Raw genomic sequence first — 72,089 nt, forward strand, 5'->3', positions numbered from 1 at the left:
GTGGTCCTGACCCCCTCAAACAGCAAGTCCTTTAATATCTTCAAAACAGTTGAGATCCCCACCCTTAAACCATATATATTCTTGTTCCTTGTGTCAAGGGGCATCAAACGGTATGTAGGTCATGGGGCCTGGGGGTGGTCATGACCCCCCTTGAACAGGAAGTGCACGAATATCTCGAAAACGGTTGAGATCCCCACCCCTTAACCATATATATTCTTGATCCTTAAAGGGCATCAAAAGGTATGTACCGGTAGGTAATGGGCCTCAGGGTTAAATTTAATTTTTCAAAACTGTAATGCACATCTATGGAACAGTTCCTATCATATCCCAAGATATGATGTGTCTATCCATTAAATCATAAAAGGAGTTCTAGGATCTATGTTTTTTTGAAGTGATAAACGTCAATTTTCTGCTACTTTTTTACTCCCTGGATGAAATTTAAATTTTGAAAACCTTACTGCACATCTATAGAACAGTCCCTATCATATCCCAAGATATGATTGTCTATCCATTAAATCATAAGAGGAGCTCTTGGATCAATGTTTGTTTTTTTAGTGATAAACGTCAATTTTCTGCTACTATTTGACTCCCTGGATGAAATTTAATTTTTTAAAACCTTATTGCACATCTATAGGACAGCCCCAATTATATCCCAAGAGATGACGTAGCTACTCCAAAAGTTGTAAGAGGAGTTCTGGGAACCATATTTTTTTTGCCAAAAAACGTCATTTTTTGTTGCCCACTGATCCCCTTATTAAAAAAAAAAATTCTGGAACTTGATCATGCCTCAATATGACACCCCCAATCATATTCTAGAAGATCATTTGGCTACTGCCAAAAAAAAATGACGTTTTTGAAACCAGTTTTTTTGTATAAAAAACCCGTCATTTTTTAGCCATTAAATGACCCCCAGGTCAAAATTGAAAATTCCGAAACCTTATTGCGCATCTATAGGATACCCTAAAACATATTCCAAAAGATGATTTGTCTACTGTTGAAAATGTAGGAGGAGTTCGAGGAAGAAGGTTTTTTGTAAAAAAAACGTCATTTTTTACCAAGAATTTGACCCCCAGGACTAACAGAGAATTTTTGAAACCTTTTTACAAAACAACATGATACCCCAAATCAAACTCCAAGAGTTCAGTTTGCTGGTTTATAAGATGTAGGAGCAGTTTGAGAAAGTAAAACGTGACAGACGGACGGACGGACAGACGGACGGACGGAACGGGGTAACAACAATATACCCGAACTTTCTTTAGAAAGTGCGGGTATAAAAATACATGGATACATGTATATTAAGATTTGTCAACAATCAGTTAGAATATATATATATATATATATATATATATATATATATATATATATATATATAAGTAAAGTCATTGTTTATTTCATACATTCTATACAATCATCATTTTTTTATTCATTTCCATTACACATTCTTTTTTGTCAAACATGTCCTCACTGGTATCTTTTTCTTTTTTGTCAAAATTGTCCTCACTGGTATTTTTTACTATTTTATTATATTGACAAGTATATGCATTCATTTGGAAAACATCAGGAAGAGGCATGCGTTTTGTTTTTTTTCGCAAGTGATTAATGTAACACAGGAGAATAAATATGGGGAAAATTAATAAGCTAAAGAAGAAATAGATATATTTACTTTGATGAATGAATGGGGCAGTGTTCCTGTTGGTAGATATCTGGTTGACAGCTATAGTAGTGAGGGGGGTAGTAGTGTGTGTTCTAGCTTGGGAAGTGAGGGGGATGTTGTTGGTGTTCTATTCCAAGTAGTGTGTGGGGGGGGGGGGGGGGGTGTTTAACTTGTTTTATTCTGAGCAGAGAGTAGTGAGGGAGGTGGTCATGTGAATTCCAGTTTTAGTGTGAGAGTTACTTTTGAGTGTCCTAGCTAGACTGGTGAGTGGAGTGACTGTATGTGTTTTACCCCAATAAGTAAGGGGGTGGTAGTTTGTGTATTCATCTGAGTAGTGAGGGGGGTGGTCATGTCTGTCCTAGCCTGAGGAGTGTGGGGGTGTCCATGACTGTCCTAGGGGTGTTAGCGTTAGTCTGGGGGGTGACCATGTCTGTCCTAGAGGTGTTAGTGTGGGAGGTGTCCATGACTGTCCTAGGGGTGTTAGTGTGGGGGGTGTCCATGTCTGTCCTAGCCTGAGGAGTGATGGGGGTGGTAGTGTGTTTATGACGTGTCCGTTCTCTGCCTGTTGATGTTGATTGAAGCGAAATCGTATCTACAGTAAATCAATAACTAGAACAAATAAACATAAACAAAATACAATGGATTTTACCCTCACCATTTCCAATTAAAATAACAAGACATGCGCGGATCCAGAAAAATCCCCCCCCCCCTTCTAGATCCGCGCATGCAGGAAACAAAACAAGAAATCAAAAAAATAAAACTGTCCTTGCAAAACCAACTCAACAATGACTTACATTCATGCGATGTCATGCCGGTATTCGTTTGTCTAGGTGTCGTTACGTCTGAAATAAAAAACATAAATATATTAATTATTTCATTGATATATAAATCACCGTATTGTCATATTGATCACATGTAAATTATGCAACCGTTATGTACCTGGCGGACACACAGGGTTGCCTTTGACTATTCTACACGCCACGCCATCGGAAATATGTAGGTATATACATGTATATATATGATTCATTTCGAAAAACTAAATTGGATTCATTATTTGTTATCGTGCATGTTTCTTGTGTTTAATTGTTTACAATTTCTATTTACAAACCATATTTGAGTGTTAAGCTTCGAATTATAAGCAAGATACAGAGATTTGCTCACAATTCTATGTTTGTACAGATATCTGAAAAACTAACGATTAAAAAAGTAAAAAAAAATTGTCAATATTTATTAAGAAAATTTTCAAAGTCTGTTCTTCTAGAAACCAACTTTAACAACCTATTGTATTGTAAAGTTCACCTTTTTCCGTCATTATTTCTTCTACTGTACATGTCATCCTTGACTGTGTTTGTGTACATTTGTATAAACTGATTTTGAACCTCAAATACCAGTGAACTGGTCTTGAGTGAATAAAAGAATTGAAAATCTTAGGCCATTCTTTTTTCCCCATTTTAAATGCTGAATAGGAAATACCAAGTTAAAAATCTTAAGCTGAATGTAATAAACTCGTGTGAACAAAATATGACTCAAACGTAGGCGAACTGTGAGCTCTGTATATTGCTTATAATTCTACGATTGATGCTGAAATTTTGGTTGAACGTTAAAAATTATATATGAATAAGAGTATGTTAAATACTTGTACAGACAAAATAAAGAACTAGACACGATCTCGTTGCGAGCACACTGAATGAAAACATTACCAATTATCATTAAAAACGTATGAGGGTTTTACTCCCAGCGATGTCCCATATATGGCACAATTTTTAGATTTGGAAGTCACCTTCTCACTGTCTCTAAAACACATGAAGGTAAAACATCCCTACGATGACAAACTACGCCATGCAGCCTCGGATTTTGGTGCATAATCTCAAGTTTTCGGCTTTTGTATCTAGGGTCTTGAAATACACCTCTGTGGAACAGCATAGTCCAGAAAATTTATATTTTTCTTTTTCTTGGTGGTTCACATTCCGATTTCCACCACATCTGATGGTTTCTTTCATTAGTTATACAGGGTCTGCATAAGCAATGGGGACATTCCTCAACATTGTTGTCCTGGGGAATGTGAAATGTCCGTTCATAATTTCCCAGCACGTCTCCATTCTCATCTGTCTCATCAGCATTGCTCTAAATACTTTCACCTGTTGCTTTTTCCAAATCCCAATTATTAAAGTTAAACTGTATAATTGCTTCTATTTGCTCTGTATTTACCCTCAGTGAAATTACACTTGTGTCTTTTTTTCCGCCATTATTTTGTTTCTGAGTATTTTGGAGGGAATTTTATTAGGGCAGAGGTTAAACAAAAGGATATTTTAGTACTGGTATGTTCTAAAATACTTCACATCAAATATTCACAGTTATATTGTAAAACAAAATTTGAATGTATTGGAAAAAATGTTTTTTTCTAATACAAAGATAGTTCAGAAGTAAGTTTACTGCCAATAATTTCATGGTAAATATCTCATTATTATTAGAACACCCACAAGTTTGCTGATTTGGAGGCTGATTCATTGACATTTGGCGGGAGGGATTCCCCAATGAGCCAGGACTCGTGTGCATTAGACTCTTCCAACGGAGCCCAAGGGGGTGGAACATCTTTATTTTTACCACATTTAAAAAAAGTTTTACACGTATCAGGAATTGAGACTTATTGTCTTTATTCAAAACTAAATTTAATAAATACATTTCACAAGCATATTCAGAGTTATTGGATTTACCTTTAATTATGGAAAGTACATTTTAACAGCAAGACTTTCACAACTCTAATAATGGCACAGCCCAGTGAAATATGATACTAAGGGTAAATATGTATATACATATCTATTTTCATTTGTTGCCAGCAAAAAGTACATATATACTGTTATTATACTGAGTCTTTATTTTTAATCTTGGAAGAAAGCAAACGAATACGTCCCCCAACTTTTAAGTTGGAAATTCCAGCAAGTGCTGAAAAGAAGCAGGAAATGTTGCACAATATCCGAAGTGTAAGAGAAGTTCTTGTAAGAAAATTGGGAAGACCTGTCAACAATACAGATATAATGGATGCTTTGTTGAATTCCTGGAAGTTATCTGCTGAAGATGAAGAAAAAGTCCTAAAACACCAGGGACCTTTATCAATGTAAAGAGAGGACAGGTTAACCAAGACTTTTTTGTGACATCACTATCTCTTGTCAAGAAGCTTATGGATATAACTGCTACTCATGGAAGGTATTGTCATGGAAAATTGGAAGTTAGAAAAGTGACAAAACGTGGACATGTTGTCTCTTTGAAGTTATGTTGTACAAAACCAGAACATGCTCCACATAAGTACATTTGGGCATCATTTAATAAACCAAAAGAATAAACCATGCTTTCCTGTGTAGTGGCATGCTTCCTTCCCATTACTCCCGATTTTGCACTTCTGCAGGACTTGGAGCGCTGTCGAAAGAAAAGAGAACTTTTTTTAAAATGTACAAAACGTGTGTACAACAGGAGTATGAGGATTCCATAAGTACTGCGCTGTTGGAAGAAATCGGTATGTACGAAGATTTAGATGGAATTGATATCATCACAGATGCTCGGCACGGGTGGCGGGAAAATGCCAAGGACACCAGTGTAGTAGCAGTTGGCGAAAAAAGTCACAAGATTTTAAATTGCTTGCACATTACTACTGCTGATGATCCTGTAACACAGCGACATGAAAAAATCGGGACTGAAAAAATTTACCGTGATTTAGAAGCAGAACAAGTCACTCTTCAAATTCACACCCATTACCGCAGCCTTTCAATCAATGAAATTGAGAAGGAAACAGTGAGTATAACAAACCAAAATGATATCTGGTATAGGATTAAAAGTGTAAAAAGTGCAATGTCATTAGTTTCTAGCGGGCCTAGATACAAAGAGGGGAAAACCTGGTCCGAAGAGTTGTATGACAAACCTGAACCTGTAGCAACTCATTTTTATTGGGCGATAAAGAATTGCAATGGAGATTCCAGCACTTTAAGATCAATGTTAGAAAACTGTGTGGAACACTACAAAGGGAAAGCAGTGTCATTCGGAATCAAGATGTAAAAAGGACCCTAACTATGAACCATCTAAAATTGTTATACAGAACCCAGTGGCTAAAAAATTATTGAGAAATGTCATTATCAATTCTCTGATTTATATATACCCTGAAGATTTTAAATTAGGACGTGACACTTACTATGTTGAAAGTTTTAACAACACTTGAAATATTTATAAAGACAAAAGGATTGCTTTCGGTAGTGAACAGTATTAAGTGCGGGCATTTTTAGGTACATGTCACTGGAATGAAAATGTTGGGAGGGATTTCACTTCAGTTTCTTTCAAAAGTGACCCTAAAGCCCCAAGAAGAAAAGTGGGTAAAAAGAACTACAAGAAACGAACATATCAGTTTAGGAATAACATTTGGAAAAGATACATTAAATCTGTGTTTTTAAAACGAAGGAAATAATAAAAATTAATCAGGTTCCTTGTGATCTTTTAATTCTCTAATCGGCACGTGCTTGTGGTATGCAGCTATCTGTAAATAAATTCACTCTGCAGTGATATCAGTGCGGAGGTGTGGCCTGCCTCCTTATATGCTTAATTGCCGTCCGTGTGGATATTTTACTAGGTCAACCCCGGTCTTAAGATTGCTAGATTTGATAGTACAAGTAATTTGAACACAATACCTTATCATGGGCAAACTGTTTACGATAAATGCCATGGTTCTTTATTTTGGGGAACTAATGTGTGCAATATAGAAATAGTCATTGGAAACGTACCATTTTTAGATACGAGAATACATGTTTGTTTTATTTATTGTCCCCCTAAAGAAGCATCTTTATCGAAGTTGAAACTTCTCTTTCTAAAGTTAAGCACTTGTTTTGATTTAAAAGAACCGGTAGTTATAATGGGGGATTTTAATTTCGACATAAAAGACAACCATATTCTCGATAATTTCTTCAGCACAACCTATTCTTTAAAACAACTAATTGTGCAACCAACAACTGATTATGGAACTATATTAGACTATGTGTACACTTAATATTGCAACTGAAAAAAAATCACTTAGTGGAACACTGGAATCATACTATTCTGATCACAAGCCTGTGTTTATTATCATAGCTGAAAATAATATTGCAAGATAAGCTTGCATTTTCTAATGGACAAGAAAAATGATCAAACCAGCCTCTAAAACAAACGGAAAATTGTACTTTATAAAACGGAATATTAAGTTTTCATACACAATTTTGTTGATCTTAGATTGATAGGACATTAACTTAATTGAATTATATATTTTATTTCACTGTATTTTTATAGATGCTGACCCTCCAGTCAATTCTTAAGTTGCACAGCGTAAAGAATGTGAGTGCTCCCTATGCCAAGCCAGTAAAGGTTGTTGTCTGTGGGGTCTCTGATGTGTACCCCTACAGGAATGATAGAAAACCAGACAACAAAATGTTGTTTTGTTGGTTTCAATGGCCATTAAGGGGGTGCTCTACCATGAGGAACATCTGCAGAAATGCATTGTTGGTCATCGCCTTCTTATCAGCAATGCGATAGTGAAAAATGACCCAGAAAGCCTAGTAATCACGAAGGAAACGGTTCTGAGGAGATCAGGGGGTTTAGAAGTACATGACTTGCAAAGGCTTGCCAAGCTGATTGCTTGTCCTATGCCTGCCCCAGAAGTACCCATAGTGCGGGTAGGCATTTCCCCAGTTAAAACAATGGTGACAGTCAAAGGACGGATTGTTTCAGTAAGTAAATAACGTATGTTTTTTTGGTCTAAATATTAAGTAGAAGTAAAAATGTTAAACACCTTTGAAAAACCTGTTGTTTTAAGAACTAACATTTTATTTTATAGGAGGAGGTCACATGTAAAGTCCTTGTAAAAGGCAAGGACGTTAACATTAATTCGTTGGAGCTAGAAGACAACTCAGGAAAATGTCGCCTGACCCTGTGGCATGACCATGACGATTCCAATGTGGTTGTTGGCTCCTACGTGAGAGCCACAGAACTTGTTGTTCAGACGTATAAAGAGGAGAAATCCTTGTCCACAACCTACAAAACTAACCTAGCTGTAAGTAATAATGCTGTAATACAGTGAAACTTCTCTAAACCGGCAGGCTGCCGGACCAGACAAAAGGGCCGGTTTACAGGGGGTGCTGGTTTACTGAGGTTCAGTTAAAACTAGCCATTGTCAAGGAAGTTATGTCTCTGTTTGATCCATTTATTTAAAACATTTTCGTTATGCAATCCTTTGTTATTTTAAACTATTATATAGCATAAAGTACTTGTAGATTTGAAAACAAATCCAATAAGTTACCTGTAAGTGTCCAATAAGTTTAAAAAACTGTCCATTATTTTAAAGAATGGACAGTGAAATCTGCCCAGTAAAAAATAATGGATAGTAATTGTAAACTTATTGGACAGGTACAGGTGACGTGTAATAAAACAAATGCCATGCAAAGCCATACATCTGAGAACAAAATGAAATTTAATTAAGCATGCTTTGAAATACTAGTATAATAATCCAAATGAATTGACACAACTCTGTAAAATAATTCAAATGCACTGGTACATGAGTGGAAAATAATCCAAATGCAGTTGTATACATGTGTGGAATCAGGAAAATCCAGATTTGACTTTGCCTCCGTTTTCTTAGATAAACCACTCCGTATTAAGTCATCCAAATCCTGTTGATTCAGAGGTTTTAAAAAGCTATTATTGCTCTCTACCTCTTGACTGGCGTTAATCATATCTTCATCAGAGATATCAGAAAAGACACAGTTCTGAATTAAATCAAAATCTGGCCCAGCCTCCATATCTAGAATGTCACTTAGAACACCATCCGTGTTTGGGTGATTTTCATAATCATCCTTGCATTTTGACTGAGTTATTTTTAGAAAATGCTTTCTCCATCAGAGGAAGACATCTCGATACTAAAACACAAGTTGTGTGAATGAATGAAAAATCATGCAGTTCAAGTTATACCTAAACAGTCACCTGTACCTGTCCACTAAATAGACAATAGAAACAGAATTCTACTCAGGACTGCATTTTTGTTAGGGGTGGTTATAAATAGCTCTATTTTCATTGTCTACTGGTGTACCCGTTGAAGTCCATTCTTAAAACAAAAGAGGAGAATGTTTTAAGTCGGATATAAGCCTCAAACTGTCCATTCTGTGAGAGAAAGAACTGATCTCGGCCCTTCGGGCCTCGATCAGTTCTTTCTCTCACAGAATGGACAGTTTTTGGCTTATATCCTTTACATAAATACAATACATGCATGTATAGAAATACAGGCATAATGCTTTTTGTAACTTATAGACAATAATAAGATTTATATTTATTGTGAAAATGAACCATGCATAATAATATAATTTCAATTACAGTTGAATGTAAAAGCATTGCGCACACATGATCACAAAGATAGAACACCAACTTTGTACATGTACGTGTGTACAAAGTCATATGTCAAATTTCCTTTGAAAGTCCGCTTATATCAACTTGCGTTTACATCGAAACTCTGATAAAATGTTTTAGTTTTGGAAACATCTGAAATGAAATTCAAATGTTTTTTGTGTGAATGTAGAATATAAAATCACAGTAGATAAAACATTTAAAAAAGTATTATCAAGAATTTGTTATCTAAACAGTTTTGCCGCTTGTATCATTGACTCAATTTATCGCCGAGTTCAAATCTTAACTCAGTGTAGTATAAAATAGAATACAATAACTAAATACGAATCGAGTCAATGAATTAAAAAATAAAACAATAAACAAAAAAAACCAGGATCTCTCAATCATTTAATTAATAACAACATTAATTACACAACCCGTTATAAAGCCATATTCAATACGCGTAATTAACACCTATCACACTGACACTCTGTCGTGATCGTTTATTTGTTACTTTTTCTTTCATAATCAAATAATTTACAGTTAATTTGAGTGGTTTTTTCCAGGTGTGTTATTCCACCTTAAGTGTCAATCTTTAAATGACGTTAGTTCTTGAGACTGTAACAAAGTACAACTACATCGTCGGAACCCACGGGTTTTTCATCCGTTACACTGCTTTAAACCCGTGGGGGTAGTGCTCTTAAGACGATCGTTTTGCATAAATATTCATAAGTTTAAAACAGCCAATCAAAATCAGTGTTATATTTGTGTGGAAGTCTTCTGTAAAGAAAATATCTTAAGTAATGAAGCATGGCTGCGGCCATGGTATGCAGGTTGTGGTTTGGTTTTATAACAGACAAGAAGTCGTACAGGAAAATAGATTCGTTGAAATCTCTGGAAACACAATTAAACTATTAATATTTAACGAGTCCTGGGATATTTTGTTGTTTTTGATATAACAAAATCCAACAAATTTAACAAATAGACATCGACGTACGCACACAAGTATAACGTTGAAAAAAGCAAGGTAATCGGTGAGCTATAGTCATTGCTAAGATTTTCGATAAAGTCTGATACGCCTAAGAGACATTCTGGGAAACGAGGCAGAGGTCATATGATATCCAACAATCTCAAAACAAGCCGAAGCGTCCTTTAACGAAAACTCCGTATACTGTCACGTCAAGATAAGTCAACACTAACCAGAGTGGTAGACAACGATTTTGAAGTCAAGGTAAATAAAACTTAGTCTTATAGTTTGGTTGGTTTTTTTTACTTATACATGCACATTACAAGAATAACGTTGTAACTTCTTTTACAAAATTAAAACGGAAGACCCAAATAAGAATAATCTTACAAGCACAATAATAATAAGGTCTTCCGTTGGAAACGGAAGACCTTAATAAGTTTAGTTCGGGTTCGTTATTCCAGATTCATTCTTGACGTCATTCCGTCTCGGAAACGAGGTTCTTTGTTCGAAGCGACCATTTTCGACTCATTCTGACAAACGATTAATTTATTTGTTGTGGAACACTTCACGCGCTAAGGGAATGTTTGAAACTTGCAAGATATATTGGTGCTGATTGTTATGTGAAGTAAATTGAGGTTAAACATTTAAATGCGTTGACATTTTCACTTATGTCGGTGGCTTTAGTTTGTTTCATTTTCATTGCGCTTATCGCCTGTATTTTGGAATTGTTACGTAATAATCAAACATAAACTTAAAAAGTAGAAATGAACTAAAGCATAATTTAGCATAAAGAACCCGTACTGTTTTTGGTTAACAGTAAAATATTTGTGGGCATAAACTTGTTAATTGTATGTTCAACTGTGTCAGAAAAGTAAAACTACAAACACATTTTAAAATTAATTGTTTGGATAAGAAAATATAAAGCATTTCAACATATAACTGAGAGATAAGTAAGAAAAAGAGTTATTTCCCTTTAGCTGAGATAAAATAACTATCTTGCACAAATTATAAAAAAAAATTAAAGTTTTACAATAAAGTATGACATCAGAGAACTCTGTGATCAACATGCTATTTTTGCAACAGAGCTGCAAAACCTAGTTTAGACTGATCACATCCGAAAAAAAATTGCGGCAAATTGATTCATATAGATGCACAGTTACACACAAAATATGAAGTTGATCAGAGAACCTTGCTCCCACCACCTTTTGCATGGTTTTCTCGTAGAAATGCTCTTTATTCAGAAGCCATCAAGGCTGAATAGAAAATCCTCCGAGGTAAGGAGTACAGAACTAACGAAGAGAAATTGCAGGCCCTTCTAAATTATTAAAAAAAGTAACGGAGAAACCAGAAGCATTAAAATAAAGATAGTAAACGTGACAGGACGACAACAGAAAGAGCAAAGGAAAAATAAAAACAAGACTTGGAACTGAGTTCAATGAAAAGGAAAAAAATACAAAAAAGAAAAGGATTTGGATTTGGAGAGAAGATTTTGGAGATGAATCCCAAAGCAAAAGAAAAAAAAGTGGGTCGAGAGCAGTGTTGAATTATTGGCTGCCAAAAATATATTGGCATCTTCTTTGTGCAACCAACTTAATGATATCTCAGACAACAGCATATCTCCTGCAGTGTCAGTGAATGGAGACACCCCTCTAACATCTACGTGGGCCTTGTGCAAACATGACTCACGTAAGCAGTTGGTTGTACCAATTACAAATGACAGGTCCTCTGAACCGTCTATCTCTGGTAGATAAATATTATGCATGTTTTAACATATACAATGTGCATTGTGAGTTAATGCAAACAATAAGGATCTTAATGCCATTGATAGAAATATTATACCAACAGTTGGGTTAAGAATTATTACAGATTTTTATTCTGTACAGTTGTTCCTCCTGCAGACGTCATTTGTCCGTTTGAACTGATATATGAACCCAATGTGCAAAACTATATGAAAGCCATTGTGGAACAGGCTAATGAGCAGTCTTGACAGTCAGTCAACAACTACAAGGTTTTTACAGTGAATTTAACAACTTTTAATTATTAAATGTATGCATATATTTACAGCACTAACTGTTTTGTATCTATTCAGATGGAGGAAAACCATTCTCACCAAGGAACTGTTTACGCTGACATCACAAACATCGGCATGGACTCCGTACTCAAACTACACGCAACCAACTCCCAGGTCCACTCATGACAATAACACCAGAGTTAACATCACTTTATTACTCTGCAAGAAACATTGAAAGAAACAACCCTGGCATAACTGAGGACATCATTCAATATTGTAAAAATGACACTTCTTGTTTAAGAAACTGCATTCTTTCAGTTTTAGGGTTTCAAAAAAATGCAAAAATACATATTCAAAGTTAACTCATTCTACTATTCCTTCCTTGCAGGATCCGCAGACTAATACCATCTTGCTAATAAACAAAATTAATTAAGAAACAGTTACATGTACATACCCATGGTCATTCATTATCGGTAAGTCTGGGTCAACTTTTGGACAATCTGGTACAGGTTCATCAGGTTCCAGTTTTGACTGCTTTATACGAGTTGACACCCGAAATATCCTTGGACGCCACGGGATTGGGGGTCAAAGGCGATGAAGCGCATCTTTTCACTATAACTGATCCTTCTTCCAAATATTTTGAAGTACAATTTCTTATATCTTGTAAATAGTCGTGTACGTTTGTGATTTTTGAATAACAGTTTTTGCATACAGTTGTTGGAATTACACAGAGTTTGTTTATATAATTAACGTTATCGAAGAGAAGTGAAAGTTTACTTATAAAATTATCTTCTTTTGCTTTCTTGCTGTCTAAACTATAATTTTTGAGTTCTTGTTTCTACAAATAAAACAAACAACGTTCTTTAATATCATGTGACTTTTTGTAACAACGACATCATACCTGTAGAAATTGTGTAAATTATAATACACAGTAAACTGTATACATTTACATGTGTCATTGATCATGGTGAAAAGGTCAAGAGGACATGTTATTTTATATCAGGCAATAAATGTATGATGAATTTCTACAATCAAGAGACCACCAGCCCCTTTAGTATTAGATCATAATCTAGTTTTCATAGTAGTGACAAGTGCACCCAATATGACTTTTTCTGAAACAAATGCCTCATTCAGAACAGATCCATCATTTGCGCAACAGCTTGATGAAGACCACCATTTAAACACTTCCCCTCTTTCAAGAACATTTATAGGAATGGTGTCACAAAGTCCATTAGATTATATGCATCTAGTGTGTTTTGGTGTCATGAAACGCCTTTTGTTATTGTAAATAAAAGGTCCTTTTCAATAAAGATTAAGAATCACATGAAGTGCAACAGATATATATATATATCTTAAGATAGCATTCCATCTGCGTTTGCCAGGAAGCCAAGGACATTATTTGTAATAGATATATGGAAAGCAACTGAATTTAGACACTTTCTGTAAGCTGAGAGTGAGAAGTGACATATTACTCAGATGTTAGTTCAAAACAAGACAATCCTGCCATTAGACACAGGAGAAGTGGTGATCTCGTGGTTCTTCAGCGTCATCCTCCAATACAACAGAACCCGCAGAATAACTTCGGAGTGGACCGCTTTCAACAATACAGATCAAAGAACCCTGTAGGAATAGTCCCTAAAAACAATTCTTGAAGTATTTTATGAATATTAAAATTGAAGTCTGTATTATAAACAGCTTTCTTTCGTGGTTCAATACTCCAGGAACAGGAGAGCCTTCCAAGAACTATTCCTTGAATGCCATTGCACATCAAGTCTTTATAGGTTACGAAAAGCTCAGCCACACGGTTTCTTAGGCAGGTATCTCAAGACACATAAATGTTAAACAGATGATGCCGTTCTCAAAACCAAAGACATGAAAGTGTATTTGGTGATAATGTTTGCAATATTAACTTGTGTAGAAGTGCCCGTTTCCAAATGTACCACATTCACAGTCAGTTACCTCACGATTAGTGTATAAGGCTCATGTTTCCATGATTCCGTCTAATCACTGTTTTGACTCGTTCACTCTATCTCAAATCAGCCTGCCTGTCTGTCTGTCTCTGTCTCTTGGAATCCCGAAATTTAAAAAGTACCACATGTGAAGAATTTAAAGTTTAAAACACTTGGTGATTACAAACAAATTATTATTTCTGAGCATTGTGGCAGTATTTCTATCTTTCGTGGTTTTTTTTTTAAGAATTCTGCTTTAACAGTATTATCGATAACGAAGGATGGATGAAGGTTTAGAAAATAAAAATAAATTAAACGATATTATTGTGTGTTTTATATAGAATAAAAAAAATGTTAAAAGTGAAGAATTTTATGAGCTCCTTGTTATCAGATAAAAATAAGATAAATATGGGAGACAATGTAAAATTTGTTAATGAATTTGTCAATTTTGTTTTCAATGGTACAGAATACGTTGAACTTAACGCTGATGGTTAAAGTCTGAGGAAAGCCGCGTTACAAATCCACTACTATTTGAAGAATCAGTGCACACACTTGTTGTTTGAATTTTGCCGATATGCTGATTAAGTGCAAGATTTTGATGTCCCGATGAAACAATATCGTACCTGCTTCATCTTTAAACATGCATTTTACATTTGAGACATACTTTATTCGGGTTTATTGGGTCTATGAACCAAGGAAACGCAGTCACATTTTCGTTCGTCAATCAGTTTGACGTCAAATCAAATTATGTTTTTTAACATGTTTACAACTACTGACGTTGGATTTGAATGTGAAGTCAATTATTATTATGTAATTGTATTGACGTTTTGGCATAATACGGAACTATCGAGCCTTTCAGTCTCCGACATGAAATGATATGTTGTGCTGATCGTTTATTTACATCTACGTATTTTTATATAATTTTGCCCCTTAGGGGTCCCCTAATTGGTCGATTGAATAAATTATATAAAATACTTTTAAAACATCAAGCAAAAGAGTAAGTAGTTTTGTAAAAAATAAAACATGTCTGTGAATATTTTTCAAACTAAAGTCCAACCTCAATTATTATTTAATTAGCTTCAAGAAGTTTATTGGAGAAAATCCGTCTTCTACAAAATGAAATTCAATAGCCAATATCATAAAAAAATACTAGTTAACAAAATATATTTTCTTTGAATAGTTGTATGTTCATTCCCTTATTTAGTATACTTTATATCTAATTCTTATCAGAGAAAGATGGATGATCAGGAAAGTTTGTCTAAAGAAGCTACCAACAGAAAATCAAGAAACACAGAAATATTACATAAGCAGAGGCAGGCCACATACGAGTGGAAGAACAAGACAAGTTGTTCTAAATTTACTCTTCAAGCACCCACACATTGTTATAAGGCCAATTTTTTCTCCCTACTTCATTGGTCATTGTTTAAATTGTTATATTAGATTTTGACTTAAGTTGTGGGGAAGCTTGGGTTGTGAGGGCAATGGACCTTAGTACTATTCTATATTAAAATTATTGAGTTATTTTTATGAAAAACTTACCAGTTACATTTTATAGTGTGACAACACTTGGTAATTTATAACAGTTGGTTTTAAAAAAAAATCAATAGCTACTTAATTATATGAGCATGAACTGGGTTCTGATGATTTACGCTTTCAAATTGAAAAACATAGCTTTGTTTTCTGCATAGAAAACAACCCAAAAGCTGTTCCAACCCTATACATGTATATACTTTGCTTTACTGTATTTGTAAACAAATATAAGACTCGAGCTTTGTTTTCATAACAACGACCTCTTTCCTTTGTATTTCGCTTGTAACATGACTTCTAAGATTCATATTTTGGTGAATCATTCAAAATACAAAAATAAACAATCGTATAAATAGAAATCAAAAATTAAATTTTCATCTGAAATCGTGTCCAGGTCCCTTTAAACATTACTATAATTGTTTAAATTTCAACTGAAACGGGAAGTGGATTGATAAGTTTTTACAAAATTTTTATTGTGATGCAGGAAACATTCTTTAAATGGTATCTATATATACTAGTTCACGAACTATCATTACAACCAGCATTGACCCGATTCTTGTATTTCTAATTTAATGATAACATTCAATGTAAGGAATATCTTTCAGTTTCAGTTAATGGAACAATCATTTCATTATACAGAAGTTAGGACGCAGAATTCACGCTGCTGGGAAGAGGAACTGGAAAATGGAGAAGAAAAATATGGTTTAAGGCCTACTAAAGTCCAACAACAAACTAACGTACAATGACGAAGGTCTCATCTTGCATCCATACTCTTGGGATAGTGATGCTTGAAGGGACATTATGCAGAGCCTGGACAAAAACACTAGCAAACGTGCTTTTCGAGAAGAAGGCGCCTTCTACATAAGAGTCAATTCGACAGCAAAAGAAACCAAAGCTAACTGAGGAATTCTCGTGGATGTTTACTTAAAAAACATTTGATATTGATGGATGATTAGGAGATCGAGATAGCTAGTGAGCTGTTGAGAAAACCAATGATGTATTATGTGACAGAGATTGTACCATCATCGGTGTCAAGAAAGGAAGACATAAACATGTAGACATAATGTTGGTTTAGAGGAACCTCACTCGTCTAGTCGTCCTCTATTACTGGTACAGAGGACGGTTTTGTGGAAATGTTAGCATTGCTAATAAATTTATCACCCCTGTTGCTACAAAATTGTATGTCCCTGTTGATAACAGACAAAATGAAGGAAAATAAAGTTTGTGGTTTAGCCAATGATGATAATGCTGGGGAAAAACAATCATTGTCATAATAAACGTTTTTGTCAACATTTCGTGAAAATGTACAGAGAATTCCTATGAGCAGAGGAAATGTGAACTGTAATTCTTCTTTATTTTGTATTCAATGTTGAGAAATTTGTTCATTTTCTATTATGTCGGTTAGACTCGAATCGAATACGAATACGTTCACGCATGAGTTAAATATTGTATGTTTTTGTGGCGCCATTGTTGCACGGCGCTTCAACCCGCTGGTGTAAGTGCTCGTAAACCACGGTGTAAGTCATTTTTATTATTACACACTTTACTCATTACTTTGATTGCATTATTAGTTACCTGTATCTATTCTGTCAACTATGCATATAGATGCGATTTTGCATAAATTGTGTTTTCAATTTGCCATGTGCTCGTTGTATGGTGCGCCATTTTTGTCTCATTAGTAACATATATACATGTAATTGTTGGCAATAATTGTCTTTATATCTTATTTTGTGAATTGAATTGGACATATCAATTTAAGAACTTATCAAATAAAGATATTGAGAAATATTTTATAGAACTTAAGATTCACTGTATGTACTAAAGTCAGGTTCAAGAAAATTTTGTATGGAAAGCAGTTAGTGTTAAAACAATTTGGTTTTTCTGTATTTTGTAGCTTTTTACCACACACGCGCACACGAACGAGCACCACGTGACTCAGTGCACACATGTGGTTATCTGTCTGTCAATAAACTATCAAACTGACTTGGGAGTTTTTGTGGCAGAATAGTAAAAAGACCAATATGTCTACAACAGCAGAGCAGACCATTACTTCAACCGTTCCAGACTCAACTGTGGAGACCCACTCTACTGGAGAAAAGTTACTGCCCACAGATGGTGAAAGGAATGCTGTGAGAGAAGACCATGAAGAGGAACAAGAAGACGACTGTGAAAGTAGTTATGCAGATTCCTGTGTGATAGCGACTGATATCCTTGCAAAGAAGAGGGCGCATGTGAGTAAAGCGAAGGCTAGGATGTTATACACTGCTAAAGAAATAACACTCCGTAAAAAACAAATGGAACTAGACGCGGAATTAGAAATGTTAAATCTGGAAAGAGAAGCGACAGAGGCTGAAGCAGACTGCCAAGCATTTGAATCGACTTTCGAACAGTTGTCCCCAGTGCTGCCTCGACTAAATACTTCAGATCTCAAACTTAAGCAGGACTACTCCACGCCACGCCGTCACACCGTGTCACACTCACAGACCACCTCTTCTAATCAGCCTCAACCAGGCCGATCTTCGTGTCTTACGCGTGATCACATCACTACCAACTTGCCTAACCTGTCTTCATCTTAAAATAAACCAGTGATGAAACGAACTTAATATTACCATTACTGCACTTGCATTAAATCATCATTTTGAATTTGATTATCTTTATAGATAAAGACACTCCATGAAATCTTCGAATGTGGAGGACAGTCAAGGACAGCCTTAAAAGTCGTCGTTTGTGGAATAAGACATGCTTTGGCATGTCCTCGTCTTTCCGAGACAGTTGAGATATAGGCAGTGTACACATCCCCAGTTAAGACTCTCTTAACAATCAGAGGGCAAATAATATCAGTAAGTAAATGAAAAAAAAATCATAATTGTTAGTTTCTCCTTTATCTACAAAGCTTATATTGGAAAAAAGAAATCTTGTTTCAGAAGGAAATGGAAAGAACTGTAAAAGTTAAGTGGTGTTGACACTTGTGTTCGTGCCCTAAGGGTAAAAGACGAATCAGCAGTATGCACAGTGACCTTGTTGAGGGACTTTGCCAAGAAGAAAACCTCGGTAGGCAGCCAAATCCAACTAACCGATGTGGCTGTCCAGCTTTTCAACGACGAAAATCCGTTGTCAACAACCTCCCGTACAACTTTAAAGATACTTACAAGGGTTCTTATTAATTAATTACTTTAAAGAAATATTATGACTTGCATCTCAAAAGTATGTATGCGCTTATATAGCCAAAATATTACTTTCTTTTCACAAGGAAGTACAATCTTTAGAAGTAAACATAACTATTAAATTCTTTGCATTTGAGTGAGTTGGTGTCGACCTATTAACGTTAACAGCAGACACAGAAGATTTCCCCCGAGTTCTTAATCCCAAAGGAAACCTTAAAAATTCCACTTGGCTGTACAGAAACTGAAGAAGTCGAGGAATGTTTACAGGGAAAATCCCTCTTTGTGGAAACGTGAACTAAATATTTTGCAAATCTCAATGTGCTAAATGATTTGCAGATTGTACAAGTAATAAGTGTATTGATGTACAGTGCATAAAAAAACGTTGAACTGATTTTGCCGTATTCAAAAAAAAATTATATCATTAACAATTTAACTTCTTACTGCTTTCTGCATAAAATTATCTTTAATATAAATGAAAATCACGATATCGATTAAGCTTTCTACAATCTGTTCACTGCGCTTCACACCTGTTGCATCACATTCTCCTGATTCACAATCACTACCCGGCACATAATCAAAATCAGTCAACACATTAGCACCAACACAATCACCATCACTATCCTGGACACAATTATTCACAAGATCACTAGTTTATCAAGCAGAATATTTTCACCACTAGAAGCCGAATTTACAATAGCTTCACCTATTAATTACTGCATCACTATCCATCCAATTCGGTTTATTTTCACCGAAATATGGTTTTAATCTATCTGAATGCACCATCTTTGGTTTTGATCTCTGGGATTCCTGAATTCTGTAATTCACCGAAATATGTTTTAATCTATCTGAATGCACCATCTTTGGTTTTGATCTCTGGGATTCCTGAATTCTGTAAATGATATTACTTAATCACAAAAAATAGCCATATCCTATTATTTTGAAGCTTCTTAGACAACCCTTTATTCTTTGTAGCATCGTGTAACGAAACATCACTTCATTCGTGAAAAATTATATTCATGTCATATCTTTTCTTCATTGTATCAGCTGTTAGTTGCAAGTTCTTTCTAGCGTAGTCATGTGCACACGTCATCTTTCAGTTAACTGATACGCATTATCTGATTTTAGATCTCTCGGAGCTACCTGTTGAATTTCTCCTAGTACAATACTAATTAGTAGACTAATCTCCCTTCCAAGCATCATGCACGATGGGGACACCTTTATTGACTCTTGCACAGAGGATCTGTAAGCCATCATGACTATGGACAAAAATGCATTCCAATTACGCTGCATAAGATTTATGGACGCTCTCGGTTTGGTTAGGTCTTCCCATCATGCCGTTCGATTTCTGACTAAACGGTGTTCTCCTTTTTTACATATTTAATAATTCACAAATTTCAGAAAACAACATGGATTCAAATTAGTCTTTTGAACTGAATGAATTTCTTTTGGTATTTCAGGAAACAATATGAATTCAAAATTAGCCCCTTGATCTGAATGATTCTCTTTTGATGCTCCAAATATACTTATCTGTCAATACGCATTGTTGCAACGGTCGCGGCTTCCTGATCTGCTAAAGTTACAGCTTCAGCCCATTTTGTAAAAAATATCCGCGACGTCTAAACTATAACGATTTTTCTTCTCGGTCTCCAGTAACGGACCTATATATAAACTGCAATCCTTTCCATTGGCGAACCTACAACGATCCTTTCCATTGGCGAACCCACAACATATTTCTACATTGGTTCCTGGTACTGTTTTATAGGCCTATTTCTTGTGGCGCAGATATCACAAACTTTACACACGTGTTGAACATCCTTTTTCATATTATACAGTGCTGCTTTCCTGAAAGTTGACAAGGATAGGATAGGATAGGATGCACGATACATGATAGAAATTTAAAAGTTAAGTTCTATCCTATCACATCCTGCATCCTGTAGCCAATCAGATTCGAGTATAAATTTCAGAGTATATTTTCGGAACGAAAATTGGCTTAACAATGTATTTTCACTGTCAATTTAATACGTTTTTGCAAGTGAAACCATTTAAGAATAATTATTATATTAAGAACGCGGTGCATAACATTGATGCGCGCTAAAATGTTGGCGCTACATCTCTGTCAATTTGTAAGTAAGTACGGAGTTACTGCGATAATTCGATGCTACATTTGACAACGTCAGAAATAGATTTCTGTATTTGCTTCTTTTAAAGTCTGCAAAATAATAAAAGCTTGAATTTATTAACGACCAATTCGGCATTTTAAAAATAAACATGTATACAAGAAACAGACATTGTTTCACGTTTCATATAGGCCTTATTAGGCGCCTTTTAATTTTAAAAAAAAAATCTATCCCATAATGCCCCGCGCGTGCGCATGCGCAGTTTAACGTAGGGCAAGGTTGAATGAATCTTAACAATAACAGTTACCTGTAGAACCGCCATATTGCGAGGTGACGCAAATGACACTTTGTTTTGAATGTGTGAATGGTTTTTATGTTGATTTCTCTACGCAATGCCGGCCCATTGTTTTGCATATGGTTGTAAAAGCAGACAAACAGCAGGTGAAAACATCAAGTTTTTCCGCATACCTAAGGATGAACACCTGAGGGCTAAGTGGATATCGGCCATTAAACGTGATGATTGGGAGCCTAGCGATAATACCAGGATTTGCTCTAAACATTTTATTAATGGTGAGTCAGTGTTTCACGTAAACATGATACTAATATGTGAATAATAATGTGTAACTTTTATACAGATGTAGTATAGTGAGCAGTAATAAATACTTCATGCTTTCAACAGGTAATATGTTCGGTATCACTGGTCAGTATGCTATAAAATCAAAATGGCGGCTAGTTCATTAAGTTATATATTTATTTAAGACGTCCTGCAGAATTTTTATTTATATATGCAAAAATTTAAAATACCTTTAATAAATATGTAAATACTACTGGCGTCCGACCAGTTCTCGCCGAGTACCATTTCTCGCCAGTGCATGGTTTCATTTTTCGGACGTAGCATACATACGTATAGTGTTTGAATGTGTCCACAACATCAAGATGCACTTAATATTATTTTAAATTGGTTTTTAATACATTATTTTTTTTTATAGGACAGCCTTGCAGAGATCCAACAAATCCTGATTATGTGCCATCTGTATTCTGCCATCGGCCCATCAAAGAAGGTGTACTCCAGGAAAAAGTTCAGCGCCATAAACGCCTTGTTGAAAGAAAGGAAAACATCGCCAGGAGCGAGTCGGCACAGGCCCTTCTTACTCTCAGTATGGACAAACCAGAAAAGTGTGCCGGGACTGCGACACAGACACCTGTCGTTCATCATTGTGATTCCGAAGTGCAAAGTGATATCACGCTCCCTGTGATGATTAGTCTCATCGTCACCAACCAGTTCTTGAAAAACATCTGTGATTCCAATGCAGTGACCATCAAAGAACAGCAGCTTGATCAACAAAGAGCCCATGAAGTTTGTCGCAAGCAAGAAGATGAGTTCAAATCATTGGAATCCAGACTTCAAAAGAAGGAGGAAGAAAAACACACAGCTATTGGAAGAGCTCAAGAAAAAGACACTTAGTTTCAAGACTATTGAGGGGGATGATAAGAAAACTAAATTCTACACAGGATTTCCAAATTTCAAAACTTTCCATGCAGTGTTCCTAGAAACATCTTCAAAAGTGAAAAGAAAGAAAACAAAGCTGTCGAAAGAGGATGAATTATTGCTGACTCTCGTGAAATTAAGACGAAATCTTGCTATGACAGACCTTGCCTATCGATTCAACATTAGTCAATCCTCAGTTACCAATATATTCCATGCGTGGCTGGATGCTCTATATGCTACTTTAGGAGGACTTGTGCATTGGCCAGAGACTGATGTGTGTCAATTACCGGAAGTGTTCCAGAATGAAGTTTTCCGAAAAGTGAAATGCGTCATTGACTGTACCGAGATTTTCATTGAGAGGCCATCCAATTTGAAGGCGAGAGCACAAACCTACTCAAACTACAAGCGCCATAACACCATCAAGATTCTTGTCGGAGCGAGTCCATCAGGATGTATAACTTTCCTGTCTTCATGTTGTGGAGGTCGTGTCAGTGATAGACAGATTACTACTGAATCAGGAATTCTTGACAAACTCCTTCCAGGAGATGTGGTACTTGCTGACCGGGGGTTCAGCATGACAGAAGACTTTGCCCTAAAAGGAGCTCAGCTGATTGTTCCAGCCTACACAAAGGGGAAAAGTCAGTTACCAAAAGAAGACGTTGAGAAATCTCACATGATGTCTCGTGCACGGATTCACATAGAACGAGTTATTGGGAGACTGAACGACTTTGAGATTATCAAGGTCCCATTACCCATAAACTTTGTGAAGAGAAAATCAGACAGTCAGGTGACTTGTGGGGACAAGATAGTGCGAGTTGTTGCAGCAATTGCGAACACTAACGATGCCATTTTGTGAGATCTGAGTGAAACTGGTTCTGATCAATGAACATGTTATTGCTTGTATCACTGTGAACAAGTACAATTGTTTCAATTAATTAAATATAGACTAATCATTAAATTTTTGATGGTTTCCCTGTAAATATCAAGTAATGTCTAGTTGATTGAACTTTTTTTTTATTGTTTTCATGTTGCTTGTCATAAAATATTGAATCCATTGATTGAAAATAATCAGTAAATCATTGATTGTATCCCTGAATAATGATTTTGTTTTTATGTATATGAACATCATTATCATAATTTTCAATATTGTTTGCTTTGAATATTAATAAATAAAAACATCACAGCAATTTGTCAGAAATATTTTATTAAACATGACAAAGATGAAATGATAAGGCATTAAAAATGAGTGAAAACAGACTACAACAGATATAGTGGACATCCGAACACATGTAGATGTAATAAAAAATACTAGTGCTCCGTATTGAGGGGCCAGCTTTCAAAAAAAATAAACACAAACTGAAATCTAGGTAGTTCATACTCAAAGATCACAATAGATTTATAGTCATTGTCAATTTCTTCACAGCATATATAAATCTTTATGAAAAAATGCAAATCCACACAAGGCATACTTATGCACAGTTCTTAATCATATTTGCAGTCATTCATTAAAAAGTATATCAAAATGTGGACATCATCAGAGTTAATAATTGTTTAGTCACTGTTTGTTTTTCTTGGAGGGGGGCATTCTTCTGCAAGGTAGGCAAGTCCACGAACCCTTGGGGGCGGATTTTAGTCCCACACATTTGAAATGATACCAGCCAACTTTACAATGTCCAGATTCACATTCTATCATGTTGTCGAAGCTCTCAGGTTTTCCACATATACACTCAGTGTCCTGAACATTGTTGTTGGCATCAAGAAGTCTTTGAGTAAGAATTTCTGGAAGCATTGCTTTCAGGAAGAATCTGTTCAACAATGGCAGCACTTTCTCATTGAAGAAATGTGGATCACGGTGAATGCGCTCAACATGTAGTCCACGAGTGGTCCAACAAACAAAATCACAGTGATCCACATCACACACTGCCATTTGTCCCTGTACTTGGTAAAAGTGTCTTGAAGCACTTGGTAGCATGTTGGTACAAAGCTGTCCCCTCTCAGTTTGGGCATGAGGTCTCAGCTAAAAATTCGGGGTGTTCACTTCACATGGATTAGTGTCTCTTATCTTGAACGAACACTTGATCTCCACCAGTCCATCGATGCCCAATAACAGGGACGTATATTTCTGTCCGATATTAACCTGAACATATCGAATTAATAAATGTTAGCTAGCTATAAATGCTTAAGAATTTATACTTTAAAAATAACTCCGAGTGGTTTAATTATAAGCGATATAAAACTTCCTAAAGGAATTATTTATTTTCAGATCGTGTTTACATTTAACGCCGAACAAATCGCTCGAATAATGATAATTACGCTCAGTTATATGTGATAAGAAAATAATTTGATAAAAATATGTGACTAAACTGTTCCTCAATCAGTGCATCGAAGTATTTATCTGTTGGTTTTTTTTATGCATAAATATAATAAAATCAAAAATCGAATCGCTTACCTGTTTGTTTACGTTATTGTGTCCATCCTGCGTACGATTTAATTTTACCGTAGCACAGCTAAGTAAGTTAACCCGCCCGAAGAATATTCGGTTATAAGATTTAATTATTCATTTTGAGTACTACATTAATTGATAAAATCCTTTCATTCTTAAATGTCGTTTCGTTTAACTTGCATTCCTATGTTTTGAAGGGATAGGATAGAGCTTATTTGCAGGATAGGTGTGGCGGGGGTCCTCCCTGTCACCGGCACTGATTGATAACTATTGTTTATATTTACAAGTTTAATTACATATTTACAACAAACACGAATTACACAATATATAAGAAACACAGGTTATATCACAAATGCGTCCTCACTCTTTAACATCCAAACTCATTCTCTCTTGTCTCCCACGTGTTCCCTGGGTATGGCCATATCAATTATCTCTCACTCCTCAGACTCACCCATAACTCAATCAACTGCTCACTTTCATCTCTCAGAACTTTATCATGCACAATAAACAAATGACAACTACAGATATTAACTCAGAAATTATAGACTCATGTTCGCTCTCTCTCACTTGTCTAACGAGCTAAAATGATACTCTTGGGAAACAGGGCTACAACGCCTGCGTCGCGCACCTGCAACCTTATCAAACCTTTCATACCCCATTTTTCATCCGACACTTATTAAAGATAATTAACCCAAGGGGATGGCCCTGAAACATAGGATAGGATAGTTTTGTCAACTTTCACATTAGCAATTTGAAAGAACACAACTGACCAATTTACATAAATGTCTAAGGACATATATAATTAAACCAAGTGTTAATGTATTCCCTTATATATATATAATATACATGAATATTCAAATCATCGCGGTTATTCAAATACGCGAATTGTAGAAATTAATAGTTGTATTTGATATTTAATCATTTCAAATTAATAATAACACTCCACATCAAATACGAACTGAACTAGATTGAAGATGAAAATAGGACGCAATGAATTGAGGAGCCATATGGCAGAAGCAGGAGAAGGCCTTTACCATAGTTGATAGAGTTGTTCGGTGCCAGCCGCAGCGATATTTTATTTATTTTTTCTTGTTTTAATAAACCGTTTTTGTCGACAACAAGCAACTTGAATTATTCGTGAATTGCTTAAACGCGTAATTATTTTTAGAACGAGTTACTATAATTGTACTTTTATCGATATTGTAAGTCGTACATGGTGTCTGAATCGTCAAACAACTTTTAGAGAGTAAACTTGATCAGATGTGAATTTTGAATTACAAGTTACTCTCTAAGAGTCTTCTTATGTTAAAAAAAAAAATCAACATAAGAACTTAATGGTATATGTGGCGTATTTTTTCATATTTTTGAGATGCAAATTAAGTATGTTAAAATTAAACGTCTCGTCGTCTCCGAGCTTCTATAGCCTCCGCCTTATGAAGATATTGGATTAAAAACTTTGGTGTACGACTGTTGAATATTAATGCCATTCGCCATTTTCAAGCCCACTGCGCATGTGCGCGGGAAAAATCAGCATGATGGCAGCAGAGGTATGTGTACAAGTTTGTTTACAGTTTTAAATCGGTTTTATTTGTCTTACTAAATAAAATATGGCATTGGATATACTTTAGAAACAAAGAGTTGTTGTATTTTTTTTTTCTAGAGCAAAATTATACCTTGTATGTTGAATAATTACTATGAAAACCGAAGTCAGTTCTTCCGACACTGGTAAACACAAAATATTATGGGGCCTCATAAGGGGTACTTTTCCAAAACGGCAATATAATTCTTACAAGCATGTAGTTTTGACAAAATATGAAAATATTCCTCTTTACAAACTAGACTCAAAAGTATTTGTGTCTATATTTAAATTATCTGCTTATTAAATAAATAAACAATAATAATCACATCTTTATAAATAGAACTGTACGTTATCATGTCAAACTTATTTCACATGAGTTTATAATTAAATTGTAGAAATATTAATCAGTTTCATAATACTACTAATACTATGATATATATTTATATATAACTATACATGAACTAAGCTTAAACCATGTTTAAACAATGCTTACCTCACACGAGGTGTAAAGGTTGATTAGGAAAAATAGTCAGGATGTACAAATAACACTGTAGTTGATAATCTAAATTTAAGAAAATAAAATACACTTACAATGCTTTGTACTCATTGATCAGACTGAATTTTACTATTAAACAAACTTTCTGATATTTAGTCATTTCATTTCTAAGCCAATTATATAATATCTTATATATCTTTATAAATAATCTCACAATAAAACTGTATTTAAATATAAGGTAGTATAAAAAATTTGTACATTAACTGACCTGATAAAGAATGTAAATTTCAAGTAGACACAAGTAGACTTCCAAATAGGAACCGGTTTAACAAAGAAATTTCCCACTAAAATTGTCACATGACCAATAAAGTAACAGCTGACCAATTTTATCCAATAGAAATACAGGAAAGAAAGGTATTCCTTCTTAATATAGATTTTGCATTGTCAGAGTTAAAAATAACAAATGATAGGACTCTTACATTAAGGTTAGATAACTGTATTAAATATTTTTGTTAAATATTGCATTGACTAAATAATAATAATATAAAAATAATACACTGCACCAATATTCAAATATTTTCATGTTAGAAAAAGATTTGAACATAATCACCAAAATTATGCAATAATACATATAATATAATAAACATATTTAATTCATGAAATTTCGCTCTACCACATATAGGTTATAAAATGTATCATACACTGTAGCTTTAAAATTACAAGTTTTTTGTTAAATTTGTACAATATGTCATATGTTTGTACGTTTGAAATCCAATCCTGTAATATATACATGCATGTATACATGTTTATTTATTTATATACAAGTTCGACATCAAGCCCTGTTAGAAGAGGAAAGGGGAGAGGAAGAGGGAGAGGCAGGAGGAGACCAAGAGAAGCAGTGGGACGAGGAAGCAGAAGAGAAGGGGCACCAGTGAGTGGGAGAGAACAACACATAAAAACAAGATATGTGTGAGCCAATGCTCACTAGTGATACCCCCGCTCTGATGTGAATATGCAAGATAAGCAAAGTCGATATTTAACAGAAAGCTGGCATCCGATTGGTACAGAAGTATATCCCACAATATGGCATGCTTCAACAAATAGTGTGTTAAAATTTCAAGCATCTGCGATAAATAGCTGCTGAGAAATCTTTGAGGAAAATTTGTTTGAAAATTTTGGCTAAAATAAACAAAGTACTAATTTAACAGGAATGGACGTCTGAGTGATACAAAAATACATCCCACGATATAGCATGCCTATACAAATACTGTGTAAAAATTTCAACCAGCTGCGATAAACAGTTGCTGAGAATTCTTTGACGGAAATTTGTTTGAAAATTTTTGCTAAAAATAAACAGTCGTCATTTAACAGGAAGTTGACGTCTGATTGGTACAAAAATATATCCCACGATATGGCATGTCTATACAAATACTGTGTAAAAATTTCAAGCATCTGCGATAAACAGTTGGTGAGAAATCTTTGACGAAAATTTGTTTGAAAATTTTGGTTAAAAAATAAGCAAAGTCGTCATTTAACAGGAAGTTGACGTCCGATTTGTACGAAAATATATCCCATGATATGGCATGCCTTAACAAACACTGTTTAATAAAAATTTCAAGCATCTGCGATAAATAGTTGCTGAGATAAATGCGACAGAAATTTTTGTTACGGGCGGACAGACAGACAGACGGACGGACAGACAAACAGACACACAAATGTAAAACAGTATACCCCCTCTCCTTTGGAGCGGGGGTATAATTATCAAATTTTATACCAAAATACTGTGTGCAAAAAATTGATGTGTTAACCTGGGACTTGAAATACATGATGCATTTATAATAAATGTGCATGACAGAAGTCAAAAGGTATGACCCAAAAATATTTACAGCTAAATTAGGCTATATGTTTCAGAAGAAAGCTACTGTTCATGACTTACTGTGGATTGATGTTGCATCTTCTACCCATTAAAGGTTTGAGCAACTTGCATGCTTAATAATAAGAGGAAAACTATGAACACCTAAATAAAATACCTCAATGTTCCATCCTTATTTCTGATGGGCTGTCTGTCCACATTCTCGTTGTAGTCCAAGGCAGCTAATAGATTCCTGGCTCTGTACACAGGGGGGCTATATGCATAGCGCTTTGATGAAACCATCAACAGATGGTTGTGGAAGCTTTCCAATTATGCTGTGCTTCTACAAAAAAATGTATACTTATAGTATTTCTCACAGTATATGGTGTATATACATTAATGGAAATTGTTATATTTCCTATTCCCATAATAAAGAAGTAGTATAAAAATCATATACTACTGCAAACATAAAATTTTATTTATATTAAGGTTTAACCCAATCTCTTTGTTTAACTTTATTCGTTGTCTTCTGGCTGCAGAACACGAGTACAAACAAAAATTTTATATTGTCAAGATCTTTATGATTTACATGAAACACACTTTTACCTAAAGTTTAAATAGTAATGGATGTTGTTTAGGAAGCGCTTATCCAGGACTATTTTCCTTAGAGCTTCATGTGCCGGAGTGCCCTTTGTCATCCACACGTTGTCACCTGTTGGGTCCAACAGAAGATCATGTGCATAAGCACTGATACCACCGTCACTGTATGGCAGGAACCACCAGCCCACATCCCCTGAAAAATTGAATTTCATGTAACATATGCACTCAATCACTGAAATGGATTAAAGTGTTACAGCATTGAGATAGACAATTAAATATGTGTTGCTATTTTTCAAGTTCTTTTTTAGTATATAATCATACTTTTATTAATACATACCAAAAATTCGTCCATGTTGTTTGCAGCTTTGCACACATACCAGAAATGATTAACTTCATCCTTTGACCACTTTTGTAATTCTTTGCAGTTTTTCTCTTGTCCAGCCTACAATAATCAAGTATATGTAGCCATGGTACTCTCTGTCAATTTCATACAACGTAACATGCAGATGTAAGGAAAAAAAAATCTGTACTGTACTCTTATAAATATATATAAATATTACAAAAATGTTTCATTTGTACTTACTGATAGCAACTTCTTCCCAAGATTTTTGGCAGCATGCCACATATCATGGCTATGTTTTATCTCAGGATAATCCTTCTCTGCAATAAAAGATATGTTGAATCATCAAAATTGAATTGCAGTTTTGTTAAAGAATGCAGAAGGCTATTCAGAAAACATTCTTACTCATCATGGCTCCAGTCTGCAGATGGGCATCTGTCACCATTTCTTTAACGGTTAAACCTTTCTCCTGTATCTCTTGGAGACATTTCACAAAACCTGCTTTTTCAAGGTTTGTGCTTTTCTTCTCTGTTTCTCTTTTGTCTAATGTCTTCAACGACAGAATGTTCTTGGTTTGGTCCTCCATCACTGTGTATGTACAGTACTGGGCACAGTGCCCAGGACTGTCCATTCTGCCATCGCCTGAAAACCAGATACTCTTTAAAAAAAATTGTTCACACACAATATGCATATCAATTTTCTCTTTTTTAAAGCCTAGAGAAGAAACACAGCAGATTAATGGAAGATTTTTTTTTACCAAGTATAATTAGGTCCTTATCACTTATCTCATCCACAATCCCTGTCTGTTGTGAGGTCCAGTACTCATCCACAGCAGGCACCAAATATCGTTTCTGAAGTCTGGTAAAGGTAGACTGGCCAGGGAAACCTAACTTTAAAAACTTGGCAAAAAGTTCCATTTTTCCAAAATTATTTCCGGAAAAGAGAATGGCAGCTGACAGCATCAAGTCACCAGCATGGAGTCCTCTGTTCAGAATAGGTTGGGAATACCATTTCTCTGCTAAGAGTGAGTTGCTACAAATCTAAAACCAGAATTAACTTTAACTCGACGCCATTGTGGCCCTTCAGGCCTTTGATTCTTATATTGCTTGAAGTTTAATTGTCCTTAATATATCAGTTTTGTATTTCTATTGTTGGTTAATACAAATATGTTGTCAGTCTATAAACCAAATGAGCAACATTTTGAACTTCATGAAGTATAAATCAAAATAAAATTATCCACTCATGATTCTACCACCAATTTCTTTCACTGCAAGTATCTGTGATCTTCTCTCCATCAAATGATTGTAGAAAAGAATTATTCCACTCCCTGGTTCAACGATCTGAAATAAAGTGCCTTTATTCATTACACTCAAAATACATTATACACTTTTTAAAGTATTTTTCATTATGCCCATTTAAATACTTTCAAGTAATGTCCAATGTCCATGCCTGACGACTTCACCAATCACTGTGGAACACTCAAACAGTTTCAGCTGCCAAGAAAAAATAAACACTTGTTACCAAGATTACAAATATCACTGAGATGTGGAATCACCTGCTCCACAACAATTATTGTTTAACCAGCCTCAGATTCCCACACTAAGGTCATAGCAAAGCTCCTCCTCCCTACTGTCTCAGTAAGCCAAAAAATGTTGCAAATTTAATTTAGACTGTGACGGATAGAACGGTGCAATTGCTAATTGCCAGACAGCTCAGTTGGTAGATTACGGTACCTGACCAGAGATTCAGGGGATTCGGGTTTCAATCCCGGTCTTTTCCTGTTTCAAATCATAAACTAAAGGTTCAGAGAAAATCCTTTACTGTTTAACAATAAATGGAATTGTGAATACCCTTTTAAACTAATAATATTTCATAAACATACATTCGTATAAAAATACAAGAGAGAAGATTATTTATATGTTACCGTAGCTTCATTAACATGTTTTACCTTCTTTTTGCAACCTTTAATGGTAAATGAGCCATCCACGATTGCAGTCATTGTTTGGGATGGATATATCGTTATCTTGTTTCCCTTTTCTATTTCTGCTTGTACTAGGTTAAGGCTAAATAAGCATCTACTACCTATAGTAAATTGATTATAAAAAATATTTACATTCCACAAATTGTTTGCTTGTAAAGCGTTGAAAGACAAAAATGTTCTTTGGATAGTTTAAAGAGTTTTTAACCGGGTTTTCCAACGGAAAAATCCTGTTATTAAAATTGATATATTTTTTTTAACTGGAAGTATAGGATACCTTATTGGTGGATTTTCTCATTGCGTTCAACGATTTTTTCCTGCCACTTGGACACAACGCGGTGACTGATTTCATTAAAATATTTTACTTAGATTTCACTGTTAGCCAGCCCTCCATTGAGTTATTTCCACTGATTGACCATGCTCCTCCAGAGAGATTGTCCTAATCTTGATCTCTTTTTGTCCAACTGTAACATATTTGACTGCTTCATCCTTAAGATTGAAATTAACAATAAATTACCTGTACCCAAATGAGGTTCAATATTTATGTAATTGAATAGAATAAATATATGCATTCAATCTTTTGTAATTCCTGTAGTACATGTCCTCAAACAATTGCAAAACTGTTATCAAATATTCGCAAAAATTTAAAATGCTTGCATTTTTGGAAAGACAGTAAATAAACATAAGGTTCAGTATTGATTCCTTGTACTCAAATGATACAAGAACGGTTTCTGTGCTACACAAAGTGAAATTTCTTGGGGTTCTCGACCCAAGTTGTGAATACAACACTATTCAATGGCATCCAACACAGTTGCTAAGTGATAGTTAATCCTAGAAAATAACAACGTGACATTTTTTCCATCGGTTTCTACATAAACGCCCAGTTTGTAAAATCCATCCGATCATTGCCATTGCTTGATCTGCTAAGTGTGTTGTTTGGGCATGTTCGATGCTAAAACGTGTTCAGTAAAACGGTCTACAACAGTACACCAAGAGAGTGTATACAATTGGTTTTTACGTCACAATCTGACCCTGACCTTCCAAGCATGCGTGCTGATAACTTTCGGACAAACATTAATGCTTACAATATGGCGAGTAATAGTTTTTTAACAGAAGAGGATGTTCCTGGAGCAGAATGTGTTCAGCCAAGCATTGTAGAACACACAAGATCCGGCTGACCAGGAAAAACAATTGTTATACACTTACGCAACATCATTCAAATCTTTTACACATAATGACATTGGGAATTGAAGTATTCACTGATATTTCGCCATTTTTCAGACAATAAATAAATAAATAATGTTTTATAACCTATGTTTATTCACATGCTTTATGTTTGGGCTAGATCAACTAGGAAGAAAATCAGTATGAAGGTAACAACATGATTGCAGAAAAATACATAACCCTCGTTTACGTGTATATTTCAGTTCTATAGCAAGTACAGGGAATCAAACTCGGTTATCATCAATATAATATCATGATGGTCTTTCCAGTTATTTGCATTTATAATGTACTTATATTCTTTTGGATGCAGTAAGAGACTCTAGATGAGTTGCTGTCATGCAAGGCCGGTGATACAGCACCATATCCGACAGCAATGGTGAAAGTGTGTGTCATCAAAGTTGGCCAGACTGCTACCTTCACCAGCTCCCACGGGGAAAAAGGCCAGATGCTGAACGTCAATGTCGCTGATGGCATGAAGCTATGACGGCCACATTAAGTGACGAGACCAAGTTTAACCAAATTAGAGAAGGACGCTCCCTCACTCTGAGAAATTTCCTAGCTAAAGGAACCCGTTGCTTTCATCATAATCGCTTCATCAAATAAATGTTGTATGAATTCCTAACAATCAACTCATACCCAATATATTTTCTACTTGCCTTGGTTAATGTGATTTATATTGATAATTTAACATTTTTTTTTAAATTCCTCTTTATAGAAGACGCAACCGCAAGAGAGAAGAGTTACAGGGCAGGTGGAAACCATTTCGTTTGGAGATGCTACTGTGAGCTTTTGTCTTCAAGAGAATGGCATTTACAGAGACTATGTCGTGGATATAGATATGATAAGAGGACAGTCACAACGATTTGGGGATGTGTCCCAGATGACCACTGAGTAGATGGAGGACGTCATTGTGCAGAGACTCCCGTTTCAAGTAGGTGGAAACCATTTCGTTTGGAGATGCTACTGTGAGCTTTGTCTTCAAGAGAATGGCATTTACAGAGACTATGTCGTGGATATAGATATGATAAGAGGACAGTTACAACGATTTGGGGATGTGTCCCAGATGACCACTGAGTAGATGGAGGACGTCATTGTGCAGAGACTTCCGTTTCAAGTACAGTTACTGCAATTAGAATGTCAGTCCAAAGTATTTTGCTCTTAATTGTTTGAACTTTACACTGCCCTGAGTAGTGCAAAATTTGGGCCATGCCAAATTGCAGAAACATCAATTTTCTCAAAACTTAAACTTTCCAAATTGGATAGATATTCACAATAAACCTAAGTGAACAGAGCATAGGTCAGAATGATTGTTTGGAATAAACTTGCATCTAATTCATTAACATTGATTCACTCTTGAAATTCAGCATAACAATGATGCCTACCAATATTCTCAAAGCTGCTTGGTCTGATTATTTGGTTATTACAGTATCATTTTTTTCAATACAAACCATTTATCTTAGAAAGTTATGGACTTTTACACCAGCTGAATCAGTCTCCTTTCAAAGTTAGAAATATACAAAGTAAGTAAAAATCATTTCTTTTTGGGCAAACGAAAAAAAAAACCAAAATGCATCACGGGAAATGTTTAGAAAAAGAAACCGCTTGGTTTCGTTCCCCGAATAATTGGGGTTATTCAACCTCGTGCTGTGCATCAATTGTAAAGAAAGCAAACTTCAGAAATATTAGCGAACAAAACGTTCATATTTTTATTTGTAATTTGTCTCATCAATTCGACCTTTAATCACAGCGATGACAAAGTCGTAATATATTCATACCCGTCTCGTCAGGGGTGAAATTTAACATGAAGCGAAATAACGAGGTACCCTTTTATGTCGTTTGTTTGGCATCGACTAGATGTAAGGAATCTCATGCATTACGTCATCCTTTTTGTGCACCAATTTTGAATAAAAGTATAAACCAAATCGGTACTTATAAAATCCGGATATATATTAGAAATAAACTGATTATTTGGAAGTGTTAATTGGGAAGGGGGAGGGGGGGGGGGATTCACCAGCTACAGTACCCGCAACGTTATTTTTTACAAGATAAACGATAGGATAGGATAGCATTAAAGCACGATAGAACAGTGTACACGCACGAAAGGATAGAATTAACGCACGATAGAACAGTATACACGCACGATAGGATAGGATTGGTACACGATAGGAAAGGATAAACGATGTTCATGATAAACGTATGATCGCATTAAACGATATTTAATGATCAATAAATTTTTCTGTATTTTTAAAATTGTTTTCATTACCGAACACCCTAGCCGATCGCCGCGAATATTTCAGCCCGAGATTAAATCACTCGGAAAATAGCGGGTTTAATTATATAAATCCAACTCTTGTATAAAGTAAATATAATATCTTTCATAAGTACATTTCTTTCTGTATAAGAAAATGATGCATTAAAAACGAATTATTACAGAAAAGTTAAATAAATATTTACGCAGATACACATTCTGCGTACGATTTGTTAACATTGTTTTCATTACCACACATCCTAGCCGATTGTCGAGAACATTTCAGCCTGAAATCAAATATCACACGGAAATTAACGGGTTCAAAAGACAACTCGGGTTTTAATTAAAAATAAATTATATCATAAATAGTTTTGTTTCTGTAAAATATGATGTAACAAAATTATATTGCATAAAAGTTAATGTTTACGCAAGTATACACTCTGCGTACGATTTAATATATTCGATATACAGGTAAATATGTTACCTTGTTCCTTAGAACTTCGTTTTTCATTTTCAATGTTAACAGATATGATTTACTAATAATATTGGTTAATTTTGATCTAACAAAAATTAAAAATTAGTATCCTGACGGAATGTTTGGATAGGATGTTACAATTCTTGTTCGATTAATATTCGTATACGGCGCACCGAACGAGTTGCAACTTAGTAATACTTATGAAATGGCATGACATGATTAACACGATAGGATAAACGGAAGAATTGTTGAAATTAAACGATAAACCTGATAGGATTAACGCACGATAGGATAGGATTAACGCACGATACGATAGAATTAACGCACGATATGACAGTATACACGCACGATACGATAGGATTGATACACGATACGATAGGATAGGATTGTAAAAAATAACGTTTCGGGAAATGTACATGTATTTTATACAGGGACATAAATAATTTTATTCATATATCAGTAATCTGTTTTCTATAATACACATATACTCCATAATAAGAAATATCTTTAGTTAATATACATTTTATGTACATGTATTTTATACAGGGACATAAGTAATTTTATTCATATATCAGTAATCTGTTTTCTATAATACACATATACTCCATAATAAGAAATATCTATAGTTAATGTACATGTATAATATGTATATCGGCATTTTAAGTATTAACACATTTTAAAGGCATAATTTGATTTACTTATATATTTTTTAAACAAAAAATTAAAAAAATAATAAATGCTGGTAAATTAGTGTCACATGGCCGTAAAATGTAAAAAAAAAAAAAATGTAAGAAATGAGATCGATATTAAATTTTACGAAGTAAAGATGCAAGAGTATTTTTTAATGTTACGTTAACACGTGATTGAAATAGGAGTGTGAAAAAATATATTTGTTTTTATAGATTCCATGCATTATATCAGGAATATCATGTCAGTCAATGCAGTATAGCCTTACTACATTGGGTCACATGAGATTCCATGTACTTTGTCAGGAATATCATGCCAGTTAAGGCAGTATAGTCTTACTACATTGGGTGACATGAGATTCCATGCACTATGTCAGGAATCTCATGTTGGTCAATGCAGCATAGCCTTACTAGATTGTGTGACATGAGATTCCATGCACTATGTCGGGAATATCATGTCAGTCAATGCAGCATAGTCTTACTACATTATGTGGCATGAGATTCCATGCATTATATCAGGCATATCATGTCAGTCAATGCAGCATAGCCTTAATTGGGTGACATGAGATTCTATGAACTTTATCAGGAATCTCATTGATATTTTGCCTTATTTGTTTGGTTGAGAAATTTCACCTGGTGATGTATCTGATGTGAAGTTTTGCATCACAACCAACTTTTCTGGAGTTCTGTATCAGAAATCTTTTTTCTTCTTTTCGTACACATGGTCTGAACTCTACAATATAATTTAATTCAATCAATGAACATAAAATAAAAAACAATTATTGTTGTTATGGGTCTTTGCAACAGCTTAAAAACCCACATAGTGTAATATTCTCTTTAATTGCTATCGGGAGTCAGGAATTTTGCACTCCTCGGGTGGCTTAATTTTAGCACTGACCCCCTACACCTGCAGTAATTGCTTATTACATGTATTTACCTGAGAATTTCCTCTAGGTTGAGCTTTTCTTCCTTTTCCAAATTGACACGTATACACAATACTTTTATCAACAGTGAATGGACATATACTGTTGATGGAAGTGTTGACAACTTCGTGTTGCCATATAATTCTTCTTTTCTTATTCTCTCTCTTCTTCTTTTCGTCTGTCGCTTAAATCAACAACCAAATTCTTTTAACAAGTAACAGATTGATATTATTGTTGATGTTATGAAATTTACTTTAATTTACTCGAAAGAATTAAATAAATTAGAACATAGACATTAAAATAATTGCAATTATTATCAATGCAAAGTGTCAAACTAGCATTCCAACATTAAACTAAATCTTACCAAGTAACAAAGGAACATAGTGATGACCGTTTGTGGGCCTCTAAAACTGTGTTTAACTCAGATTCATTGTTGATCCAACCCAAAATCTGGAACTCGGTTACACAAGTTGTTTGTAAACAAGGAGGAATCCAATCACTATTTGAATCTATCTGAATGTCTGAAATAAATTTCTTAAAGTGTTTTATTTTATACATTTCAAACACAACAGGATCTAGCACTATAAGATTGGTATTTAAAATATGATTGTGGTTAATGCATATTAACTTCTTTAAAGATACATCTTGAAAAATATACATTTGCTTCTACAATTTGCAGTGTAAAACAACACGTACAATAGACCCAAAATATTCATTATGGAGTTGATAAACTTGAAAACTGAAGTTAACCTTTTAAAGAGAACTGATATACTATATTCATTTAATCAAAATTTCATGCCACCGTCTATCAGTACCTTGATTTTGTTTTCTTGCACATGTCCTTGTAGTCTCCTGCAAATAAGTGCTTCAGATTATCCCTCCTAGCGACCGATAACTGGAAGGAAGAATGTGACAGTAGAAACAATGCATCCTCTGCGAGTGTGCAGGTCCGATAACACTTCATCTTCTGGATCATCTTTTATCAATTGATGTAATTTTTCCGACAACAATGTAACTGCATAAATACCCCCACACATTAGTTGAATTACGCAGTTTTGTCCAAAACCAAAAAGTGTCTTGTTTTCGTGAGGCCTCAACTTTTGAAACTGCAAAACTGGATTGCAAGAAGACAATTTAAAAGTTTTCATTTCTTCAACACTTGCGTTTGGGGTATAAATAGCAGCCAATGAGTATGATGAAGGAAATTTAAATTATCTAGTCACCTTTCAGTTCAGAGTAATTTCCTAATTTAAACATTATATCAACCAAAAAAAAAAAATTAAAAATAAAAAGGCTGTTTCAGATGTCAAAAGATTAATTATCCGTGCTTTTTTACTCTTTAAACTTTCATTTAAAGTTTTGAAGTGAACCAGAAATTAAAATTTCTTCCGATTTGATGGACAGTTACTTTTATTTACTTAGTTATCACCTGTAATCACAAACAATTAGAAAAAAAAAACACGCACATGTTTATAGTCTAGTGTCCGTTCTGCTGCTTTACTCTTGGTATAAAGTTCATTATGCATGAATGCGTGGGGCCTTCGTGGATTGATTAATTGAAGTCGGACTTTGACATCATAAAATATAATGAATGATATACAGACCACTGATTGAAAATATAACAATTATCATTAAAACTATTTGAGGGGTTTACTCCAAGCGATGTCCCATGTATGGCACATTTTTGAGATTTGGAAGCGACCTCTCACAGCCTCAAATACTCGTAAAAATGAAACATCCCTATGATGAGATGACAAACTACGCCACGCAGTCTCAGAGTTTGGTGCATAATTTCAAGTTTTCGGCATTGTATCTAGGGTCTTGAAATACACCTCTGGGGAACAGCAAAGGTCCGGAAAAAAGTTTCATAGTGAACTATTCCGTGTGTTTCGGGGTTCACATTCCTATTTCCATCACATCTGGTGGTTTCTTCCATTGATTATTCAGGGTCTGCACAAGCAACCGGGACATTCCTCAACACTGTTGTCCTGGGGAATGTAAAATGCGCGTTCAAAATTTTCCATCACGTCACCATTCTCATCAGCATTGCTCTGAATTCCTTCACCTGCTGCTTCTAAATCCCAATTTAAAAGTTGAACTGTATAATTGCTTCTCCTTGATCTGACATGATAACTCCAGTTTGACATTAACAGAAGAGTGGGTAACTGCGTTGCATGCAATATTTCCTGGAGTAACAACTGTTTCTGAACCATATGGTGTTGCCCAATTCATGTCAACAACAAAACTTTCATTAACCACTACAACTGAAAAAAGAATTTAAACTATTTGCATCATTTACATTCATACTTTGCAAACTAAGATAAACAGATGAAGTGAGAAATCTTAGTACTAATATAGAAGATCTTAAAAATTTACTTGCACATTTAACATCATTCAAGTACAAGGTGATGCCTCTTTTGCTCAAAATGAATTCATCGCTGCACAGCAGATTGGTGTCATCAACGTATATAACTTGTATATTGTGCGCACATCTTATATATATAATCTCAAAATATAAATGAAAGGTAATCTACGCCTATTTTTCCCCCTTTAATTTCATGCTAAGATCAATATTTTCTTTGTTACAAATAATTATATTTATTTAAATCCGTACTTGTACTTGGTTCCTTGAGGAATTTAAACTACCGGAACTGGTGGATGGGTGATTATTCTATAAAAAAACATAAATAAAAGGTAATCTAATCTTATTTTTCCCTTAATGTTTATGCTAAGATCAATACTTACTTGTTGGTCAAAATAATCTCTCTCCATCTCGTTTATCCGCGCTAAATAATCCGCGGGATAGTCTACGTCTATATCGTCCCATTCGTATTCCATGGTTTTGCGCTTTTCGTTTCACCGTATTTTTTACCGAAAGTTATATACTCCAAGTATAAACCATTAAACCGTTTGTTCACGTCGTCACTTTGACATTTTCTCACGTTTCCGACCGTTAAAGCGGTTAATACCGTTGTCTTAACAGTAAAAGTTATTTCCCTTTTACGAGGTGTTAGTCAATTTGTTTCGTTTTATTTTTTATACCGTAAAAGTTATTTCCCTTTTATGAGGTGTTAGTCAATGTGTTTCTATTTCAGTCATACAAGGCATATTTTCTAAAACAATTAGGTGGCCCTAAAAAGGGCCGTTGGTCATGAGAAAATAATTTCTCTTTCAAACAATAGCAAACCAGCTATTCATGACTCGTGTCTTCAAGTCCAACAGGGTCTCTCTTAAATCGGATGCCATTTCTTTCAAATCTTCTCTAATCCTTTCGTGGACTGGATTGACAGGCGCGGAGAGGAGGTTAACCAACAGGGTCTCTGCCGCTCTCAACATTGTGTTGGCTGTTATCAACGGGGGAATTACCGATGGTAGATCCGGCGACTCCTTTATCTTTTCTCGTACTTCCTCCAAAACAAAGTAAAGTATACAGCTCGTTTTCTCATGCTTGGTCAACAATCCAAACAGCGTTGTTATGGTTGGAATTCGCTGTACTTCGCGCAAACGAATTCGAAACAGGTCCAAAAACTCCAACACCTGACTAGTTAAACGCACTTTACGGCCAAACATCATCAAGTTTGTAGAATAGGACGTAGTCGTCTGATCAGCAATACGTTATGCAATCACCGCCAACGGTATAATTTCATTTAAGTTATTCTGATCTTTTTTTCTATTTGTGTAGCTAGCATATTTCCGACTGTCTTATTAAATCGTTCAATCATGCCATCCGACTGCGGATGTAATGCAGTAGTTCAGATTATCTATATTCCATATAATGTTGTCATTTCGCTAAACAAAAGTAGTGAAGGGGGTTGTCTGGGGTCAGTTTAGAGTCATCAAGGTCACCTTGCGGTCCCCCTATTTAGGTCACCTTGAGGTCATTTTAGAGTCAGTAAGGTTACCTTGAGGCCACCTACGCCAAGGCCACTTTGGGGGTCACCCCTACACCACTTGAGAACTAGGTCACCTTGACTTTGTGTGGTCACCTTGATACTTCTGAGGTCTCTGGTATTAAGAGCAGTTTGAGGTGACCTTCTTTTGGGGTCACCATGGAGTCACCTTAACAACTGGGTCACCTTGTGTTTTTGTGTAACCATTTCACTGACCCTAGAAGGGCATTTTCGCACTTGTTGAAATCAAAGTCAAAGATATTTTAAGGTTACCTATAAATATACTGGGGGTATATATGATGAGCTTATACGAGTGGAAATAATCGGTGCTATGGCAGAAGATTTCTCTTGCTAAGGTACGTCTATTTTTTTTAATCAATTATTTGTTTTAAAATAGAGATACAAGACAAACACAATGATACAAAACTGCTAAAAGATTTATTGTACCCTCAAACCGAAAGAATTATAAAAAGAAAGTAAGAAAAGAAAACTAATAACAAGTAAAAGAAAAAAAAGTATTTTCTACATTTGATCTACATGTATGGATATCACTATTTCACGCAGTCTATAAATGTCCTTGTGAAGGATTGTTTTAGCACAAGGAGGTAAGCTTCACGCGCAATTGCATACTTCGATTCTAAATAATTCAATATTATTTCGGTCTGCGTTAAGTCTTTCTCCATTCTTTTTCCTAAAGCTTTTAAAACTGGAAACTCCTTCGTCGCTGTTAAAGCTGACATGAATTCATAAAAGCACTTGGTCGCCATATTAGTTTCGATCGCTCCTCTACTGTCACTGGGGTATATATACCGGTGGAGAAAGTTACGGTCGGTTGCTTTCCGATCGAGGCATTCAGGTTGCACATACTTCTAAATGCATGAACTACACAATCTAGTAAAATGTTTGTAATAAAGAATAAAGGAAACAACAATCAATAAAATACAAAACATATTTATTCTTTGAAAGGATGTCCAAGGTATCCGTATTATTTTGCACAGATAGTGCTGCCTTACTTCGCATGCACATCGAACACGTGTGTCGTTCATAGAGAGTGCATAACGTCTGCATCTTTTTGAAAACCCCGGCGGCACTACATCCAACACCGTAGCTAAATGATAATAAATCCAAGAAAGTAACAATCTAACATTGAATCCATCGGTTTCTACAAAAACGCTCCGTTTCTAAAATCCATGCGATCACTGACATTGCTCGATCTGCCACAGTGTGTGGTTTGCGCATGTGTGATGTTATAACATACAAAGGAAAACGGTCTACAATTATTGAGGACTTTTGAAGTATCAGTGGCTGGATTTCAGTCTGTCTTGTTTCGTCGTTCATTGGATATGTCTTGCCAGTGGAGTGGTTGTCATATTGTTTTGTTCAAAATGCGTTTCTACACGTCTTTTCGTCCAAGGTAACGTGTTCGGGTGTATAAAATACCTGAATGCGATGAAGCATGAATAGCACTCTCGGCCTTATATAGGGGGTGTGTAGCGATGAGCAGAACAATAGAAATCGACAACTAATATGGCGGTAGTCGGAGATAAAAGGGAAATAATGCGTATTTATGAATTCATGTCAGCTTTAAGCTCGTTTCGGTGATTTGTTTTTCCAACGCATGGAACTGTCTTTGGTTATTTTGTATAAAATGATAATTATAAAATGATAAATATATAATTAGTTTTCCTAAACGTGATCAAAGAAAATATAGAAAATGTTTTGATTAAAGAAATGTGTTATTTTAAAACCATGAAGAAGTTAATATGTACATGTAGATTGGCTCACCTAAACGTAGTAAGGATTGAGTCCTCAGCATTCAGTAATGAGCAATTTATTTCGTCATGGTCTTCGGGGGCTAAAGTTGGAGGCCAGTTCTCATCATGGGCTGATGAATAAGATGGCGACGAAGCACTGGTCGGGCATGTTGCGTAGCTATTATATAATGCATACACATTTTAAGCACCTATAATCTCTAAAAATATTGTTGAACAGAAAAAAATATCAGTTACTTTTTTTTTTCATTTCTCAGTTTTTTTTTTTAAAATCAGTAATATTTTATTACACAATATGTAAACTGTAGAAAAACATCCTTACCTGTTAAAAGGTAGCCCTGTATTACTTGTGTGATACTCCTCCATGACTGGTGCCATGGGTGCCATAGAAATAGCCACCTTTGAAAGAACGGTGTAGATGTCTTAGCAGCCATTATATTTTAAGAAACATTTTTTAGAACAGATGTTATACTTTCTGTCTCAGTAACCCCTTTCTCCCTATTGAGGGAGGGTGTCGAGGTTTTTCCCGCTTTAATTGAGGTTTGTAAAGGAGAGGGTCTAATCGTTTTTGTTGCGGAACTCTGGAGCAGAGTACCTTGATAAAGATTATCAAAGGATATTGCCCAGTTTCCCGATAAACCATACTGGACTGCAGTACAAATTTCAAAAATTTTAAAATGAACTTTCTCATTTATATCTTATTTTTCTAAATACACCATACAAAGCTTTTGAGCCTTGCTCAGTTAAATGATTTTCATACTTATAAAAGATCCACTACGAGACATAAGAACATCAAGATATTTAAATTCATTCACAATTTCAAGAGGTAAATCTCTGTATAAAAAAAATCTTTTTGTACCACGACCTTTGTAAAAGATTAACACTTGAGTCTTTTTAATGTTTACCTGAAGTTTCCACAGATCACCATATTCAGAAAAAAAGTTCAGGGATTTTTGTAAATCGTCTGGGATCTCAGAAAATTTAACCGTGTCATCAGCGTAAAAAAGGATAAAAAGCGATTTAACTGGGAAGGCACTGGGGTTGTCAGTTTTGAATTACCAAGGTAACCAAATTTAAACATAGCAAATCATTACTGAGTGAAGACTAGTAAATAGAAGTCTAATATGATATTAACATTAATTTTTGATAATTTTTCAAACATGTTTGAATTTGTCTTTTTTTTTTATATCAATGCCACCATCAAGGAGGATTAAGAACAATACTTTTGTGATAGTTGACAACTTCTGTTGAAGTTTTTATGAAGATATGTCTTTTTTTAAGAAAAAAAAAACCAGTTGACAACTTTGTCACGGCGTTTTGCCTAAAAAACAAAGAAGAACAATTTTTTGCGAGACGTTCGGGGTTTACGATCAGCTGCTAGAGATATTAGATTGTGTTCCACACCAAGACGACGATGGGAGCAACTATGTTTGCGGTATGTGTTTGAACAAACTGTCGAAACTTGAACACGACATAAAAACGAAACTTGAATCCTTAAAAGCAGATAGGTTGGACTTTAAGGCAGAAATGCCAAGGAAAATTTTCTTTGCATCAGCCTAAAATGTGGACACCAAAGTCCAAAAAACACAATATTATCCATTCGCCAACGCCGAGAAAAGTGAAACAACTGTTCGTTCCATCTAGTCAGTCAGATTTAACAGGGTCAATCACAATCTCAAATAGCCAAGCGTCGTGCTCGAAGAAAACCCACGAACAAGAGGAAAAGAAGGAAAAAAGATGCAGTTGTTTTCCCCCAGTAAAATCAAGGTATACATGTATACATACATGATTACACTATAAACATATTGATAAAATAATGTACACTGCACATGTATATTGAATTACACAGGTAATTGAGGTTGAAAGACTACTTTACTGAGACATCTACATATAGCTTTGCTTTTTAATTGTTATTAAGATTGAAATTAACAATTGGTAATTATTGAACCAACTTTTGAATGTTATATTATATAACATTTTATAGATCATAAGTTTCTGTCATTCTGGCTGAAGGAAAGACAGGGTGTCATATACAACGCATGTGTGTGTAGACTGTTTATTATAATTCCGCTTCAATAACATGTTTTACATAATAGTACATTATACCATATAATAAAACATTTGGTTGACAATGATTATGTAATTAACTTGTACTTTAAATATGTCACATCTCCCTTTCTTTCAATAATTTAGTCTAAGCCAATCTACATACAATTATATTAAACGAAAAGAAATTCGAGTTTTACTTTAAAAGTTTAATAAATGAACATTTACTGTTCTGTAAATTGTTCTGTTATCATAGGTTCCATCTCCGAATCCTTATGAATCAATACACAAGTTGCACCGATGCTCTGTCTGAGCCACTACAACTTTCACTGATAATTTCAAATAAAGAAATAAAATATTGAACACAATATCACCGATTTCACAACTAATCACGGAATCTTCATGGAAGTTTGATTTCACGTCCCGACCTGGTCTTCACTGGACTCTGAATCTTTTGAGGCGCGTCCTTCTGTATCTCTTCTGCGTTACCAATAGTAGGTTTCCTCTTGGGTTTCCTATCCACACGATCCATCGATCCATGTTGGGCGGCATGATCCAGGAATGGTGTTATTTCCAGGTTTTCCTCTTCTTCCCTCACTTCCGCAGCATTAGAGTTTGTTGGCCTTAAGTCCCTTCTATTTCTGCAATATTTCCTGCCATTATTTCCCTTAACTACATATGAACGTGGCAAATCATGTTTCTCTGCAACTGATCCATGTATCCACTGATCATTGTGTTTGATCATAACCTTTTCTCCTGGAATCAATGGTTTCAAGTCAGATTTTGGAACATGTTTATCAAATTTCCTGTTCTGCTTGGCCTGGCGAGTCTTTAAGTTCTCTTTGACAAATTCAGCGTTTTGTGGTTTCAAAAGTGTTGCTGATACAGGTAACTTTGTCCTTAATCGTCTCGCTAGAAATAACTGAGCTGGCGATAATCCAAGTTCTTCTAAAGGTGTGTTCCTATAATCCAAGATTGCCAGGTAAGGATCCTTTGCTTTTTCGAGTAAGTGTTTGATTGTTTGAACCATTCGTTCCACTTGTCCATTTGATTGGGGAAAATGGGGACTAGACGTCAAGTGGCGAAATTCATACTCTTGGGCAAATTTCCTAAATTCAGCACAAGCAAACTGAGGTCCTTTATCAGACAAGGCTTCATCAGGAATACCATATCGTGCGAACAGGCTCCTTAGATGTTGAATCACACAACTGGAGGTTGGCTGTTCCAGTTTCGCTATCTCTGGCCATTTTGAATAAAAGTCTACTGACAGGAGATACTGGTGTCCATTGAATTCAAACAAATCCATGGCTATTTTAGACCAAGGTCGGTCTGGTATTTTATGAGGAATAAGACTTTCTCTTAGATTTTGTCGTTGATGGGTAGCACAAATACTGCATTTGGAGATAATATCTTCAATGTGACTTCCCATTGATGGCCAAAACATGACCTCACGTGCCATTGCTTTGCATTTTACAATGCCTAAATGAGATTCGTGTATCCTCGCTAACATTTCCTTACGACAGGTTTGTGGTATCACTAGTCTAAGACCTTTGTAGATCAAGCCATCTATGCATGCAAGTTCATCTTTGTAATTCCAGTAGGTGCGTATTTCCACGGGAAGTTGATCGCGACTCTCTGGCCATCCTTCTAGAATAGCTTTACTGAGTAGAATCATTTCAAGATCTGCGGAAGCTGATTTTTGTAATTCTGCATACTTTCCAGGTGATAGGGGTAAGTATGACAAAGCATTGACGGAGAATTCATCAACTAACTTCTCTGTTGTCTCTTTCAAGTAATTTCTGGATAGATGATCAGCTACAACAAGAGTATTTCCAGGTTTGTATGTTACATCCAAGTCATAACATTGTAATGTAAGAACCATTTTCTGCAGTCGGGCTGGAATGTCATGTAATGGTTTACGGAATATAGATTGAAGAGGTTTGTGGTCAGTTTCAACTTGAATTCGTCTTCCATAGACATACTGGTGAAATTTCTGACAGCCATAAACTATAGCTAGGGTTTCCTTTTCCAACTGTGAGTACTTCTGCTGTGTTGTAGTCAAAGCTCTGGATCCAAATGCAATTGGTTTACCATCTTGAGTTATTGCTGCTCTAAGACCTGTTGAGCTGCTGTCCACGGTAAGTAAGACTGGTTTTTCAGGATCAAAATATGTCAAATCTAGAGTATTGGTTACCATCTCCTTCAGTTTCTGGAAACTTTTCTGCTTGTTACCATCCCAATGCCATGCAACATCCTTAGAGAGTAATTGTCGTAAGCGTGCCGATTCCTGAGACAAGTTTGGAAGAAATTTTGCAAGATACTGAGTGAATCCCATGAATTTTCTAGGTCCTTTTTGTTAGTTGGCGGTGTCATTTCTGTCACGGCCCGGATCTTCTCTGGATCTGCCTTGAGTCCCTCACTACTGAGAACATGTCCAACATAGGTCACTTCCTTTCTGCTGAATTCACATTTTTCGGAACTCAATTTCAAATTATAGTCTCTTGCTCGTTCTAAGACTTTCTTTAATCTTTCGTCATGTTCTTTTAGAGTTTCACCCCACACAAGAATATCGTCAACGATGACTTCAGCACCGTCAATGTCTTCCACCATTCGTGACATCACACTTCGGTATATTTCCGATGCACAGTTGAGACCAAATGGCATCCTTAAGAATCTGAATCTTCCAAGTGGTGAGTTAAATGTACAAAGTTTGGAACTGTCCTCGTCCAGCTGAATCTGCCAAAAACCGGAAGTTGCATCCAACTTGGAGAAGTACTTGGCATTTGGCATGCGAGAGACAATTTCCTCAATGGTAAGCATAGGATAATGGGGTCTTCTTATGGCTTTGTTGAGACCTCTAGGATCAAGGCAAAGTCTCACTGAACCATTGGGTTTTATGACTGTAACAAGACTGTTGACCCACTCAGTTGGCTCTATCTGCCGAACAATGATTCCGTCTTTCTCCATGGTTCTAAGTTTGTCCTTCACCTTTTGACGAAGTGCTACTGAGATACGTCTCGGTGGATGGACAACTGGTTGCACATCCTCCCTCAAGTGTATCTTGTGTTTGCCAGGTAAACGACCAACACCAATGAATAAATCTGAATAGTTCTTGCGTATCAACTGTTCGGTTAGGTTTTGTGAGGCCTGTGTTTCAAATTGTGCCACACTAAACATCTTCTGAACTAGTCCTATCTGTTGACTTGTCTCTGATCCAAGTATTGTTGGAGTTTTGATGTCTACAACTTCAAATGGAATGTTGAATGTTTCATGGTGAAATATGCATGGAAGTACTACTAATCCTGTGGATTTCATGGTATGTCCACTGAAACTTTTCAATACGGCTTCTGATCTCTGTATTGTTTCACTGAATTTCAGGCGCTGTAGAACATTCCGGCTAACGACATTACATTTGGCCCCAGTGTCCACATGCATTGTTACACCATGGTCATTCACTTTACAGTTTACTGTCCAGTCTGATTCTGGATTTACAGAGTTAACTTCATGTATCATGCCCATAAATATTTCAGCAGATGTATCATTTTCTTCGTCACTTTCACTGTCTATATCTGATGATATTTCTTGGACCATATTCACTTTCTTCTTTTGTTTGTGATATTCTTTGGCTTTAACATGTTTGTGGGAGTACGACTGTGTTTTAGTTTTGCACATACTTGCGAAATGGTCAGGCTTCTGACACAAATTACACAACTGACCAATAGCAGGACATCTATCTTTATAGAAATGTTCGTATCCACATCGGGAACACTTCTTCTGTTTTGCCTTGAATGCGCGAGGTTTAACTGCTTGCGGTTTCTTCTTTACAATCATATTCACATTAGGGTCTTCCCCTGATGAATTCATAGATTTCAATTGCTTCTGTGACAGCTCAAATGTTCTTACAATGTCTGTACATTTCTGTAGGGTCAGCTCTGATCCTTCACTAATGAGTTTTTCACGAACTTTCTTTGATTTCACACCAAACACAATGTGATCTCTCAACATCTCATCCTCAATATCAGGATTATAACCACAGTCATTGAACAACACTTTCAAATCGGTATAAAACTGTTCAAAAGTTTCTTCTTCACCTTGAGTGCGACATTTGAACTTGTAACGTGCATATATCACATTAGATTTAGGCTTGCAATATTGTTCAAAACGGTCAAAATAAACTTTTAAAGTTTTCTTGTCATCACCCTGCAGATTCCAAGTCGAATAAATGTTTCTGCCCTTTTCACCTACCCATAACATCAGGTAATTGCACTGTTGTTCCTCCGATTTCCCTTTGAGAGGTCCACCAAACATAAATTCACAGTGAGCTTTGAATGACTTAAATGCACTCGGGTGGTCCTGAGATTCCCACGCCATCTTCGGATTTGGCTCCTTGTCCGATGCCATCTTTTCAAAATGACATGAAATATGACTTCAAATGGTCACTGTAAATGTCGAACACTTAATTTCCTTGAAGGATGTTTTCGTTTGGTCTGGGTGTCTGGCCGATTTTGGCAGCCACTTCTGACACCATGTCATATACAACGCATGTGTGTGTAGACTACCTTATAATAAAACATTTGGTTGACAATGATTATGTAATTAACTTGTACTTTAAATATGTCACACAGGGCGGACAAATTTTCTGCTTATTTTGTCATTTTACCTAGTGATTTAAGTGTGGATTTTCAATTATGTTAGAAATGGTTTTTGGGAGTTGATTTTTAATCAACTCTCCTTTGCAGTCACTCGGACAAACCGAAAGTGAAACAGTGTTTGGACCTCAGCACAAATCATTGCTCCAGACAAGACTTAGTTCTTGAAAATAATTAATAAATTCGATGTAATGTATGCTAAAGCATTGTTTTTTAAGGAAACTTATTTACAAATACCTTAAAAATAGTCCGATTTTATATGGTACGAACAATTTAAATATTTTTTGTAGTCGTATGTATTCCTACGCCAGAGTTCAATATAGTCTCGTTCAACTCGACGCTCGGCTGTCTCCGTAAACCCTTGTTGGAGATTTACGGTGTCAGCCGAGCGTTTGGTTGAACGAAACGTTAACTACATAAATATTAGATGATACAATGCCTTGACTCGAGAGTTGTTACTATAGTTCCTGATATGTTTTTGAAGTCAAACCAAAATCGTAATATTGATGGAAAACATATTATAATATTTAGATAACTATATATATTAATATATATATTAATGGTATACTGGCTAAGAATGGTATAATTATTTCATTATAATGCAACAGCTCTAAAAACTAGACAATTATATTGGAATCGTAACAAAGGATAACCACGATATAAGTAATACCTTAAAGTTATGTCAAAACTTGGCTCATAATCCTCATCTTCTTCATTATCAGTCCCCTGTCTCCTCTCTACTTCAGTCACATCAATAGTGAGGCTATAAAAAGAGTCATATACAGTAATACATTTTATTATCTAATTGATTAATTCCTAGCTCTCTGATTTGCTGATATCCAACAATCTAGGTGATCAATAATCAATATAATATTTAATTTTCTTTACATTGAGCTAAAATATATCATCCAATAAAATGTCCTGTTTCTAAATTTGTTCGGCAATGGCCTCAAACTTAAATCTTTGCTTGATAACACTTAATTTGAAATGTCTATTTCGAGTAGTCGCTGAATCATATAATAAAATAATTATTGCAGTTTTTTCTATCAATACGATGATTTAGCTACCCGAGAAGTACAATATCTGCCTCGCCTCCGGCTCGGTGAATATTATACTTTTCGGGTAGCTAAATCATCGTATTGACCTAAACAAGAGAAAAGCTGTCAATGTGACAGCAAACCGGGTTTTCTTTTATGTGAACTGTATCCATAATCCTATCAACATGTATCCAGTGAAATGGAGTACTCTAAATGCAACATTTTGCCAAAAAATGACTAAGTTCAAAAGCTGGTATTTTTTTCATAAATTATCAGAAATCAAAATCCTAGCAATATGCACACCTCTGATATATGAACAATTGATCTGCAAAAGAACAACTTCCTATCTTAAAAACTGTAGGAGGAGTTATCCGTACAATGAGGGTACCCTATATGCAATATTTTGCCAAAAAATGACTAAGTTCAAAAGCTGGTATTTTTTTCATAAATTATCAGAAAGCAAAATCCTTGCAATATGCACACCTCTGATATATGAACAATAGATCTGCAAAAGAACAACTTCCTATCTTAAAAACTGTAGGAGGAGTTATCCGTACAATGAGGGTACCCTATATGCAACATTTTGCCAAAAAATGACTAAGTTCAAAAGCTAGTATTTTTTTCATAAATTATCAGAAATCAAAATCCTAGCAATATGCACACCTCTGATATATGAACAATTGATCTGCAAAAGAACAACTTCCTATCTTAAAAACTGTAGGAGGAGTTATCCGTACAATGAGGGTACCCTATATGCAACATTTTGCCAAAAAATGACTAAGTTCAAAACCTGGTATTTTTTCGATAAATAATCGGAAATCAAAATTCTAGCAATATGCACACCTCTGATATATGTACAATTGATCTGCAAAAGAACAACTTCCTATATTAAAAACTGTAGGAGGAGTTATCCGTACAATGAGGGTACCCTATATGCAATATTTTGCCAAAAAATGACTAAGTTCAAAACCTGGTATTTTTTCGATAAATTATCGGAAATCAAAATTCTTGCAATATGCACACCTCTGATATATGTACAATTGATCTGCAAAAGAACAACTTCCTATCTAGAAAACTGTAGGAGGAGTTATCCGTACAATGAGGGTACCCTTTTGGCAGCCGCCCGCCCGCCCGCCATTTTCACCATTTTAATAACCGGATTTTTCCGTTGGAAAACCCGGTTAAAAAAAACTGCAATAATTGTATAATAAATTGCACTAACCGAGATGTTGTCTTAATGATAATTTCAAGAAATTTGAATTTAACTTGTAATTATATATGTATATCAATAGATATTACAAATTAATTTACATGTACTTACTCAAATGGGTTGATGAAACTGCAAGATTCTTTTGCTTTGGAGGGTCTTCTTGATGAAATCTCTTCGATCCCAGACATACATGAATCTGTATTCCTGGAAATGTTACAAGTCAATGTCAATATTTGTAGATATTTGGTAGTAAAAATGGCAAAAGGTATACATTACCAACCAAAAATTGCTTAATTACTAGTATACAGGTGCCTCATTATACTGCAATACCCGTTAGTTGTAATCCATTGCAATAGATAATTTATTTCAAATCGTTTTACTACACTTTAATTGACACTTCATTAAATACATGTACATGCATTTAATATATGTACATGCATTTAATATATTATGATATATGATATATACCTTATGATGCTTACCCTAATCTATCTTAAAATATATCTTTTGCTTTATTTGCAATCCATTTTAAAATAAGAAGTATTGATAATCTATTTGTCTTGGAAAATGCATTTAACATTGAAAGTGCATTTATTTATTATTGAAAACATTTCAACAGGCTAAAAACCATTTATTTAGAAACGATTGAATTTGTATTGTTTGGAGAAATACAGATTCAATGCATTTATTTTGCATTGGTATGATGTCATACATCATTGACCATTCGTGTAACTGGTCATTAGTGTTGGCTGTTCTCAGCGGGAGTTATGATGCTGATAAAAACCACCTGGTTACTTCTACGTCACATTCTCATCAAATTCAAACTTGCAGGCTTTAGAGTAGCCATCTTTGATAAAAGTTATTTGCAATGTGTCATCCTTTCCCGTGGACAATACAGTACATGCCATGGCAAAAAGTACTGTTGAGTTTTAAAACGATGGAGACAGGAGTGTTGTATAGTAATGTGGCAGACCAGTGATATTGGAGATTGCATGATGGCAGACTGATTCTGAAGAAGCTAGATGCCGTATGATGGATCTATTGTTTTCTCAGGATTAGTAAGTTTTTATTGTTTGTCAATTCATTATTTGTAATTAGGGCCCCGCAAGGATTTGCGGGTGCCCTATAGTAATCACTCAGTCCGTCCGTCCTTCTGTTCGTCCGTCTGTCACTCTTCGTCCACAAATTTTCTGTTTTTTTTTCTAATTACTTTTTTTCATGGTTGCCCAATCAATTTCAAATTTGGTATGGTAGTTCAGTAGGCAGAAATACATATTTTGATGCTAAGTTTGATTCTCTATGTCTTCTGGTTTGGAGCTGGAGTGGTGGGGTAGATTCCTTAACTATGCATAATAATAATGGGCAAAGAGAGATAACTCCTGAGAATGTTACCATTGTATACTTGGAAGGCTGTGCAATATTTGTCCTTTGGGATTAATTAACCTTCCACAGGAAGAAAATCCTAAGCTTTACCTTTATCTGTCACATTGAGATTAATTACTGCACTGCCTGCATGTGTCTGCAAATGATCTTTGTTTTGAAGTTAAGGTCAATTTTGAATGATGTGTAGTATTGTGTACATTCTTTGAAATATGGATTTAAAATATATAATATTCATACTTTATTTTGGTTAAAATATACCGTACACAATGATTTATGATAATTTTATTGAATTCTAAAATCAAGATATATATTAAGATATCCTTTTTCACTATTTTATTTTTTAATTATTAATTTTATTTCTTTCTGCCTTTATGCTGTTAATTTTAACAGGTAATCAGATAATAACCCCATTCTGTCATTTCTGAAAAAAAATCTTATTGTAAATTTAGAAGAAAAGGATGAGAGAGCAGAACAATTAATCCCCTGGGATTAATTATCTTGCCTGCTGCAGAAAATTTAGAGGCTTATCCCTATCTGTCATATGAAGATTAATGAACACCTTTGTCTGCAACTGATGTTTGTTTTGAAGTTGAGGTCAACCCTGGGTGATACAATGTATTTGCATTCACTGAAGGCTTGCATTTTATAAAACACCTGTTTAAATCTTTTTTAAATACATATTTAATTTAGTTTTTTTATAAGACATGAGGTTATCCCTGTTTTATGCAGATACAAGGTTACTATTTAGAGTTTTTGGACATTCAAGAATTATCTTGAAAAAATACAGTTGTTACTTATAATTTTCATATTTTTTTTTCCACCTTATATATATTGCAGTTCTTTACATCTTATGCCGGGCATTTATTTTTCATCATTGTTAATATAAAGAGGATGGAATTCAAAGTTTTCTTCACTTCTCTATATTAATTGTCATAGCGGGGCCCTTCCTGACTGGTCAGTTTTCTAGTTTTGTATATTCTATAATGTTTTACTGATATATGTGAGTCTGTTTATAGAAGATATCATTGATGGGGTAAAGAATATGACATTGGACAGTTTCTCAACATATAGGTCAACAAACGAGTTGGGGGGGGGGGGTTATCTGATGCTAAATCTGCTCAAGGGGGTGTTTTATATATGCAATCTCCAAGTGCCTAGTTGATACTAATCAAGATTATTTGAATTTAAAACAATCTGTGTTCTGTCATTCAACATTTGAATGAATGATTTTATTTTCAAAATCATTTACACATAAAAAAAATGTTTTAATATCTTTCAGGGTACATGAACACTATATTTGAAAAGATGCTGTTAGATCCAATTCCGCTGATACCTTCAACAAGGCAATACAAAGCAAAATCAGAAACATGAGACGAAAGGAAATTTAAAGCAACACTTGTTTAATGAAGTGCCTTAATTTGTGGATAAATGTGATAGATCTAATTTGGGACAAAATTTGGAGTAAAGTTTATACATGCATATAGTTTGTTTTAATATTCACTGGATTTACATTTAACACTGGATTTAACAGAAAACTCAGTCTACAAAAAGATATTCCAGATAAGTACATCTGTACAAAAGAATGAAGATAGATTTGATTATTTCACTATTTGCCAATTTGGGGCATGTACATTATGCAATGAGACATGTTACTAATAGATATATATACACACGTATTAAATACTGTGGAAACCAAATGTATGCTCATATGTCAAGAAAAGGGTATTCTTTCTTTTTAAATGATTATATAATATGTGTATGGACAAGTTTGATTTTTGTTAGAATTTTGATACTCTTTTTTTGGTCACTGTATTTTTTAAGGTCTTCCGTTTCCAACGGAAGACCTTATTGTTTTTCTTAGGTTTCTTTTTCCCTATTATTATTAAGGTCTTCCGTTTCCAACGGAAGACCTTATAGTTTTCGTACTGTTTCTTATTATTTTTTTTTTCCAAATTTTGTGCACGAGATTTCTCGAAAACTGTTCAACCGATTTCAACCATTTTTTCACAGAAGATGGGACTTGATGTAAACTTCATACATTTTTGAGATTTTTCCTGTCGTCACTTCCGGTACCGATTTATCGGCCATTTTATACATTTTTACGACCTATTTTGTGCAGAGCTGATCTCAGAAACTATCAGAGATATGACTATGAAATTTTCAGGATAGGTAGTCTATAGTTTGAAGTTGTGCACTATTATGTTGTTTTACGCCAGTGGTGCCATTTCTTGGAGCTCGCCTGGGCACGAAAATTGGGTCGAATTTCTATTCAAAATTTTCATACGTTTTGATCTGTATCTTTTTATCAGTTGATATTTTGTTAAGACATATATAACAAAAGTGGTAGAGATTCAAACGTTCTTTCCAACGAAATCAAGAAAAAGGGGCTGGCCCCTTTATTTAGGGGCCAAGACATTCGTAAACTCTATTACAAATAACATAAAAACAATAAAAATGTTGTGATGCATTATAGAAGCAAAGTTGTTGATCGTTACAATATCTATCAGAAAAAATTATTGCCACGCCCATTTATTACGTAATCAGGGATTTTTAGGGGCCAAATTACTTAAACTTGGACGCAATATATCTAGAGAAGTGGACATATTTTGTTAGACATCATAGAAGAGAAAATGTTAGAATTTATGATTTAAATCGATTCCACTTATCAAAACACGAATTTTGTCCCCATTAAGGATCTTAAGGGCTGGCCCCTAAAATATTAAATCATTTGTATCTCAAAAATGATCAACAATTTTAGATTGGTATAAGAACAAAATATGTTAGTATTCTTAAGACCTTTTAAAAGATATCAAGAAAAAGGGGCTTGCCCCTTTTTTTTGGGGGGGGGGGGGGGGGGGTAAGAGACTCGTAAAGTCTATTACAAATTACTTAAAAACGATTAAGATTTCGTAATGCATTATAGAAACAAAGTTGTTGATTGTAGCAATATCTATCTGAAAAACTCATTGCCACACCCATTTGTGTGTGTGTGGGAGATAATTCTGAAATTGTATCGATTATTCATGGTATGATTTAAAACAGAAATCGCAAGGAAGACCTACTCGTTACTCGTAACGAGATCGTATCTAGTTATTATTATTTTTTTTTTTCTTACCGATTTTGTGCACGCGATTTCTCGGAAACGGCTCAACCGATTTACGTCAAATTTTCAATTCTGATAGGTATTGGTCTGAACCTTGTTGGAAAATTTTTTTGTTGATGACGTCACTTCCTGTCTTGAGGTATCGTGGATTTAACTGTTTTTATAGGGGTATTTTGTGCGGAGAACTCCTCTTTTACTATTAAAGATATGATGTTGAACTTTTCAGGGCTGATAGACGAAAGACTGAAATAGTGTCTAATGGTCATTAATCATCTTTATCTCAAAGAGCGCCGAAGCTCGCCCGAGCTTGAAAATTAAGATTAAAAAGGCGTCATGATTTTTCTTGGTTTTCTTTAAATATCTCTTTTCTTGAAAGCATTTTGTTAAAAACATGTAGAACAAAAAAACTTAATTAAATCAAGAGCTTTCATTTCGGATCATGAAAAAGGGGCTGGCCCTTCAAATTAGGGGCTGAGGGGGCTCTAAAGTCTTTAAATGATATCTTTTTACCGTGAAATATTTTGTGATGCGTTATAGAAGCAATTATGTTTAATCTTAGGTTATTAACCTAATTATGGCAATCATTTACTCCTATGTTACGGAATTAGGGATTTTAAGGGGCCAGAAGTCCAAAACTTTGATGTTCAATATCTCAAAATAAAGAAACATTTGGATAAGCAATATTGAACAAAAGATGCTCAAAATATTGAGCTTAACAATCTGAAACCATAATTTCCTTGTTATGCGGTCCCTAAAAGGAGTTACAGGGTCGGCCCCTAAAACGACCCTCTGCAGATATCTCGAGAACGGTACAAAATTTGTAAACACTTTTTGAACAAAATGTGTTTGAATTGACAAGAGCTTTCATTTGAAATCAAGAAAAAGGGGCTGGCCCTTAAAATTAGGGGCTGAGGGGGCTCTAAAGTATTTTAATGATAACTTTTTACCGTGAAATATTTTGTGATGCGTTATAGAAGCAATTATGTTCATTCTAAGGTTATTTACCTATACATGGCAATCATTTACTCCTATGTTACGTAATTAGGGATTTTGAGGGGCCAGAAGTCCAAAACTTTAATGCTTAATATCTCAAAATGAAGAAACATTTGGATAAGCAATATTGAACAAAAGATGCTCAAAATATTGAGCTTAACAATCTGAAACCATAATTTCCTTGTTATGCGGTCCCTAAAAGGAGTTACAGGGTCGGCCCCTAAAACGACCCTCTGCAGATATCTCGAGAACGGTACAAAATTTGTAAACACTTTTTGAACAAAATGTGTTTGAATTGACAAGAGCTTTCATTTGAAATCATAAAAAAGAGGCTGGCCCTTAAAATTAGGGGCTGGGGGGCTCTAAAGTCTTTTAATGATAACCTTTTACCGTGAAATATTTTTTGATGCGTTATAGAAGCAATTATGTTTATTTTAAGGTTATTTACCTATACATGGCAATCATTTACTCCTATGTTACGTAATTAGGGATTTTGAGGGGCCAGAAGTCCAAAACTTTAATGCTTAATATCTCAAAATGAAGAAACATTTGGATAAGCAATATTTAACAAAAGATGCTCAAAATATTGAGCTTAACAATCTGAAACCATAATTTCCTTGTTATGCGGTCCCTAAAAGGAGTTACAGGGTCGGCCCCTAAAACGACCCTCTGCAGATATCTCGAGAACGGTACAAAATTTGTAAACACTTTTTGAACAAAATGTGTTTGAATTGACAAGAGCTTTCATTTGAAATCATAAAAAAGGGGCTGGCCCTTAAAATTAGGGGCTGGGGGGGGGGGGGCTCTAAAGTCTTTTAATGATAACCTTTTACCGTGAAATATTTTTTGATGCGTTATAGAAGCAATTATGTTCATTTTAAGGTTATTTACCTATACATGGCAATCATTTACTCCTATGTTACGTAATTAGGGATTTTGAGGGGCCAGAAGTCCAAAACTTTAATGCTTAATATCTCAAAATGAAGAAACATTTGGATAAGCAATATTTAACAAAAGATGCTCAAAATATTGAGCTTAACAATCTGAAACCATAATTTCCTTGTTATGCGGTCCCTAAAAGGAGTTACAGGGTCGGCCCCTAAAACGACCCTCTGCAGATATCTCGAGAACGGTACAAAATTTGTAAACACTTTTTGAACAAAATGTGTTTGAATTGACAAGAGCTTTCATTTGAAATCAAGAAAAAGGGGCTGGCCCTTAAAATTAGGGGCTGAGGGGGCTCTAAAGTCTTTTAATGATAACTTTTTACCGTGAAATATTTTGTGATGCGCTATAGAAGCAATTATGTTCATTCTAAGGTTATTTACCTATACATGGCAATCATTTACTCCTATGTTACGTAATTAGGGATTTTGAGGGGCCAGAAGTCCAAAACTTTAATGCTTAATATCTCAAAATGAAGAAACATTTGGATAAGCAATATTTAACAAAAGATGCTCAAAATATTGAGCTTAACAATCTGAAACCATAATTTCCTTGTTATGCGGTCCCTAAAAGGAGTTACAGGGTCGGCCCCTAAAACGACCCTCTGCAGATATCTCGAGAACGGTACAAAATTTGTAAACACTTTTTGAACAAAATGTGTTTGAATTGACAAGAGCTTTCATTTGAAATCATAAAAAAGAGGCTGGCCCTTAAAATTAGGGGCTGGGGGGCTCTAAAGTCTTTAAATGATAACCTTTTACCGTGAAATATTTTTTGATGCGTTATAGAAGCAATTATGTTCATTTTAAGGTTATTTACCTATACATGGCAATCATTTACTCCTATGTTACGTAATTAGGGATTTTGAGGGGCCAGAAGTCCAAAACTTTAATGCTTAATATCTCAAAATGAAGAAACATTTGGATAAGCAATATTTAACAAAAGATGCTCAAAATATTGAGCTTAACAATCTGAAACCATAATTTCCTTGTTATGCGGTCCCTAAAAGGAGTTACAGGGTCGGCCCCTAAAACGACCCTCTGCAGATATCTCGAGAACGGTACAAAATTTGTAAACACTTTTTGAACAAAATGTGTTTGAATTGACAAGAGCTTTCATTTGAAATCATAAAAAAGGGGCTGGCCCTTAAAATTAGGGGCTGGGGGGGGCTCTAAAGTCTTTTAATGATAACCTTTTACCGTGAAATATTTTTTGATGCGTTATAGAAGCAATTATGTTCATTTTAAGGTTATTTACCTATACATGGCAATCATTTACTCCTATGTTACGTAATTAGGGATTTTGAGGGGCCAGAAGTCCAAAACTTTAATGCTTAATATCTCAAAATGAAGAAACATTTGGATAAGCAATATTTAACAAAAGATGCTCAAAATATTGAGCTTAACAATCTGAAACCATAATTTCCTTGTTATGCGGTCCCTAAAAGGAGTTACAGGGTCGGCCCCTAAAACGACCCTCTGCAGATATCTCGAGAACGGTACAAAATTTGTAAACACTTTTTGAACAAAATGTGTTTGAATTGACAAGAGCTTTCATTTGAAATCATAAAAAAGGGGCTGGCCCTTAAAATTAGGGGCTGGGGGGCTCTAAAGTCTTTTAATGATAACCTTTTACCGTGAAATATTTTTTGATGCGTTATAGAAGCAATTATGTTCATTTTAAGGTTATTTACCTATACATGGCAATCATTTACTCCTATGTTACGTAATTAGGGATTTTAAGGGGCCAGAAGTCCAAAACTTTAATGCTTAATATCTCAAAATGAAGAAACATTTGGATAAGCAATATTGAACAAAAGATGCTTAAAATATTGAGCTTAACAATAATCAACTATAATTTCTTTGTTATGCGGTCCCTAAAAGGAGTTACAGGGTCGGCCCCTAACATGACCCTCTCAAAATATCTCAAGAACGTACAAAATTTGTAATTACTTGTTGAACAAAAAGTGTTTGAATTGACAAGAGCTTTCATTTGAAATCATGAAAAAGGTGCTGGCCCTTCTAATAAGGGGCTGAGGGGGCTCTAAAGTCTATTAATGATAACGTTTTACTGTTAAATATTTTGTGATACGTTATAGAAGCGATTATGTTCATTCTAATGTAATGTACCTGTATATGGCAATCATTTACTCTTATGTTACGTAATTAGGGATTTTAAGGGGCCAGAAGTCTAAGGCTTTGATGCTCAATATCTCAAAATGGAGGAAAACTTTGGAAAGCAATATTTAACAAAAGATGCTAAAAATATTGAGCTTAACAATGTACAACCATATATTGTTTTTATCTGGACCCTAAAAGGAGTATAAGGACCGGATATCAAAACGATTTTTCCCAGATATCTCAAAAACGGTAACCAATTTCTAAATACTTATTAGTGGTACACAAAAATACCTTTTGATTAAAATGAATGAATAGGAGCTGATCCCTCAAATAATAGACACCAAAGGGATAGATAGTCTTTCACCCATTACTCATAGATCCCGCCTCCTTTTCCGGATACGTTTCGCTGATGAAGGTCAAGAGTAAGGTCATTCCATATTCTAAAAATCGGACGGAAGACCTCCTCGTAGCTCGCAACGAGATCGTGTCTAGTTAAGGTCTTCCGTTTCCAACGGAAGACCTTATTGTTTTCGTACTGTTTATTATTATTTTTTTTTCAAAATTTTGTGCACGCGATTTCTCGAAAACTACTCAACCGATCTGAACAATTTTTTCACAGATGATGGGAAATTATCTGAATTTTATATGTTTTTGAATTTTTTGTCGTCGTCACTTCCGGTCCGGATTTACGGTCGATTTTGTACTTACTTTTTTACGACCAATTTTGTGCAGAGTTGATCTCAGAAACTATAAGAGATATGACTTTGAAATTTTCAGGATAGGTAGAGCATGGTTTGAAGTTGTGCACTATTTAGTTGTTTTGCACCAGTGGCGCTATTCCTTGGAGCTCGCTTAGGCACAAAAATGGGGTACAGATTTCGAATCAAAATTTTCATATGTTTTGATCAGTATCTTTTTATCAGTTGATATTTTGACAAGACATATAGAACAAAAGTAGTAGAGAATCAAAAGTTCTATCCAATAAAATCAAGAAAAAGGGGCTGGCCCCTTTAATTAGGGACCAAGAGACTCGTAAATTCTATTACGAATAACTTGAAAACGATAAATTTTTTGTTATGCATTATAAAAATCAAAGTTGTTGATCTCTACATTATCGGTTTGAAAGAGTCATCGTCAGGCCCATGTCTGACGTAATTAGGGTTGTTATTCTTTGTCTTCAATTTTTTTTTTTGGGGGGGTGGGGGTAATTTTGAAATTGTATCGATATCTCATGGTATCATTTTATCTAAAAAAAAAAAAAAAACAACAAAAATCGGACGGAAGACCTACTCGTTACTCGTAACGAGGTCGTATCTAGTTTATCTACTATTCATTATATTTTGTAGCCTCCTTAATGATTAGAAATTTGGAGTAAATATGCATTTATTTTATTCTTATTTTGTGAGTTTTATTGCATCACATCAATGTTTTAATATGTATAACTTTTTAATTTTTATTATTAAATTATTATTATTATTTTTTTAAGATCCTTTTTTTTAAAAAAAACACATAAACAGTAAATGAACAACCTACCATGAATTATAGCAGTTGAAAAACTTTTAATAGGGTGTTCACTGTTGGACCATGACGATGTGGTGGTGACAAGGGTTTTCTCCCTCATGGCAGAAGATATTTCTCTGACATACTTTGTGGTTGTGACGGGGGTTATTTCCCTCGTGGCAGAAGATATTTCTCTGACCGACTTTGTGGTTGTGGTGGGGGTTTTCTCCCTCGTGGTAGAAGATATTTCTCTGACCGACTTCGTGGTTGTGACGGGGGTTTTCTCCCTCGTGGCAGACAATATTTCTCTGACAGACTTTGTGGTTGTGGTGGGGGTTTTCTCCCTCGTGGTAGAAGATATTTCTCTGACCGACTTTGTGGTTGTGACGGGGGTTTTCTCTCTCGTGGTAGAAGATATTTCTCTGACCGACTTTGTGGTTGTGGTGGGGGTTTTTATCCCTCGTGGTTGAATATATTTCTCTGACAGACTTTGTGGTTGTGGTGGGGGTTTTCTCCCTCGTGGTAGAATATATTTCTCTGACCGACTTTGTGGTTGTGACGGGGGTTTTCTCCCTCGTGGCAGACGATATTTCTCTGACAGACTTTGTGGTTGTGGTGGGGGTTTTCTCCCTCGTGGTAGAAGATATTTCTCTGACCGACTTTGTGGTTGTGGTTGTGATGGGGGTTACCTTCATGTGAGATGATTCCACTGAAATATGTAAAATACATTGATGACCCACTGTAGTCACTTTTAAGTCTTTATTTATTGGTTTTATCAGACATCTAATTAATAAAATAATACAACAAATTCACATTACAAGAAAAAAACAACAACAAATGGCCAAATTCAGAATTTAAAACTGAGAATGCTACAGAAATAAATTATTGACTACTTTTCCTTATCAATTTCATGGTGTAGTTTATGTCTATGTAAACAAGTTCCTGTATATAATTATAGTGTTTGCAAGAATTATCACAAACGATTAATTACATGTACCTGTTGGTGGCTTTCCTGTAGTGCGTTCTGGAGATACTGGTACCCTGATTGATTCTAAAACAAAGCACAATCAAACGTTACAATAAACTGTACTGTAATGTATGTTTTCGTGTGATCTCTATACTTTATAGTCATAACCTCTCTCCTTGTCTTAATACTACTTGCATATTTCTTTCATAGACGAAAAACTATGAAGCTAGTTTTTGATATAAGCAACCACATTTACAGTCAGTACTTGATCCAACCACCCATGATTGTTGATAATAAGTGCTACACTTTCCATCGTCCATCGTGTATCAGCGCTATATATAGCTACTGCTTATTCAAAGTGAGGGCAAGAACAATAACTCTGGATCAGTATTTTCAGAATATTTATGAAATAGCAGTGACAGCTTTGACCTTATCAAAACAGTTTCACACCCGCATGGCCTTCAAGTTAATAACTATACGTCTCTAGTGAAATAAATGACTGTCAAATTAACTATGACACCTTTATCTAAACTATGTCAGTGCACGATCTCATTTACTGATTGTCCCTCGTAGGATCCACATGGGCGGATCAATATATAACGTGAATGGATACCTACATGTGGAAGTGGAGTTATTGAGGGAGGGGTTATATTAGATTGCAAACGCTTCGTGAAAATCCCTCTGGTGTCTATGAAAAATGTTTATCTCGAATAGTTACACATATCATATTGTCAAATTTCTCGCAAATACATGATCTAAATGATATCTTATAATAATTCAGATTTGACAAAGTGTTTAATATATAATTTTCTACGAAAGTAATAATTGTATTACTTACGACATTGATGTCCCTCCATGTCGCGCACTGCCACTTTTAATGTGCCCTCGATAATCACGATGGAATGTGCGCATTTTGAGACGGAAACTTGTCTAAATTTTCCCGATTCCACGTAAACTTCCCGACACTGAGTGTATTTGATACACCGTTTAATTCCGCGCTGATCTTCAGCATAATAACCCGTCACAAAAATTAAGAGAAAGCCAAACATGCGCCACATTGTCAAAGCTGTCAAAGACCATGTGACCGTAATGTTCCTCTCTTTTTTTTAACACCCGTATGTACAATGTAATTGAGGCCCTTAAGGGGTAGGGGGATAATGACTATAGGCTTGATTATGTTGTACCCTCATACAATACAATTTCATGTCATTATATTGTAATAAATACACTATGTAATCATACTTCATGTGACGAAGAAAGATTTTGTTAGTTGATTATAATTGGAACTTAATGTACTCATATACCCTTTGTGAGTCCTTGATTAATGTTCAATTGTTAAAATATTATACAAAAAAATAATATCAACATAATGATAAGTTAATACTGTCAAAATTCCTTTCATTGAACAACAGTCTTAACTAGATCTAACAGAATATATTTTTAGCTATTTTAGAGTGGAGTGGTCAATCGCATCTTCTCGGGCCTTTCCGGCAGAGCTCGGAAAAACACACTATTTGAAACCAAAAGCTATAAAGATTAACAAAACGGACAGCGAGCACTAATATTGAATTATTACAACACATGCTTATGCATAGATAAATAATAAATTACACTTTATAAAGTGCAAAACGCTTTGTATTTTATTTTTATTAATTAATGACAAACCACATATGGCACGTCTTACACGTAGTACACAAATCAATTGCAATGAATCATGAGGATATAGATCTACAACTGTACAATGGTAGCAGATAAGTATCATTTTCTTATGTTAATTGCTTCACGTATAACATTACAAACATTTTCTCGTTGTTTTAAGGCAGATGGGATGCTACTGATAGTTAATAAAACGGATTCGGCTGATAATAAAACGGATGCGACTAATTAGATCGTTAATTGTGCATGACTTTCCTTATTTCACAATCAGAGAGAACATGTAAAAAAAAGTGCTATATCATCACTTTTCCCTTCCACGTCCTTCCATGTTTTTTTTTTTCAAATAAATTAAAAGATCTCCAAAAAAAGTGTTATATCATCACTTTTCCCTTCCACGTGTTTTTTTCAAAGGATATATAAGAAAAAGATGTACTAAAATAAATTAAAAGTGGGTATAAAATCCAAATTTGTTAAGACAATTTACCACTCGACTTTCCAAAAGCAGAGGTAACCATGGCGGATTTCTCCGATTTATTGTAATTCAAATAGTTTTTTAAAATACTGTTATAATTAATTTGAGAAAAACCAATTCAAGAGTTTAATTAGCATTTAGATCATATTTTTTAAAATGTAAACTTTTAAAATAAATATTTTGTAAGAATTAACACATATTATACAATTTTTAATTTAAATATTTAAAATATATATGAATAGTTTTGCTTTTTAAAAAACTAACTGCGATAAAATCAATTCTTACAATTAAGTTATTTGTAATGCCAAAAGGGAATAAACGCGCGCACTGTGTGTGTGTGTGTGGGGGGGGGGGGTGAGTGTGTGGGAGTGGGTGTGTGTGTGCGTGCGCGTGCGATTAATGGTCTTGCAAACGCACGTGATAAATTTCTCTTCATTTTTTTTCTTTGATTATACAGTGATTTTGCAACATCCACAGACTTTGATGATCTCTTGGAACAGATCGATGAACAAGTTCCTCCCTCTTCAAGGTATGGAACAACTTTTTAAAGAAGGGTTTATTCATTTTTACGATGATTATTGATTTATAAGTATAAATTTAAAAGTTTTATAATTATGCCATCATTGTATTTCCGTAATTAAGAAAAGTCCGTGACTCAGATGTTGATATATGCATTTTAAATCTGTATATATTAAGGTAGGTTATTTAATTTGGTCAATTTCTTTAAAAGGCCTCCTTGTCCTGAAAGTCCAACTCCCAAAACTGAAGCTAAGACGGAGGAGACTTCCGTATTAAGAACTTTGATTAACAATACACAACCAGCTAGCGAAATAAAAATTAAAAAGGACAAAGTGAAAACAGAAATACCTTTCAAAAGGTAATGATATTCACTATTTTAGAAAAATATTTATGATTATTTTGTAAGCTAATACCAGTATCCTTGGAAAAATTTTGACGCATTATTTTTTTCCCCATCATTTTTCTAAAGATACACATCCAGTAGCCCCAGTAGTACCACTACCACTAGTTGTATATACTCCCCGCCTCTGGATGAGAACTGGCCACCCGCCAGTTCTGCACCATTTACCAACGTTGAGGATTCTATCCTGACGACTTTCAGGTAATTTAATTGATTTGACTATACATATATATATATATATATATATATATATATATATATATATATATATATATATAACTCTCTCTCTCTCTCTCTCACACATATGACTAAATGAACAATTAGGTATATCAATGAATACATATATATTCTATCTGATAAATAACATTAACTTTAACAAATTTTTTGTATTTGTTTAGGAAAAAGAGTCCAAAGAAATACGAAGCTCTTAACCGGAGGTTTACAGAGCCACGGGTCACTGCCACGCGGGAATTTAAAATTTTAAAGGCTCTACAGAAGAGAATAATGCAGGACATGGAACAAAGTGAAATAATAGTTAATTATCTCACCGATAAATATGGCGGAGATGAACCAGAAAAGAAGCGGGCTAAGTTTATTTCCCTTCGATAAGCCCAATCGCTTGCGATATGAAAAAAAAAACAATTGCAATTTTTAAACAGTGAAAAATATAAAATTACTATTCAAAGTTTAAATGGGTCTCCAGAAACAAATGTTTCTGGATATAGAACAACTTGAAATAATAATCAGGAGATCTCACCGGCAAGTATGGATATGAGATCGAAAAGTGTTTATGTTAGTAAGAAACGTGTTGTAAATATTGCTTGTGAAATGAACAAAAAGGTATTGACCTTTATTTTTTATGTACCTAAAGTCTAGAGATGTTTTACCATATATACAATCCTGTTTATGCATGTATTGAGTCATTATTAAAATATAATTACAAACAGTACGAATTTTTTGTCGTGTTTCTCCAAATACAGTTATTACCATAGACAGATTTTGACCACATCCCAGAATGTTTCATGTTCCTGGAGCATCGTATAGTCATAAAGTCCTATTGGACTTGGCGTAAAATTTAGATAAAAATAAAACGTACCTTCATCAGGAGACAAATCTTCAGTTACTCTTCCATCAATTTTTCACTTGTAGTACATTCTGGTATATATACCGTAAACATTGATTCAGGCATATAAAGTTCTTATATTCATCCATTGCTGTTTTAAAACACATTGTGATATAAACCGTACATATTTATATAGGAAAATAACAAGGTAACCTTCTGAAGGTGACATAAGCCTGTTCTAATTATCAGGATGACTCCAGACTGTTAGTGACCTCAAAAGTTATCCAGGCGGACTTAACCCTGAACTCATTTATCAAGGTAACCTCAAGGTGACCTGACCTTAGCAGGTGATCTGAACTCGACCTCAGTTGACATGACCCTGTCTTTGACCCTGGCCTAGTGACCCAGGTGACCTGACCTCAGTTGACATGACCCTGTCCTTGACCCTGACCTAGTGACCAAGGTGACATGACCTTGACCTCATATGACCTGACCTTGACCTAGGTATCAAGGTCATTGGTGACCCTATACTGACTTCAGACTACTACCCTCACTACTTCGGTACTCCATTTCACTTGATACAGCAGGTAGTTGTCTTAAGGTTTGTTGTGGTAGCCTTCACCAAATACATTCTTGCCCCTTGTCATAGCTTTCAAATTCTTGTTCTAGATTGTCCCACTTTCCTGGTGTGGGAATTTCTTGTATCACGAGTTCGTTTGGTTGTGATGGAACATTTATGCTGGCAGCTACATATTTCGCATTAATGGGAGTAAGGGCATTTGGAGTGCCCCCCCCCCCCCCCCCCCCCGCCCCCGATTGAAAGCAAAGCATAATCGCAGACTTTGGCCGCTATTTTCCCTTCAAAGGGCTGACCATAGTTATGCTTCTGGGACATATAAATACATTTTTATTTCGTTCGTTATACTAACCAGGCATTATGTACATAAGGATATATTGAAAGGACAGTTAGTGTGCTTATTTTGGACGATCAGATATCTATAGCCCCGAGTACTAGAGAAGTACGGGAATTTTTAGGGGATGACAAAGTGTCTCTTTCTGGTGTTTTTAAAAAATATATATAATGTTAAGAGTCTGATAAGAATCAGATAAGAATAGACTCTAAAAAATATCGGATTCAAAATTTGCGGAATAAGTGTGATGTAATTTGTGTTATCTGGAATTGGTCGGGTCGACCATGCATGTTGACAATAAATGAGCATTCTAGAAAAGACACATGACGAGAAAGCAGGCAAGGTAAAAGTTGCTACTTTTGTATATGTTGCTGGTGTTGAAGCGAGACGCATTTATAACACATTCATCATTCCGGAGGAGGATGCAGATAAATTAGATGTGTTGATTCAATGCTTCCAGGTTAAGTGTATAGACATATGCAGACCATCTGAATTATCAGAACATCAGTTGAAGACCTTACATCAACCAGTGGCAGCTGTATCTGCTCACGCTGTATCCAAGATGCATAACCGTGAAAAACAGCACAATAGTAGTGAAAACCGAAAGCCAATGTCCAAACTACGCACACAGGCAAACCATGCGGCAGATGTGGTAGACAACATCAGAAGGGAAAATGCTTTGCATACAACAAACTCTGTTACAAGTGTAAAAGCCCAAATCATTATGCTTAATATTGCAAGACTGGATCTAAGTCAAGTGTACATTCGCTAGAGGAAACAGAGGAGGACCTATAACTCGGCATAGTGAGTGTGGACAGTATTCATGAAGAGCCACCCTAAACAAAATCTGTGACTAATAACAATGTACCAGTTACATTCAAGCTGGATACAGGGGCTCAAGCAAACATAATACCGCGAAATGTATTCAACTCGCTACAGATTTCGCGTAACCACTTACAGAGTTTGAACGTGAACCTGATTATTTACCTACAATGGTGACGTCATGAAACCAGATGGAAAAGTTGACATTAGATGCCGCATTCATAAAGTGGAACATACACTTCCGTTTTATGTCACAAACAAGGGAAGCACTCCTATCCTTTCTAAAAAAAAAAAACAAAAACATGTGCTCGTTTGGGATTAATACAACACATACCAGCAGAGTCAATAGACAATGAAGTGTGTATGTCATAATCACCCGACAGCTGTTAATGAACAGAAGTCTTCGTTCAAAGAACGTCAACTCGAACATGGTTGGAGCCAAAACCTTTGGAATCTCAACTCTCCAAACAGAAATATTTCCATGACCGAACCTGTTCTAAATTACCGCACATTGAAGAAAGAGAGATCATTCGTATGCAGAATCCAGAAAATCGAAATTGGACACCAGGAGTCATTCAACAGAACCTTCGAAACCGGTCATACAGCATATTGAACCAACATCGAAGAGCTCTTCGGAGAAACCGTGGCCAGATATTGAAATCGCGGGAAACCAACTTCCAGATGTTACCCCCAGAAGTTGAACCACAATTGAGTGAATCTGTACCAAGTGAAAGTGAACATTCTGGTGATGTGTCCAATGTTAATACCCCACATTCAAGTCAGGAAAATCCCATGGCAAACAGCAAACCCTCGGTAACCAGGTCAGGAAGAATCTCCGAGACCACCCGCCTACTTATCAGAATATGTGAAATAACTTGATGTACTTGGGTTCATGTTTTGTACGTCTACTATTCGTTTGTAAAAAAATATTACTTATGAAATCCAATTGATTGTAATGTTGAATAAACAGTTTTGAATTTTAAGAAACTCTAAAACTTCAATGTGTGCGATATTCATAGTAAATAAAGAGGGGGATGTGATGTAATTTGTGTTATCCGGAATTGGTCGGGTCGACCATGCATGTTTTTGTGTATACTGTGACAATAAAAGAGCATTCTAGAAAAGACATTGCGGTGTTAGTTGTAAGTAAATCGTTGTCTCAATGAAAGACAATACAATACGAACAGAGATGCTAATCAAACAATAACTTTTCTGAATGACATTTGTGGAAATGTTTCTTCTACAGATGGAAAAAAGTAGGAATTTGCTTACACAAAGCACAAGAGGAAATCTTGATAAAGTCTTGAAGATCACCTGATCCAGAAAAGTTAAAGCCATATGAACTAAAATTGACGGTACAAAAAATAAATATTCAGAAAACAAACTAAATTATTTAAATCACCCAAAGTTTGTATAACCAATGATTTTCAGGATCGTTAGCTCCTATAAGCGCTAGTTAAAACCAGATTTGAATTTCAGGCTGTCAGCCACTAATTCCCAGCCGTTATCTCGATATGCAGTGATCTCAGAGGTCACTACCGCAGAACGCCTTAATTTCGCATGAGCGAAAGTTGTAAACAATGTCGGGTAGACGTGGTCCGAAAGTGAAATTGACTGATTCTAACAGAAAGCGTCGCAAAAAAGAAAGAAATGCAGCAGATGGCAAGTGCAGGATATATAGAGGGGATCAAATTGATCGGTGGAATGAAGTGAAAAGCAAACTAGCCTGCGAGACTAATGCCGAAGTAGCAAAACTCTTACTGGAACTGGTAAGTTTATAAATCAAAGGCCTGAAGGGCCACAATGGTGTCAAGTTAATTTGAAGAATAAAAATCTAAATAATTTTTTTTTAAAAGTCAAAATAATCTCCACTATTACAAAAATGCATATATGTTTTTATTTTTGTTATTTATGGTTCTCCTTCATTGATCAAATGTACACTTAGGTACTGTAGATTTAAAAAAAATCCTGAAAACAAAGTATGATTTTGTAACTCTTAGTAATGTGTGTACTTATAATGAGACCAACTTTTCTTGTTGTTTGCTGGAGATTATTTTTATAAAAATTGAGTTGGGCGGTCAATTTAACAAAAATGAAATTTAAAATAGATTTTACGCAGTCAACTAAAATAATATAAATATTAAAATTAAGTGTGATTTTTTTAATATTTTCAAAAATCATTCTGATTTGGTTATTGACCATTCATTTAGAAATTGGTATCAATTATACTTACTTTTTAAAAACAAATATAAAGACAAATACATTAGTTAACTTTCAAAAATAATTTTAAAAATTATGTTTTTTATCACATAACTAATTAAATTACAATTCATTACAAATTGACTAACCTAATTCTTCAAAAAAATTTGAATGTTAATTAAAACTCTAAGTTTAGAAATATCTTAGGAGTTTAATTTTTTTTTAGATTTTTTTTCTCTTTATTCATATAGAATTAAATATTTAAATTATGATTGTGTTTAATTCTTTATATTGTAATTTGTACACTGCTGATAAACACACTTTCTCTTACTATCAATTTGATTTAAAATTCAGATGGGTTCAAATGACACGGGCCGAAAAGATCAGGGGTAGATAAAAGAAAGGCACCCATTCACGTTGTTTAAAAAAGTGAAAGTAGTTCACTAGTTGGTTAAAAATAACTTTTGGTTGTAGATATACTTATCGCTCAATGTAGGAAGTTTTGTTTCTAAAAGATCAAACTTTTGTGCATTGTCAATATTCGATATGGATACAAAATAATCTGTTTTGCAGGCTGGTATATTTCATAACTAAATTGAGTATGTACGCCAACTATCGCATGTGTCTCCGTGCAAGTGTATTCGTCCGCTTAAGTTCTGCTCGAAGTTGAATACTTTGTCATCTATTTTTCTTCAAACACATAAGAAAACTTTGCACTCATTTGAGTTGTTTGGCTCATTAAAAAAATTTGCAAACTTCCGGACGTATGATCCCTAGATGGCATTCGAGCTTCGCTCGACGCCATAATAAGGAACTATACACCCTTTTTCTACGTAAAATGTTTGTCTGATTTTAATATATTGATGGCGACAAGTTTTAAATATATATACAATAAAATGTTTCATTCATTACTGTTTGAAGAAAGGCAGTGTTGTTGAGCCCGGTGTATCGGTGTTTGTACCGGGGGTTCAAGAGGGTGAATTTCCAACAAACATTAAAATGTGTTGAAACTTTTTTTTGCACAAATGTGAATATGTAAGTGTGATTTTTATGCATATTTTATTTTTAAAAAATATTCATGTTTTCCATGTATACCAAACATTCTTTTGATATTTGGCATGGCTGTAAAAATTGGGTAGAGAAAATTATTTAGGTATAAATTCATAATATCAATTTTACTATTCTGTGAAAAGGAACTTGTTAATCTAACTGTTAATATTAAAATTAATTGTTTTTTATTACAAAGGCTGGTCAGGAGAAAACAAAACGCCCATTACTACAATGGACAAGAGAAATTGTTAACCATTTTTGGTTTTGCGCTGATACA

The 72,089-nt window shown here is 35.0% G+C and overlaps 1 protein-coding gene, 1 long non-coding RNA gene and 1 other non-coding gene across 3 annotated transcripts; 1 reads left to right on the forward strand and 2 right to left on the reverse strand.

Annotated features, from left to right (window-relative positions):
• The first annotated feature begins 18,202 nt into the window (after nucleotides 1-18,202).
• On the forward strand, nucleotides 18,203-23,589 carry LOC105343665 (THAP domain-containing protein 1). The gene is made up of 2 exons (XM_066065751.1): nucleotides 18,203-21,342; nucleotides 21,762-23,589. The coding sequence occupies exons 1-2, from the start codon at nucleotides 21,165-21,167 to the stop codon at nucleotides 22,235-22,237; spliced, it is 654 nt and encodes a 217-aa protein (XP_065921823.1). The 5' UTR covers nucleotides 18,203-21,164; the 3' UTR covers nucleotides 22,238-23,589.
• A 253-nt stretch (nucleotides 23,590-23,842) lies between these two features.
• Nucleotides 23,843-26,821, reverse strand: LOC136269908 (uncharacterized). The gene is made up of 2 exons (XR_010707528.1): nucleotides 24,711-26,821; nucleotides 23,843-24,398 (listed from the first exon to the last, which is right to left on the reverse strand). It is a non-coding gene; the product is annotated as an uncharacterized lncRNA (long non-coding RNA).
• A 1,673-nt stretch (nucleotides 26,822-28,494) lies between these two features.
• Nucleotides 28,495-39,943, reverse strand: LOC105340464 (uncharacterized). The gene is made up of 7 exons (XR_010711656.1): nucleotides 39,851-39,943; nucleotides 30,329-30,611; nucleotides 29,977-30,213; nucleotides 29,815-29,891; nucleotides 29,569-29,673; nucleotides 29,238-29,424; nucleotides 28,495-28,974 (listed from the first exon to the last, which is right to left on the reverse strand). It is a non-coding gene; the product is annotated as an uncharacterized protein (transcript).
• Between the last annotated feature and the right edge of the window lie 32,146 nt (nucleotides 39,944-72,089).

The sequence above is a fragment of the Magallana gigas genome, chromosome 1 (assembly GCF_963853765.1).
Source record: "Magallana gigas chromosome 1, xbMagGiga1.1, whole genome shotgun sequence".
Taxonomy (NCBI): Eukaryota; Metazoa; Mollusca; class Bivalvia; order Ostreida; family Ostreidae; genus Magallana; species Magallana gigas.

Bases quoted from the DNA above. Each gene is read 5' to 3' on its own strand.
- LOC105343665 (XM_066065751.1), top strand. From the start codon at position 21,165: ATGCCGGCCCATTGTTTTGCATATGGTTGTAAAAGCAGACAAACAGCA. The intron at 21,343-21,761 runs GTGAGTCAGTGT...TTTTTTTTATAG, and splicing joins CTCTAAACATTTTATTAATG to GACAGCCTTGCAGAGATCCA.